This window comes from Gymnodraco acuticeps, unplaced genomic scaffold (assembly GCF_902827175.1).
Source record: "Gymnodraco acuticeps unplaced genomic scaffold, fGymAcu1.1, whole genome shotgun sequence".
Taxonomy (NCBI): Eukaryota; Metazoa; Chordata; class Actinopteri; order Perciformes; family Bathydraconidae; genus Gymnodraco; species Gymnodraco acuticeps.
In genome coordinates, this window is record NW_022991443.1 from 180,622 (window position 1) to 234,403 (window position 53,782).

At 40.8% G+C, this 53,782-nt stretch overlaps 1 protein-coding gene across 7 annotated transcripts; it reads right to left on the reverse strand.

Moving 5' to 3' along the window:
* Nucleotides 1-7,626: 7,626 nt before the first annotated feature.
* mib2 (mindbomb E3 ubiquitin protein ligase 2) lies at nt 7,627-53,466 on the reverse strand. Of its 7 annotated transcripts, none has more exons than XM_034196376.1 (19): nt 51,166-51,211; nt 39,183-39,575; nt 38,201-38,372; nt 30,047-30,153; nt 28,678-28,872; nt 27,881-28,023; nt 27,392-27,499; nt 27,169-27,273; nt 25,976-26,138; nt 25,290-25,423; nt 24,155-24,303; nt 23,332-23,488; nt 22,608-22,762; nt 14,056-14,182; nt 13,180-13,440; nt 10,046-10,224; nt 9,573-9,766; nt 9,293-9,358; nt 7,628-8,407 (listed from the first exon to the last, which is right to left on the reverse strand). In XM_034196376.1, exons 1-19 carry the CDS (start codon nt 51,194-51,196, stop codon nt 8,166-8,168), a joined length of 3,081 nt encoding a protein of 1,026 aa, XP_034052267.1. In that variant the 5' UTR covers nt 51,197-51,211; the 3' UTR covers nt 7,628-8,165. The 7 variants fall into 7 exon arrangements, with proteins under 7 accessions (XP_034052268.1, XP_034052269.1, XP_034052267.1 ...); XM_034196375.1 differs by lacking the exon at nt 51,166-51,211 and adding an exon at nt 44,619-44,772; XM_034196374.1 differs by lacking the exon at nt 51,166-51,211 and adding an exon at nt 42,715-42,787.
* Nucleotides 53,467-53,782: the final 316 nt, after the last annotated feature.

A 53,782-nucleotide genomic window follows, 5' to 3' on the forward strand; every position in this document is an offset into this window, starting at 1 on the left:
CCTGTCACCTGTCAGAATCGAGACGAGGCAGTGCATTGAATCGCGTGAATGGACCGTGAACCAGTCAGTTGATTCATTCAGGAAATGAAGCAGTTGCTGCTTCGGACGTCACATGTCACGTGATTTGAAGCAGTTGCTGCTTCGGACGTCATATGTCACGTAAATAAATTACCCTCCCACTCAGGGCTTTTTGGAGTAGATCACATCATGACCTACTACAAAAACCTAGGGGTACGCAAAGATGATTTCAGTCTAGCAAGGGTAACAACAGCAGAGGTACTCATTAAACTGAGCGCCCTCCAACCTAACAAGGCCACTGGCCACGACAATATCCCCTCCAAATTCCTCAGAGACACAGCAAACCGCCATCTCACCAGTCATAGCTCACATAATTAACCTCTCCATAAAACAGGGAAAAGTACCCAAAGACTTCAAAATTGCAAGAGTAACCCCCTGCACAAAAAGGGCAGCAAATTGGACCCAGGCAACTACCGCCCTGTTTCTATACTTACCTCCATCTCGAAAGTCATGGAAAAAAATAGTATATGAACAGGTCGAAAAGTACCTCGCGGAAAAGAAACTAATCTATGAATTTCAATCTGGCTTTAGAACATCCCACTCCACTGACACATGCCTTCTTTATTGAGCGACCACATCAAACAAGAGGTGGACGAGGGCAAGTACTGCGGCATGGTGATGCTGGACCTACAAAAGGCTTTCGACACTGTCAATCACCCCATTCTGATTGACAAGCTAAAAGCAATTGGTTTTGATAAACTATCGGTGAGCTGGATGCAATCCTACCTGGAGGGGGAGAGAACAGATGGTGGAGGTAAACGGTACTCTGTCCCCCCCCCTCCCAGTGAGCTGTGGTGTTCCACAAGGAAGCATATTAGGTCCGTTACTGTTCCTAATTTATGTAAATGACATGTCATCAGCATGTGACTGCAACTTGTTCCTGTTCGCGGACGACTCAGCCCTGCTGGTCTCTGACAGGAACAGGTTGCAGGTTGAAAAAACCCTCAGCTCCGAGCTCGGCAGAATCTGCACCTGGCTCGCCGATAATAAATTATCATTACAACCTGGGTAAAACAGAGTCCATTCTCTTCGGTTCGAAACATAATCTCAGCAAATCCGACGACTTCTCAGTTGCAGTGGGCGACATTATTGTCACAAGTAAGAAGGAAATTACATACCTAGGATCTATTCTTGAGGCAAACCTCTCCTGTGACAAAATGGCATCCAATGTAATAAAAAAAGTCAATCAAAGACTAGATTCCTATACCGGATCTCCTCTCTGGTAAACAAAAACACCCTGAAAACTCTGGCAGGAGCACTCATTCAAGGGTACTATGACTATGCTTGCACGTCATGGTACCATAGCACCTCCAAGGCGCTAAAAATAAAACTTCAAACATCGCAAAATAAACTGGTCAGACTACTGCTTGACCTTTCATCTAGAACCCACCTTACCTCTGCCCACTTTGACAACCTAGGATGGCTTAGAGTAGACGACAGAGTACAGACTTGCAATGGGCCTGGTCTACAAGATCCACTACACCTCTATGGTACCCATGTACATGTCAAAATTCTTCCCAAAGGTCAAGGAATACCATGATCATAACACCAGAGGGAGCTCCACAAATCATGTGAAACCCAGATTTGGCACAAAAAAGGGGGAATACACGTTTCGCAATTATGCCACATCAAGGTGGAACGCTCTTCCCACAACTGTAAAGGAAAGTAAAACTATACTTACCTTCAAAACCTCTCTTAAAGAGCACCTTCGGGGGAGAGCATTGCAAAACTGGCCCCGGTAATGGTACAAATCTCAACCTGTCGTTCAATGGACAGCTTCCCCCCCGCCCCCCCCCCCCCATCTATGTATATACTCGCATTTTAGACTCTGTTACTAACTGTATGTCTGTAGACTTGGTATGTCTTAAATGTCCGGTTAGGATGTATTAGAACGAAATCTAAAATGAAAATTGTAAATAAGCAATCTGTATGTAAAAAAACCACCTGTATGTAAATTGTAAATAAGCCATCTGTATGTCTTATATGTCTTAAATGACATGATGAATTGGAAATGGGGGACCCTGATGTAAACAAGACGAAAGTCTTTCTCTGGTCTGCATCCCCTTAACAATTGTATGTTTTGAGCTGTACTGTACTGTACCCAATATACAAGCTGTTAATAAATGTTTCAATCAATCAATTTGAAGCAAGCTTCGAAGCACTGCTTCTATGGAATAGGAAGTCCAGGGTTGAAGCTCCGTTCGAAGCTTCAGTGTCAAACTGCCATCACTACCGTCCTGTATACAAGCTCCGAAATGGCTATATACAGGACCGTCCTGTAAACAGCTCTCTGAAATGGCTATATACAGGACGGTCCTGTATATAGCCATTTCGGAGCTTGTATACAGGACGGTCCTGTATATAGCCATTTCAGAGACCTTATATACAGGACCGTCCTGTATATAGCCATTTCAGGGCTTCTGTGCAGGACCGTCCTGTATATAGCCATTTCAGAGAGCTGTGTACAGGACAGTCCTGTATATAGCCATTTGGCGTTGTGTACAGGACCGTCCTGTATATAGCCTCGGCCATTTTAGAAACTGCTTTCATCGCCTCGCGATGTTTCCAGAGAGAACAGCTGTGAGGTCCATGCAGAAAGCAGAGCAGTGTGTATAATATATATCACTCAGTATAACAGCCCTACTCTCTTTATTTGCTTTAGTTTAGTAGATATCTACAAACAAAGAGTCGATATTTTTCTAAGACCATTGCTTCACATAATAAAATACACAACGGATTATGCTTTAGGAGCTGTAGGTGTGTGTGGTACAGTGTGTAGGTGTGTGTTGTACAGTGCGTAAATGCGGCGGACAGACGGCCTCAGTTGGTTTGGTGTCCTCTGCTTACTTTTAATAGGCCTACTTGTAAATACAACTTTTGGCCCGTAATTTCAATTCCCCATTTCAGCGACCAGAGAGAGGGGGGGATATATCCAGTCTCTGATTGTGTTACGTTATTATGAGAGTGCTCTCATACTTTAAATTGTATATATTTATATAAATATATTTGTGTGTGTGTGTCCGCATCTGTAGCCTGTTATTGTCTCATTATACCGCACTCTCAATGAATTCAAAGTAAATATGTGGGGGAACAATGTTCAGCTGATCTAACAGAGATACAGCGCTATGACAAAACACTCGACAGCTGATGCAGCTGTTGCCACGTAATAATGAACGGACGTCTCTTTAAAATGACCGCTCAGAGGAGAGGAGTTCTCATTTCTTTAAACGTCTGCTGCTTCCCCTCCTCTCTCCTCGGTTCCCCTCCTCGGTCCTCCGCTCGCATCTCCTGTGGGCGGGTCTAAGTCTCGAGGAGGGGAACCGAGGAGGGGAGTCGAGGAGGGGAAATTTGAGTATTGAGAAGCCTCTATCGTGTTTTTTGCAAGTCAACACAACAGGAAATCACGTGTATCACTTTTGTTTCATGAAACCACTAGATGGTGCTCTCATCCTTTCAATGCAAGCTCTGCTACTCTGACACACGAAGTGGATTTAATAAAGGACTGTCTTACCTGCCAACATCACTTTTGTTAAGTTTAGAAATATCTTCTTTTTTTTTTAAAGCAGCTGATTTAACTCTTTGTGAAATTGTTGTAAGTATCAAAATAAATACTTCTAATACAAAGTCAGAATACAAATGCCACTAAAAGGGGATGCATTTAGAACAGTGCCATTGTATAATGAAAAGGACTTTAAGACAGTGATAATGGATTATTGTGTATGATTATGTAACATTTAATGATTAGAGTCTTATATTGGACTATAAAAACAGACAATTGCTTATAATGATAGTGAAAAGGGTAAACTCATATAAATCTGCATACTTGTGTTTTTTAATATTTATTTTTATGCAAGGAATGAGGTCTAAGCTATACTGAAATGTCCTTTTACCTTGGAAAAACGTTGACATATAAAGCAAACTTATAAAGCACAATCTGTTGATAGATTGTCGTGGCGCTATATGGGACACCCCCTGCTCAAATCTGTCATGCTGTCTTCAGAGAGGACGGCATTGGTAAAGCGCTGAGTCATAAAGCCATGTGAGCTGTTAGACAATTAGGACTAAGAAGTGGCACACAGCACATTTAACTGGAGACGTGCAGAGAGACCAGGTAGCATACACAACCTGCTCACCTTGTTACCTGAACTCGGGAGGGGGGGGGGGGGGGGGGGGGGGGGGGGATGTGACATATTTTAATAATGCACTTGTTTGAAATTCAAGTTAATCTTTTTACATTCATATTCATGCTTCTGTGAATTCAGAAAGTGTGTCTTTCTTTCCCCCAACTCCCTATAGAGCAAAGTGTAATGGTTTTACTTTATTATTTATAGTAATCATCACATGCCACAGGACACTTCTTAGGAGACTTAAAATATCTTACAACTTGTTTATCTTTTCCCTGTCAATAAAATAAAGATCTAAAACATTTCTTAGTTTTAAATATATTGGCAGACTTGTATTTCAAGATCTAAAATCTCTCTACATCTGATTCAGGCCACATGACACAAAAACTCAAACATTTTCAAGGAAGAGTTTAAGAGCAATAGAAAAGTAAAACTCAGGTCTCGAAGATTTGATCTGCAATGGTGCTACATTTGAGTCACTTTCAAAATGTCACTTGCGAACGTCCTGTAAAAAGCTAAATAATTATAAAAACATGTCATCAACACGAAGTCCTTAGAAAACAGTTCCATATTTATTGCAAAATATTTTTGTACAGAATACAACTGAAAAAACATCAACAGAGGAGGAACGGACAGTAAGGCCAACATCAGAACTCCAAGAGCTGAACTGTACACCAATAGTAACATTTGATAGTGTTTTATACAGAAATGGTTTCCCGCCCTCACAGCGACCTCCTTAAGGGGAGAAAAATAAAGAACTCAAACATCACTGCTTCTCTAAAACATTATTGCCTTTGCGTGTAAACCCATCAACTTAGAACACCAATGGACGATCCTTAAAATGTCGCAATTTCCTTTACGAAACTTGTCCCTTTGATTGGTAATGTCTCACAAAATATAAATATATATACTTGTAGAAAGCTCCAAACAATATGGGACTGGTAACATTTTGGACGTGAGCATCACTCGTCATGACGGCTAAAGTCAGGATGCTAACACCGTTAGCTCTAACATCAGTGAGCAACACTTTTTATTTTGAATTAAATTAAATATTATTGTTTGCCTTAGGTTTACTTCACACTGCTAGAATAATTGAACCCTTCCTTGAGTTTGGAGGCATTTAGCATAGTGCGTCTAGATAAATTTGGGCGTGCATGCCCATGCACATCCTCATGCGATTTGGCACAGATGTAAAAGTTCTTTCCTCAAAGTAAAATGTGCGGTAAACGCGTCTCTCCGGCTCCTTCTTTTTTCTTTACACATAAAAAAAGGCAGAGTTAGACAGGATACATTTTTCTTCCCCGACATTCAAAATGTACATCTTTGACATTGGCTCTCCCAAAAATGAGGGATCTAATGAAGACAAAAAAACGTCCTGTCTCCGGATGTTTATTATAGAAAATTAAAATAGATACGTTTTTTTTTTCTTATATGCATAAGCCCTTCAAGAAAACACACCAAAACATTAGAAAGGACGAAGGTGATGTACAATCCAAAACTCCAGAGGAGAGAGGGTTTCTGCTCAAATGACTCTGTGCGGAGGGGAGACGGGGAACTCGAGGTGCAACACAACAATGTCACGTTTCTGCCCGTCGGATTCTAAATCTTACATGTCAGGGATAAATAACTGAACAGAGTCGCTGCTGCTGGCACCAAAACATTAGTACTACGCCAGTCAGATAACAGACACTAACACAATGCTTCAAAGCTGACCGGGAAGCTTCAGGAACTTTCTTTTCTATTTGAAGACAATTGTTGCCTTTCTGCAAACATTCATTTTACTAATGAGAAATAAACTGATGCTTTAGTGAATTGGAATCACTATGCACAACTTTGTTGGTTTTATTAATGACCTTTTTCTTTCAGTGACCTTCCACTGAAATGAGGTACACTGCAGCTCTGTAACAATGTGTGTGGGGGATTGGGAGGGGGGGGGGCTCTTTGACCTGTTATGGATATCACAAGTGCTTTCAATGATTTGATACCCTGAGTAGAGGACATAGGCTTGGGGTGAAGTTCAGTAGAAACCCAAAAAAAAGGAACATTTTTGCCAAGCAACCACCGACTGAAAAGAAAAAGACATTACTAAGAAATACCACCTTTCACACATAAATAAAAGCCTGTACTGATCGGTACATTAAAAACCACAAATGTAACCAGAGAGAAATAAAAGCTACGACGACGACAAATCACCCATGACGACACGGTCATTTTCAGCTTTACAATATGCATATATTCATGCATATATAGTGTGTATTTCCCCTTGCATACAGGCGAGTGGTCGGGGGACTATATAGAGAGCCTTTAGTTATACCAACTCCCTCTGCAGAGACTAACACTGATTATTAAGAGATGGTAGAAATGAGAGCAAACATAATTCACGAGGAGACGGGGACTGAGTCAGCGCAGCCTTGTAAACAAAAGGGAGGCCAGACAGCCAGAGAGGATGATGGGTAACAGACATCCACTTAAAGCAGCAAAGATAGGACAGATTACTGGAGGTAGAGACAGGGTGGGGAAAAGAAGAGGTAAAGGAGGGGGAGGGGGAGGGGGAGGGGGCAGTAGCATTTTCTCCCGGAGGCCAAGGGAAGCCAGGCTTCCCCTGTTTTTTCGGATTGTAGTTATAATTTAAATAAATAAATAAAAACACTTTGTTTTGTTTCGATAACTCTCCTTTGCTGTGTGTTGCTGTCGGCCCGTCTCTCCCCCATTCTCATTGAGTATTTTACAAAGAGTGAAACAAACAGCGCCCCTCTAGATGTTATGGTGAAACAGTAGATTGCACTCACTATTGCGAGAGGAGGCCAGCCGAATCTGGCTTCCCTTGGTGAAAAAAAATGGAGGGATTGACCAATCAGATGAGGCTCACGTGATGCCCCTGCCAAGCTGTGATTGGTCAGGGCCATGCCAAGGGAAGCCAGAGGCGGCTGGCCTCACAATCCAATCAAATCGCATCAACTTAGTGGTGCAGTGACGCGTTCTAAAATCCGGAAGTAAACTGCTCTCGGTTTCCCTCGACAAAAACGCAATGAGATTTCTCCATAGGATTTTGGAAAATAGCTCGAAATAAGGTCAGTGGAAAACGAACCTGTTAGATAAATGCAAGTTTTGTTCAGCCGGATAATATCCACATGTCTACCCTACTTTTATAATTTTCTAATCATAAATCTAATCGATAGAAGATAGATAGCGTCACTGCATCACTCTCACCGCCGTTAGAAAGTAGCAAGCAACTGAAGCAAGTGCAATTATGGAGGGTGGAGATTTGGAGTATTTCATCAAAAGTAATTGTAGGCTACTAAACTTCCGCTACAGCAGCAACAACAAATACAATCTGATGACAGGCCAATGCCCAAACTGGAGCTGTTTACAGCGAGGAAAAAAGGAACGAATCGGACGTAACACGTTAAAGGTCTCCTGATTTAGTTTGTGAATGAATGCTTATTAGAGTTTGGGCTGGAGAATGCGTGCGGACCTGTCGGTTAGATAACAGGCGTGTGTAAGTCCTGCATCTGATACAAATGTGTGTAAAATGATACCGGGTGCTGTAATCACTCATCTGGTTACGTTATTACATTGACCACCACCCCCCCGACCCAAAAGAAAGGACGTATTATTGGCTTCCCCTAATTTTTTTCCCACGCCACGCTACTGGGAGGGGGGGGGACATTTTTCTCATGGCTAACCAATTAAAGTACAGAAAATTGTCAGCATGGCCTCACGACGTCTGCTTCCCGTCGGGTTTTGGCGGAACAATCAGTTCTGACGCCGAAAAATTATCTGAGAGGGAAACTACTCAGAATGTAACAAAGAACGGACTCTCAGCAGTGTCTCTTATGGAGAAGCAACCTACAGGCTGAGTAAGTGTTCAATCGGAGGGGGGGAGAGAGGGGTGAGCAGGAGGGTGCGACAAGCAGACACAGGTCACTGGTTTCCCACTCTCTCCCCTCTGTGGTTGGTCACTCAGACGAACAGCTGGATGCGCTCGCGGATGGTCTGCCGGCAGATGGGGCAGGTCTTGAGCGCGGCGCTGCAGTCGATGCAGGAGGCGTGTCCGCACTGGAAGACCAGCTTGATGTGGTTGTCGATGCAGATGGGGCAGGTGATGCGCTCCTCCATCTGCCGGTAGCGGGACTGCAGCTGCTCCAGCAGGTTGTGCTGCTCCGAGTTCTCCGTGCCGGGGCTGCAACCCACCTCCGTTTGGTCTGTGGGGGAAGAGGGGGGGTCAATATGGGGGATGGCAGAGCGATGAAGTTTACAGATTTGGAAAATAACTGTAGGTTATTGTGCACTTTGAAAAAACACGCCTGTTAGCTACTGTACATGTATCCTGGCTTTAAAATTGGGGAACATTGATATCAGGACTGCAGAAAGGTAACACATCTTCCATTAGATACTGAAAAAACAACCTGTTCAGTCTGCACCTTGGCCAATAATGAATCAAAACAAATTCTCACTTCAGTTTAAAGCACTTTTGGCTAGGCTTTGGCCTTTTAAAGCCAGTGCAGTAGCACATACAATGGTTTGAGTCATTGAATGCTAATGTACTTTGTATTTGTATCACCACTGTTACAGTAGATGCACCTATTATAAGTTGCTTTGGATAAGAGCATTGGCTAAATAAATTGTGATGTCATATTGTTTTCCAACAGAAGTTACATTTATAAATCTGTGCAGGCTGTCCCGTTGTGTCACTGTGCGACTGCAGCAAAGATAACAAGGTCACATATAACAGCACCTGACCATGGGTCTAGTATGACTCAAAATGCCAGACAATTTTATTGGTGGCTCGTCCTCGACATAGGTGCTTTAATCTACCATCCAAAGTTGCCTCTCACTGACGACTGGTGATCAAGGCATTAAAACTGTGTTCTTAAATAACAATACAGAACATGCAGATAATAATTTACATCATTCAAAACAATGCTGTAAGCCAAGGAATAATATAGAATATTTTTGTCCAGAATAGGAGTATATAAAGAAGACTTTTACTGTGTTGACAAAAAAATCTTCCATATTTCATTCAACTTTTATTATCTTACACATCTAAGATGAAAGAAGAGGGTTAGAGGAGACAAGATTCTCATTACCTTGTCTAATTTTCTTGGTGATTGTGACTTGGCATTTGATGCATTTCTTCATTCGATGGGCACATTCTGTTTGGAGAAGATGCAGGTCAGCAGGAGATACAAATAAATTACAACACGTAAAGCACCACATTATTTAACATCCAAGATAGACAGTAAAGCAGAAAATAATATATATAAAAAGTTTTCTTAAGGAAAGCCATTTAGTATGTTTTCTTTGAACACACAAGTCAGTTATCTGCCTATTGATAGCCGCGGCCCTGCTGCCATTAACGTAACCCACCTTCACAGGCCACGCTGTGCTGGCAGGGGCAGAAGAGAACCAGCAGAGACAGCTCGGAGCAGATGAGGCATTCACTGGGCCCCGGCAGGTTGGGAAGAACCAGGTTGGTCATGGTGTTGGGCGTGGTGTGGACCCGCCGCAGGCTGGCGCTGCTCAGACCCTGACCACATGTGATGGCTTGCAGACGCTGCAACCTGACAGACAACACACAGCTATAACAACGCATACAGATTTATCTTAACTTCACTATGTTTATGAGCTCATTCTGTCTTTGAAGATGAATACAGGATTACTATTAAAGTACAGAACTATTTCTGCAAAAATCTGATTTCTGCCTTACTTTGAATTAATAATACAGTACTTCTAAAAAGGTGTTGGCACAATCGAACCCTACTCTGGCTTATAATCCAGTGTATTCAGTAATGATATCCAAAGGCATTGTGAGTGTGAGCACTTCTCTTCCTGACGTGTACCTGTGTTTCTCAGAGAAGCTCTTGATGAGCTGCATCATGGTGCTGTCTGCCACCAGGTCCAGGGGACTCTTTCCCTTGTGGTTGGCGTAGTTGATGTCGGCCCCTTCCTGCGCCAAAAAACAAGCGAGGGCTGCACCAACACTCAGCTCGGTGTTCCCCAGAAGACCTGAAGCGCTCAGCTGTGGATACACATGATGACAACGGGAAGAGAGGATGGAAAATAAGTTTTTGAGGCAGAGCTTTAGAAATGTATTCTTGCTAAGGCTGAAAATAACTGTACATGGTAGAAGAATACTTTGAGAACTAAGTCAAGGACACAGCTGTTAGTGAGCAACAAAAGGGAAGTTGTAGTAAACCAGCACAGGCCAGCTAAGGCCGAACCATAAACCTAAATCTAACTAATTCCCCAATAATTCATCTGCTGACAGTGACCAAAATTGGCTGGGCACTTCAGTCTAGCCACCTTCATGGGTGTGTGGGTGTGTGTATTAAGTGTGTGTGTGTTGTTTTGGCAGAAGCCCAGGGTGTTGAGTACAGCTGCAGTGTTTGCGGTCATGTCAACAGCAAAGGACGTCCTTTATTGGATCAATGATATCAACTACAATGATGTATGAAACGCATTGAGCCAAGGTATCTTGAATATTTAATGAGTTATTGTAAACTCTCTGACAAGCATGAAGGAAATTAAAGAGGTGGTGGGATATTAGAGTGTTATGTACTTTGTGAGAGGTGCCTCTGCAAAATGCTGCAGGAGAGACTCCTCAACCCTGAAATCTAGTGAGCATTTTTGCACTACTGGTCAATGGGTTTTTAAAAAATAATTGTTTTAGTTGAAAGTTTAAGAGATTTGAACCTTCTATAACAGAAAATATACCTTTGCCCACATTTAGACGGGGCAGTGATATCATAAACCTGTTAATGTACGCATTCAAACACTTGTTGTTTTATCAACTGTATTCACCTTGCAGGTGTGGCTTTTATCCTGGATAAAGTGTTTAAGTCATGGATGTTTAAAGTTTAACGTCTTCATATGGTCTAATATTATAGTTTACTTTTCATTCAGGAAAATGTTGCTAGCCCCGCCCCTTTCATGTGAACGCGCACTCAGCCGGACAGAGAAACCCTGGCTTGAGTTACCGAGTTGATAACCAGCGTCGTAGGACCGCTTAGCGAGAGCGTGTTTGTTTTGGATTAGGTAAACCGGCTAACTCAAACATATCCAAGGTATGTTGAACTGGTGGTGGCATTTAAGCTTCAGAAAACATAAACAAGGTGTTCATTTGTAAATCGTACCATTACCTTTTTCTTGCTACATGTCTTACTTTTGGCAATAATCCCGGTTCAAATGTAAATATCCAACTGGTTATGATTAACAAAAAAAATGACCTAACTTTAGCTTGACACAGAATTTGAGTGGCTTTCAGCCTCTTGTCTTTTATGACTCACATCCTGAGATGTACCCACTGTATGGGACCTGCTCAGCACCAAAAAGCAATCAGACACATTTGTTGAAAAAAGTAAAGCATTTAAAGCAGCTTAATAACCTGATATTATTCACCATAGGGATTTTATAAGGCGATCGTGTGTCAGTGTTGTGTTTACAGTTTGTTCTGCTGAACCCAAGAGGCAAACATCTATTCAATCCAGTTTAATGTTACTAAACTCCAATTAATAATCGCGTGCACACCTTATTTTCATTTGGAGCTTGTTTAGCTGCATTTATGATTCATTATGCTTGCTTGCCTTAATAAATATTAACGCTGCCAATACTAGTTAGTTGTTGACTCCAGTCACATGGAAGGCTCAAATTAATGAAGTGTGTTCATATCAAAGTTCAAGACATCCTCTGGGGGAGAGACTGACATGGTGTGTGTACACAGTATTTCTAAATTGAAATGTATTATCGAGAGCTCGTCTTTGCCAAATCTACATTGCAACACTAAGTGGGCCCTCTTGCCTCTCTGCCCCTCATCACTTCCTTTTCCCTTCATCACGCCATCGTTCTCAGTCTCTTGCCAGTTGTTGCTCTTAAAGCCTCTGAGACGAGGTGATCTTAATGAATCGTAAAAGTCGTGACCTTATAGCTTAAATTCTTGTGGTTATAACAAATAATTGTGTTCGTTTTTCTCCAGAAAACAAAGCAGTACAAAGCAAACTCTTTTGTCTTACATACTAATACCACTTTTATTTAATGACGTTCTCCTCAGTTAACCCCTCTCTCTTGCCTTGTTTACATAATCAAGCAATGTCCTCTGTCCTCAGTTAACCCAGACCTTTGAGAAATCCCACCTGACTTCTCTTACACATTCATCCCCGTGTACCTGCTAAAGCCGGTTAACTCCTTTATCCTAAATTGACCCTGCACACAATTACTAAACACCTTTACATTCCTTCCCTCTGTTTTTGTTTACTATTCCCTCTCTCCTTCAATATAAGGTCAGCTCTTAACCCTTAAGTCTTTTATTTACGCTCCTTTTAGTCTCTAAAGTGCATTAATCCTTTTTTCCACCTCTTATCCTAATCTACCCGCTTTTTAGTGTCTGTTTATCCTTCATTCAGTCTATATTTACTTCTCTTTTAATGTTTCACATACTCCTTTAGTGTTTGATTTGTTGTGCTTTGTCTCTTTAGTAACCACCTATTCAGTTTGTAGTTAGACCCTCAACAGTCTCAAGTATGTGTAACCTTCAGGTCTTTTGAAAGTTGTGTCGTCTCTTTTCAGCTCATTCTGCCCCAACAATACCTAGAGTTCAAAGGTGAAGCATCACTCGATTGCTGTCGTTACATTTTAACTTCTTTCCATTCGAGTAATGTGAATAATAACAGAATAACAGTCAGTTAAGGTTTGAATAGATCAAATTAATACTATTTGCTATGGTCTGTAAATGTAGACAGATATATCATCAGCAAGTTTGGGCGACGAATAGTCAATTGTAAATGCTACGTTTTTTAGGTTTATATATCATTTCTTGTATAAATACTGTATTTTCAGTAATATGACGTAAAACTGCCAGTTTGACATTTTAACAACAGTTTTCCCCTAAACCAGCTAGACCAAAGATACATACATCTAGTTGCTCATATAGAAAGAAATAATAAAACATTAGTTACATAAAACAAAGAGTGGTTCTCACCCTGCAGTAGAGCGATGTGGAGGAGCACCCCTCGCTGGGCTCCTCGGTGCTGCTGGTCCCCACGGGGGGGCTGAGCATCACGCTGGCCAGCTGCGGGCGGAGCAGGGCGACGTGCATGGCCGTGTCTCCGTCCTCGTCCTCCATGTTGACGTCGGCGCCCTCGGACACCAGCAACTGCACCAGGTCCGTGTGGCCCTGCGTCACCGCCAGCTGCAGCGCCGTCTGGTTCCGGTTGTTACGGATGTTGATTTCGCAGCGTCCCTGTGGAAGAGGGAGGAGAGGAAATATGTATATCATCTTTTTTATTTAAATTTCAAAGGTTGAAAATAATGGTGGCTACAAATTGTACCGCCATATTGTACTATTATCACATATATCACATTTCAATGACATACAATACTTTTATATTTCATTTACATAGTATACTTTATATATTTATCACATATTAAACTATTATATTTGTATAACATACTATAATATTTCATTGTTATGACTTAATATACTAATATATATTTAGAGAATCTTTTAAGAAAATCATACTTTTCTATTTATGACACATTCAAATAATATTATTTCATTTACTTCATAATTTCTAAGAAAATAAGTTTAGTATGATATGCATTAAGAATGTCCTCTTTTTTTTTGGGCCCTCTTGACTCTGCCCTTCATCACTTCCTTTTCCCCTTCATCACGCCAGTACTCTTTCCAGTATTTGCTCTTAAAGCCTCTAACACCAGTTGATCTTAATGAAACGTAAAAGTCGTGACCTTTAAATTCTCTTAGTTTTTGTTAATTGTCCTTAAAAAACAAATACAAATAAGATCACAGTTAAGCAAAGTATCCAATCAGATTAAAGAGGACTCTGCTGCAGCTCACCTCCTTGACGAGGATCTCGGCGACGTCGCGGTGGTTGTTGAGCGCGGCCAGATGTAGCGCGGAGAAGCCGTCCTCCTTCTTGACGTCCACCAGCTGCCGCGCTCTGCCCAGGATCTTCTCTGTGGCCCTGCAACCAGGACAACAAAAACAACACTCATTAAGGAGAGTGCACAACACTCCTCAAGGCTCATAGCTTGAATAAAGAACATTTACATCTGTGATAGTTGCCAACCACAGTGCTTTTTACTGGACCATCTAATTAAAAAAAATTGCTGAATGTTGCTCTCACCAGAAAGAGTGCCAAGGAGAATAAAAAAGGGTTCTGAAATATATGAAAGTGCTCACAAGGTCTGTGGATTAATTTGAGTATCTGAGGTATGATTTCAAGAAAAAGTCCTCGATGAAGAGTTTTAATTGTAATTGTTTGCAATTCAAGCATGACGAGCATAGATCCATTATAGTGGAGAACACACTGCAGACTGTATGCAGCTCTCAGAATATCTCACATCATTCTGTGTCGCGGTGTACTTGACACGATCTGGGACAGAGACGCAGCTGTTGTTAAAGTGTTAACAAGCCGATCTAACAGGAGAACACTAAGGCACAACAGGCAGCCTCTTCTCACTTAGCCAACTGATCTCCTGATGCACAACTAACCCCCCCCTACCCCAAGAGTTACACATGCTTTCAACTTTAAATAGCACATCACTGTTATCCTTTGAGCCTGCCATCATCATATCCAGTATTGAACCACAGAAAAAAATTCCCAGCCAACACACATTAAACGATTAAATATCTCAATGTGGAAATGTTTAACATGCTTTGGTGCTCATTTAGTTTGGTCAGATAGCAGTCTGTTCTCTTTAAACTGAGGAGGGATGATGATATTCGATGAAGTGATTGCAGCTTGTCTTGTGTTTCCTGCAGCGGGCTGATGCTGCAGTGTGAGGCCGGGCAGCACTGTGGTCCTCTGCTCTGAAGCTGGGCCTGCTTTATGACGTGTGAAATTGAAGCTGACAGGCTCAGTGAGCACCTAGGAAGCTGGCATGCCACCACGGAGGCTTCGGAGCGATGTGACCCAACCTCTCTATGGATTGTTGGGCTCACTGTTTTGAAACACTGGTGATGCTGATGTCAAAAGATGACGCTGGTGTCGGTTTTTGTTACAGACGGTTGGACAGAACACAAGGGATGCTCACTACTCCCAGATTAATATTAACATTTACCTCTTAGTGATGTAGAAAACTAAACAATGTAAAGGCATTGCTCGGTAACTGGCTTGCACAACATCAAAGCTATTCATACCCAATGAGTAACAAATAACTTATCACAGAGCAATAACACAGCTTCTTAATAGCAAATCCAGCCATAGAAAAAGCAAACACTTTCCATGCAAATGATACAAGAGTATTTAAGATATTCAGTCAAATTGTTTACCTTGAATGTGAATTTTCCTGAGAACTTCTCATTATGTAATGTTATTTTAAAAGGCTCTCTTCTTAGTAATTGTTATGCACAATTTTGTAACTGTAACTATGACAATGTCCTACCTACAGTACTATCTACCTCTTATTTAAAGTAAAAAAGTCACTCCACCTTAAAGCTTAATTAATAACTATGATTATAAATACTAAATCAACATTTGAATTCTGCGCAGATTCTTCTTTGTTCTTTTAAACCTGGTTATTCTGTTACAGTAAGACATTAGGGTACAGTCATATTATTAGTATTGGATCTGTAGAATTAGATGCCAGTGGTGGTTGACTAGGATTGTTACAAAACACCCAACAAATCTAAGTCAAAATGTATAGAAACAAATCTCAACATCTTAAGAATGATTCTGTTTCAACCCATATCTATTAGTGTTTCAGTCTTACAGCACCATACATTATAGTTCTATAACCACAATAACCTTCATTTGAAACATCAAAAGAAGCTTTGGATGTCAAAAAAGAACGCTTTTTATAGCCATAACAAAACAGTTATTTGGGACATAAGAAATAGTTTCTGCACATAACTTTTATAAGCATAAACACTTAATGACACAATCATTAACATAATGGCAGTTGTATATTAATGTCTTAAATGATGCATCTATTCAGAGCTATCGTTTCTATATTACATTGTATAAATTCACCCAGTGGTGTACAGGGAACCTGATAAATGCAGTTATTTTTTAATCAGTTTAAAAAACGGGGCACTTATATTGCAGCTTTAATTGTGATAACCATAAAATACAGTGTTCACAGGCTCATTAGCAGCAGAATGCAGGTACATTTAAAATACAATACTGAGGACAGGGAGGGTAAAGGCTGCTCTATTGCATGGTGGTGGGCATCTCCTCTGGGTGTATTACTAAGCATGAAAGCTGTTGGGGAGACATTATGTTAGAGGTCATTTGTACCTGCAATGCAGCTCCGTGGGTGTGTGTATGTGTGTGGTGAAGGTATTGATGGAGGGAAATATCATTTCTTCATTAGCTAAAGGGCACACCCTTGAACAACACAGACCTGTGTCCCCTTTGTGTCCACTACACCTTGTCTTTCTGCATTAATCCCATAAACTCATTCATATTCATATCAAGGCTGACATTGTGGGGCAGTTCTTTTACTAACATGCCTTCACACAAATCAGGGGACTTTTTTTTCTTCTGGAGGCATCTTTTGGATATTTGTGGGAGTCAGTACCATGAGGGTTTTGCCAATTACCTCCAGATCAAAGCTTGATAAAAGAAGGAAGAAGAAATGTACCATGAAGAGTTACTGTTCTGACTCTCAAAGGCACGATTTAAGTGAAAAAGAAAAGCTTTTGATGTTGTGTATAATTTGCTAAAAGAGTGAGTATGCTGTGAAATGTATCTGTCGTGTGTCAGACAGTTTACGTTGGACTGTCAAAACGCATTGAGTAAGCACAGAAAGGCAGAGTAAATGAAACTGGTGGGAAACTAAAAGGGATCTGGTGAAAAAAAAACAGCTACTAGGACATGAGATTAGTGGAAAAAGGGAGAAATCCAAGCCAATATTCTTTAAAAAAAAAAAAAAAACAGTATACAGTATCTTAACTATCCTTTGCCTGTTCTGTCAAACTAAAGTCCAGAGGAAATCTGGCTGCTTGCCTTGTTTATTTTCTTTCCCAGGCACCGTTTGTGAACATGGCCTCTAGCCCTCTTTTTCCATTTCCGCACAATAAATAAATATTACGCCAATAAACATTCTCATCTATCGGTCACAAAAAAACCACAGCTGCTCGCAGGAAGTTTAAACAATGGTGCATCGAACAAATAAACTCCTGCATTTTAAGGATGATCTTTACGTACAAAGCGAAGGACAGTAAAGAAATCATCAACAGACTAACTAAGGGAAAAATATAAGGCAGAGGTCAAAAGTGTACATTGGAAAAAACAGTGGAAGAATAAAAAAGCACAACAAATACAACTATAAATGACTCGACAAAGATTAGTCTAATGTAAATACAACATAAAAGCAACGAGGTGTTTAGCTTTAACCCAATTCCTTCGCAAAATCCAATCCAATTTGTTTTCTAGACAGAACAAACTAGGACATACAGACACGTAGCACCTGTGCTGTATAAATGTACTGTAGTCCTGCCGGTGATATATGAAGGAACCGGTGAACCAAAGCCAGTCCTGAACACTGTAAATCCTGTGTCTCTGCTTCTGGTGCAGCGGCTGATGTCAAGTTAAATAAATGCTGGGGAGTGCAGCCTAAACTCCCACATATGATACTTGCCAGAACAGATCGGACATTTATTAAATGACTTGTCTACTGCGGCCCCCACTACCGTCCTTCTCTCCTCTCTCTCTTTACATTTATTGCTTGCCCGCTGTCTTTTATTCCATCCTGCTCAGTTGGCTTTTGCCCATATGGAAAGTAACAGGGTACATATACTCAAGTACTGTACTTAATACATAATATCATTTTACTCCACTACGTTTAATAATCACTGTATTATTTATTAAGCTTTAGTGACTTTTCAGGTTAAGGTTTTGTATTCAAATTATTGATTAACTTGTAACATAATGCATCTTTAAGAATTAAACACTTGTACTAACTGTTTAAGGTACAAAAAAGAACAATTATACAATATATCGCAAAAAGTTCTTAACATTGATAATTTGTGAAAGAAAATGTTGCCCGTCTACAACAGTAAAATGCTTCTTAATGCAACAATATGAATATATCAGATAATGTCATATATTTAATAATATATCACATATTGAGGCAATTTTTCCGCATAATTAGTACTTTTACGTGAGACTGTATATACTGTATTGCATTAATGTATTGCTACTTTTGCTTAAGTAAAGGATCTGAATACTTTTTCAACCACTGATCATAATCCATTCATTTAATATAATTCTGAAATGGGCCTTAAGCATTACAAGTACTTTAAGTATATTCTGATGCTGATACTTTTACTAAGATTTTTGTAACGGAGTACTTTTACAAATTAAGTATTGCTACTTTTACTTAAGTAAAACGTTTTTTTTGTAGGATCTCTTTCAAGTTGTGTACAATTCTGCAAATGTGAGTCACTGCTAGGAGAAGTTTGGAGGGCGGAATAAAGCTTTCCTTTGCAGTAAAAGTGGATTAACTTATGGTCATTATTCACTGGTTTAGTACCTTACAGAGTGGAAAAAGTAGAAGTCCGCAGGCAAATGACCATAGGAGCAAGCTACAGTAATCTACTCACAGCCTGAAAATTACATAAAACACATTTTAAAAATCTCTAATTGAAACCCTAAATGAAGTGGCATTGCTTCAGGGAGAGGGTTTATGGTGATGCCTGTGTGTTATTTTCATTCCGGCTTCCTTTTCCTTCATGGCACCTCTTTAAAAAGAGCCGGGGACAATTTTCCATTACATGGCTTTGTTATAATTTTGGAGGGAAAGTTCATATGAGGTCGTAAATGCCCTGGAGCAAAGAAGCAGGAACCTCACCACGGTCAGGCGAAATTTGTGCACTGAGAAAAATATCATCCCTAAATAGTCACTCTATTTTTATGATTTTAACAGAATTACCTTCATTACCCTTTTTGGTTTCAAGACCTTGACTGCAGTGGAAATAACTTTTAAGGTTGTTTTCAAAGCATTTTTCTATAATGATTCAATGATGCTGAATAAAACAATGCACATATATAATATAATCAATGCAGGTCATTGCATAGTGCAGACAGTCTTTAAATAGCATATCCAAGTGCAAAGTGCACAACTGCAGATGCTGGCTTGAAAAATTGCAAAAAATGTGGAATTATATAACATGTTTAGGCCAATACATAACATTTAGGTTTTTTAAGGGGTCCTACTATGCTCATTTTCAGGTTCTATTTGTATGTTGTGCCCGTTGTGCCTCTACTGAGACATGTTTACATGCTTTCATGTTCAAAAAGGTCACCTCTTTTCACCCTCTGTCTGAAACCAGAGCCCAGTCTGCTCTGATTGGTTAGCTGGTGTTACCCGTTTAGATATGTCCCGCCCCTTAGCCTTTCACATACAATGTGTTTGAGCGCTAGCCAATAGAAGCACTAGTGTTAAATAGTGATGTCACTATGTTATAGAAGTAAACAAAAGGGTATCGAGGTATCGAGCTTTCGGCAGCGGCTGGCCCTAGGCTCTGGAATACTTTGCCCCTCCATGTGAGGTCGGCCCAGACCCTGGGGGTTTTTAAATCAACACTTAAAACTCACTTTTTCTCTTTGGCTTTTGTTTAATTATCTATTTATTCATTTATTTATTTAGTTAGTTATTTATTTATTCATTTAGTTCTTTATTTTAATATTTATAACATAACATAGGATTTCATAAAGTATTTTTAAAATAGTTTATACATTATTCAAATTAGAAATAGTAGATAGGATTACTTAAAATATAGTACCTTATATTTCATCTTTTTTCCCTTTAGACCCTTGCGGTTTATTCTTAAAAACCCTTACCCTGACCCACCCCCCATTTTCCCTCTGCTGGTCTATGGCCTTGTAAAGGGTAACGGGGTACAGAGTCGCTTAGATAAGCGGGGGAGTGCATCTGACGAAGAGATAGGTTGTTGTGCTCCCTATCTCTGTTTCTTATCCTATATCTAATAGAACTGCTCGGGTCTTGATAGATTGAGTGGGGAAGTTCATGAGATCTTTCTAGAGAGTTATCAAGAATAACTTTTATCCAATGACCTTTTCCCTCTCTGTCTGTGTCTGTGTATTCTCTTGTTCCGATTAACCCAGCCAAATCTTTTTTCTTGTTTTGTATCTATATCTACGCCGGGATCCGGAGTCGAGGCTGATCCTCTTGCTGTAGTCCTGTGTCTTTGATCCTCTATCCTGAGTTCTGGATTAAGTCGTGGACTTCGGGTCGTGGCTGAACCTGTCTCTGCAGTCCTGCCTTGGGTCTCGCCATGCTGCTTCCCTGATGGCTTCCACAGGATTGTAGCTGACATCCTCGTGGATTCATCTTCTTATTACAGACACATGCATTTCCTAACATTCGGTCTATGCTGTAAAATGTATTATCTCTTCGATTTAAACACGGCATTTATTGCACGTCTGTCCGTCCTGGGAGAGGGATCCCTCCTCTGTTGCTCTCCCTGAGGTTTCTCCCATTTTTTCCCCTTAAACTGTGGGTTTTCTCTGGAAGTTTTTCCTTGTACGATGTGAGGGTCTAAGGATAGAGGGTGTCGTTTTTCTCATACTGATATTCTGAACAATCTGTGCTGTTATATTTGCTGTAAAGTGTCTCTACTGTAGGCTATTTTTATTATATGTACAGCACTTTGGCTCGACCAAAAATCGTTTATAAATGTGCTATATAAATAAAACTTGAATTGATTTGATTTGAAAAGAGTCCAATGGTATTTTAAAAAAAAAGGATCCATCACTTTTAGTTTGTTCTCTCTACATTTCGGGGAGTGTGGGACAGAGAGTTGTGTTTGGGGAGGAAACCTTATCATTGTGAGAACCTTGAGTTGTGTTTCTGCCTGTCTGCTCAGTGCGGCATCAAGGCACAGATTGTGATTAAGCACCTCTAGTGTTTACCAGGCGAAACCAACACAGTCAGAAGACAACGGAGCCTTTGAAACATCCAGGTGTCAGTGAGCCAGCCTTGGTGTTCACCTCAGTGTTGTGGGAAATGACAGAGCTGAAACTTCACTTGTCACTGAGGGGTCTTCATTTCAGTAAGCAATTTCCAAAAGGATTTTTTGTTTGATATGTTCACCCAAAATAAATGTGTTTTCCTTCTCCCTCTTCAAAAGTGCTTCAACACACAACCTCCCAACAAGTCATGAAAAGCTTTCACAAGTAGGTCTTCGCTGGTCGTCGGAGTTTTACCTTTTTTTATTTGACATTTGAGTCCCTGTTCCTGCATTGATGGAAAATACCTGCACTAAATGTGGAAGAACAAGTCCATCAGCAGGGATCCAGGATGCAAAAGTAAATGTTTTGTGCATTTTTTCCCCTGATTTTGGCGGCCAGCCTGCTGACAGCAGCAGAAGCTGTGTGCGAGATGAGCTCTCTATCTGTAATGGATATTTGTTGAGAGTTGACCTTTGAGTCCTCATGAGATTCGGCCTCACACACACTCGCCCATAAAAAAACTTTTTCCAGGTCAAATATATGCCTTCAAACCACCAAGAATTCGAGAAAAACTAACGTCACACTCTGGACTGGATTTCTGTCTCTTTGAATCTTAAAGATGCACACTGTTGACCTTGTTTGGTGTCCTGTTAACAGTTTAAACAAACATCTCTTTATGTGTTCAATGGGGGAAATATTTTTTGGACCTTTTTCGCTGAAATGATGCGATTGGCCACTGGCAAAAAGCAAAAGTAAGGCCACAAATGCAGGTCTTGTGTAAACACGCAATACAATTAACTATCACTCATTAGAAGAGTGAAAAAATACATCTTCAAAGTATTTATTTGGCTGTAATTCAATAGCTCAGAATGTAAAAATACCTTTTTTTATAAATGGTGCTTACAAATGTGCAATAATAAAAAATTTAAATTGCCAAGGGAAAACCACCAAAATGTTGGAGTAATTACGAAAGTACTATAAATGCACTAATCCTGCTATAATGACCCAAGAAGATCTCCACTTAATTGAAGTGACTTAATATAAAAATATAAATAATAACCTTCTCATTAAAATGTGATAGATCTTTTTTAACAATAGATTTCATTGGTCACTTCCTATTATATGTTAGGCGCCTGGGTGACAAGCTCCCAGGAAGTCTGCAGACGTTGATGCAATATTTGGTGGCCAAATGGTGGTACTACAACTTATGGGCCCAAAAAGACTTTTTCTCATTGAGTGAGAATGTCTGTACATCAGCAGATTTTATTTTTTTAGCTAAATCAACTACCCAGTAGGACCCCTTTTTATAGCCCCTATGTTAATCAATTGGGTGTTGCGCTTAAAGCCAAAACCAGAGTTATTTTCCCTCTTCATTAATTTCACTGAGACGAGATCGGCCTAAACGCACAGACTAGTACAGGTACTTTTGCTCTCGAGATTCAGGCCATTGGACATATGCTCTACTCACAGTTTGTTTCCTTTGAGGGCAGCGTGGTGCAGCAGGTTGAAGCCTCGATGGTTCTGCTGTGTGAAGTCAATGTTGGGCACCAAGACCAGGATCTCAATGATATTGCGGAAATCTTTAGCGATGGCGTCATGGAGCGGTGTGTCCCCATATGAATCCTGATTGGGGGAGAAACAGTTGGTTTTTAAAGTGGCCTAGTAAGAGAGACTTTCACACATTAAGCCAGTACGAGATATCCGGGCCTATTTGTTAGTCATGCTGAGACATGATGACACAGCAACATTTAAATTACCGTTTAAAATGAAATGGCTGAAATCTAGACAGTTAAGAGTGTAATGGATGCTGCAGTTAATTCTAATTATGTAGAGTAATAATAATAATAATAATAATAATACATGGGACTTTTATAGCGCTTTTCATGAAACAAAACAAAAACAAAAAGCCTCTAGGCTTTCACTCCATGTGTTTAGATGAGCAGACACAGTACTCAAGCAGAACAAATAAGCTGTTAGTGAATTCGGGGGTATGGTTGCAGGCATGTGAGACCGTCTGGAAAATGCCCTACTAAGACACTACAATGCTTGAGTGAATATTCAAGGTTTTTAGATAAATAATATGCAAGGAGTGGAAAAATAAGAATCAAACACTTAAATCTTCACTAGTATTTGTTCAGTATTGCAAAAAATAGTAATGAAAGGCCAATCAGAAGCATGTCAGGGCCTCTCACCTGGAGATTGACATCAGCAGAGTGTTCGGTCAGCACTCGCACCACGTCCGTGAAGCCCTTGTTGACGGCTATGTGGAGGGCCGTGCACATGGAGTTGTTCAGGAGGTTGACATTTGCTCCCTTGCTCAACAGCAGCCGGGTGATATCTGCCTGGTTACTAAACGGAGATGAAGAATACATTGGAAAAGATGCAGATTAATCATCACTGTTATATATTTATTGTGATTCAATATTTCCAAACAGTTCTCTATTCAAATTCATTCAAACCAGTATTTGAAATCTCAAATGCCTATTCTGAAATCCTGGACAAAGCTCAAGGGTTGCATACTAAGTGACAGTAATATCCCTTTTAAGAACTGCCATTTTGTTTGCATGGTGCACCACTGCTGCAAGTGTTAATTCCTGAAGAGATTTTGAAAATGCTGACTTCACGAGTATATGGTAATGTGACATGTGTCACTAGGACTGGCTTACCTAAAGCCAGTTGAGTAGCACTTGAAATGTTTTTGCTCTATGAAACCTGATGTACTTATATGATTCTGTTTTCTTCAAGTTTGTATTTTGTTGGTCGAACGCACTTATTGTAAGTCGCTTTGGATAAAAGCGTCAGCTAAATGCAATGTAATGTGAGGAGAGGATAAGACACAGCTGACTGATTAGGCAACACTTTAATGCGGTCACTTCTGTGAATGGATTATCACATTACAAGAAAAGACACAGACAGCTCTACTGTAAATCTGCCAGTCTGCAAGTCTTCCTTAAGACACAAGGAGAACCTTTGTACAAACTCAAACGTGTGCAAGAAAACTGTGTGTGTCCTTACCCAAAGGCAGTGTAGTGCAATGCTGTGTCTCCGTCTTCATCCTTAACCTCGATGGAGCTGTTGGCCTGCAGCAGGGCCTTCACCACCTCCATGTGTCCTTGGTGAGCAGCCACCTGCAGTGCAGTCTTGCCCTGGTTCTTTATATCCACCTGACGGCAACATAAAGGTGGAGCAAGACTCATGAGAGGCGGTAACAGCTTGGACATTAGGAGGTGAACATCAACACGTTGGTCCTACACTCGATACATAATCCCAATAAGTAGTGCAGTCATCAAGGCAAGGCAAGTTTATTTATATAGCACTTTTCAACACAAGGCAATTCAAAGTGCTTTACAAAAAATGAAAGACATTAAGAAAAGGGCATTTAAAATCAGTCATTAAAAAGGCATTTAAAATCAGTCAAGGTAGAAATAGTCTTAAACATGAAAGTAATTACTTTTCTCACAAATGAATAAAAAAAAAAATCATCTGAGATTATACTATACATCATATGTAAAGGCAATTATAAGCGTGTTGTAAAACATTTTAAACCAACTGTAGGTCATAGCAATTTGTCAGTTAAATAATAGTGACTGAGCATTTCCGACATTGAAGTAGAAAATGAACAACAAGAAAAAAAACTGATTGTAAAATTAATATGGTTGATTCACGAAAGCCACACTTGAATTTTCTTATTATAAATATATATATTTTTGGTCGAAGAACATTATCGCCAACTCCTACTACTATATTACCACCTGTCTAAATTGAAAACAAATAAATCCTTTATTTAAGTGACTAACTTGTACTGAAAGTATTTTTCACAGGGCCAACATATCATTTTAATCTTGATTTAGCAATCCTAAATAGCCATAGTGTCCTCATTTCTCTCTGTAGATTAAATGTATAAATAGAGTAAATTACATAATAATACATAACAATACAACTTTATTTGTGAGAGGAGTTGCAGATTCTTTCAGTGACGTTACAACGTCTAAGAGTCAATACTTTAAAGAGACATTAGAGTTTGTCTGTTACGAGAGCTGTTATGTCACTCTGGCCCTTAAATTCCCCGCCCCCAGTCTTGGTGTCCCGGTAGCAAGAGCTCTTGGAACGGGCAGTGGACTGCAGCAGAGAGGAGTAGGGGTGCACTAACCTTGTCGGGATATTTCTGCACCAACTCCCGCACTTTGTTGGCACTGCCGTGCGCTGCCTCGATGACCAGCCGGCTGGGATTGTCCTGCTCCGTGGACTGAGAGAGCAGCTTCTCCAACACCGATATGACTGTACCTGCACAGAGACATAGGCAGGTGAAGGGAGGGGGGAGATGTTGTGAAAGAAGGGGGATAAACAAGAGAGACAAAGGGATTAATAAAGCTAAATCAGTCCAAAGTAAACAACATTATAAAAATTGTTTCGAAAAATCTTCCAGAGGGCTAAAATAGCAGACAGACAGGTTAGCTGAGCTCAATTCAAAACCACAGGAATGAGTCAAAATGCCCCCAATCTGACCACACACACACAGCACTGTTGCCAAGCTCCCACCCGCTGAGGTGAACACATGCACAGAGCTGATTTAGTCAAGGCGTGCTGCCAAAGCCTCTTGCTGTCAACATGCAGTATCATGACATGCAAGAGAGAAGAACACTTCAAAAAATGACAGCCCATAAATACACTGCTGAAAAAGAGACGGACAGGGAATGGCCATGACCATTTCCACAGCCTGAATGTGAAAGCATGCAGCTGGAATGAGGACAGGGGAGAATGAGAAAATGCCCGCAGAAGGTAAAGCCGGAGCTGGAGTGTTAGAGATGAGCCCCCTCGTCCCGGCAGAGGCCTTACTTCCAGATTCGTTGGGGTTCTCGGCCGTCATGAGGTTGGCGTCCACCTCCACCGTCTGGCCCGTGAGGCACGCTGGGTTGAAGGTCCACGTCTGGCCTCCGAACGCCACCCGAAGGTCACCATCCGCATATACTTTCAACACCTTCCCGGCCTGGCCGAGCACCTAGGGACAAAAACAGTGAGTAAGGCGGATGTGGTATGGGTGGGTGAGAAAGAAAGAGTAGAATAGTAGATAACAATGGAGAAGGTTGACAAATAACCAGGCTGAATTCACAGAAGCATCTTTAAATTTGATTACTTCCTGATGTTCACACAATTTTTGGGAAGTAGTTCACTTTTAATTCTTAGGGAGACAAATGCAGGCTTTACTTTGGCACAGTTAACATCATGCACACAGACAAGGGGTAACATAAACATATCAGAATACTGAGGTGGGACAAAGTCCTTTTATTGCAAGTGATACGTCTTAGTTATGAAAGTCAAGTTGCACATCCAGACATGCACGTCCAAAGTGCCAGGTTAAAACTTTAATAAAATGTTTTTTAATTTCAAGTCCTAAACAAGTAACCATCTAATTTAATTGACATGTTAATGATTTTCAGGTTGAGTGTCTATCTCCTAGTAGCAGTTAGAACATTACATAAATATAGCAAATAATAATGAGTCATTGCTGGGGCCATTCCAAGTCAAAAGACTTAAATCCAAATTAGGGCATGAGTCATTGGTGTGAAAGTACAACATATAAGGGTCATTTTAGGACAACAACAAATTATGGTAATATCAAAAGAATCATCAAAAATAAAATGATTGTTCTAATTTGTTATATATTCTTCAAATGTATGACTATAACATTTCAGAGATTACTCAAGTGTTGTTGCTTGTGCATTTGTATATAAATCTCTTTCTTTAAATGTATTACATTCAAGTATTTTTCCCCTCTCCTGCTCTGTTATCTTTCCTATTATTCTACCTACAATTGAGTTAAAAGTAGTTATTTTTATTTTGTAAAGTCAGCTATAAAGTCATCATGACCTCAGTCTAAAGATTCAGTCACACTCTTGTCACAGTCATGTGCCTCAATCCACACCTCTGCCCCAGGAGAGCATGAATTCAGCCTCTATAACTAACGCTGAAACACCATGCGGCGTTAGTGTTATCAGGCTATCATCTATAATGAGGCTAAATGAGCATACAGGAGCCATGCTGTCTGTCCACTCTCCATGGCCAGCCTGTAGTCTCTTCACACTGTCGATGTCCTCCAATACTTTTACTAGTTCGCCAACTCCAAAAGTGTTCACCTAGTGGAAATAAAAAATGGAGACATTGTTACAAACTACTAACATATTTATAATCCAGATAAAGTCTAATTAAACTGAAGTTCTGAAGCATGTGAGATCCTCATATCTGTAACTATACCTTGGTGAGGGCCCCAGGATGGAAAGTCCAGCGGATGTTGTTGCTGTACTGGACTCTGACATCGCCTCTGTCAGTAATTCTGTGAATAGTCCCGATCCGGCAAATGTACTGCAAACACAAATTGGCCGTTTCACCCAGGGTGTCTCTGTGCACGCCCGTGACCTTAATGTTCCCTTTAGCAGCTGTGATTTGAAAGTTGGACGCTCCGTTTCCTTTCACTCTGTTGCACGCCAATGTCCATCTGAGACACTTATATAAATATTCTATATGCCAGGCTTGAGAGGCACGTGTGTTATGATTGTTTGAGGGAATATTTGTAGAAATATTTTTGGTGAAGTACAAAGAGTTAATTGAAGCATATTGGAAAAAATAGGGGAAGTTCATGTTGTACTTTTCATTAGAGGAACTCCTCAGGGAGCTATGTTAAGCTCTCTTTAGTTAATATGTTTGTGTGATTTCTCTCTCTGGCAGAAGGGAAGACTTTAATACCTCTGCCATTTTGGGGTTCCACCCTCCATGGCCCTCCTGCATCTGTCGTAGGATTTCCATCTCCAGGAGACATTTGACCTTGTCGCCCTGCTGGAAGGAGTGGCCGTCGGCGCTCTCCTGGCGTTGCAGCTCTGCGTGCTCTCCTGGATGGACAGGCATTGTTATTAAGAGTTACAAGGATTTCACAAAGCCGACAAGTTCAGGTTTGAAGGTAGCATGTCTATAATTGTTCCATTCCATCATATTTACATTGTTGTAACGTTTACAAATGTCAAGCAAAAATACGTCAAATAATTAGAAGAAAATAGGGCAAACAGGTTGTCACTTAGAATGTTTTTCTGTATACCTACAGTACAGAGAAATTACGTTAGGATTGAATATTAAATGGAGGGCTGAACTGCACTTATCAGTTGGAAGTAGGGATGGATTTAATGATGTTGTTGTGTTAAATTGTGAATCTAGACTGATTCTTTTATATAGGTGCATTCTCTTGACCACAGTGAATAGTTTTTGGTAAAGCTAAACATCAACAAATATGGATTGAAAAATAATATTTCAAGAGAAATAAAAACATGTCGTGTTTATTGATTTATTTGTTCAATAAATGTTGAATTTTGGACTTAACCACGATCTTGTGTGGTCTAAACTTGAAAAATGACATGACGCACAAGAATCAGATTGTTCATGAAGCCGATATATGTCCAATATACTCCCAACTATCCGGTGTTATCCCTAACAAAACTGAGTCATTAATGACTTAAAATCCTATTTTTGAAACATGAATCTGTTGTTCTTACCGAGCCTTGGTAGGTGTTCTTTGTAATAGAATCCTCCTTGACCATCAGACACGTATTTGAGGTCCACTTTTCCTTTGTGGCCCATTCGGTAGACATTGGTGGTGCCATTAGACCAGGTGACGCTGGCCACGCTGCGACCGGACTCCGTGTCCCAGCCGCGAATGTCCACTACCTTCCCAACCTTACCCTCCCCGCCTACACATGCATACATACACAGACAAATGTGCAAGAAACAATAATGTATCATTGTTGGGAGAAAAGCAAAGATTAAGGCAAATACATTGGCTCTTTAAAGAAGGAAAAATTATTAGATGCAGAGACAGAGTGAAGTTAATGTGTTTGGATCAGGAGAGAAAACATGAAATTATTCAGTGTAAAATGACAACAAGCTCAATGTAGATATATGAGACAATGAGAAGACAGACACAGAGGTGTGGGAGAAACAGCTCCCCTGTAGAGACATAAGCTGACAAGTGTCACTCACTTCCAATTTTCAATAGCATCAAATCAAAATTAAGGGATCAACCTAAATATTTTTACATCAGGTTTAACAATGCAAGAACACCCTTTTTCAAGCCATTGAAGTTCCTAACCACCACACCAGCTAAACCAGTGACCCATTAGACTACATGCTGGGGGTTTCTGAGCATGCTCAGAGCGCAAACACAGTTTAAGCCGGATGAGTGACTTCCCCAAACCCCAGGGCGATGATTTCAAAGACACCAAAAGGACATTTTGACTCATTCGCTCTCTCCCAGAAAAAGAAAAGCGTTGCTATTCTCAGAGACAAAGATGAACCCAACCCGGGAAAGATGAAGAAATACTGTAGTAGCATTCCTTATTTCCCTAAAGGGAACATACAAAGGCTGGAATTTAGCTCACTAATATGGAAGAGCGCTTTAATATTAAAACTATTTTAAACATCAGGCAGAACAGGTTGTCTCAAAATGGCAACAGTGTAGACTTCAGACATTCTTAAAAGCCAGGAATGTGCAATCTCTATTCTCTACTTTCTCAACACTTGCAGGGTATACTGTGTTTTAAGTGAATGGGCTTCTCAGTTTATGCCACTACACAGGAAAAAGAGAAACAAAGAAGATACATGTTACAGAAACAAGGACACTCAGACAGGCACATCTGTGGAGCAGACTCAGATGAGTCACAGGCAATATAAATGCACGCAGACACAAAGTAACAGGACATAGTGCGGGTTAATGAGACGTGAGGTTGGGATGTTATTATAGGCTGTGGATGGAGAAACACTTTGAAGAGGAATACAGCTCCATGCTCGAGAAGGTAGGGGGGCCTGCTGAGTTAGCAGGACAGAGCTGGTGGTTAAGAAAATGTTCCCCCCACAAACACCACTCACCGTCTTGGTTTCCCCAGTCCCAGTCAGGTCCACGAACCACTTTGACCCCCTGGAAGATTCCTTTGAGGATGATCCGTGGGAGGTTCTGCCTCGGTGCCAAGCACACTCTGCGATAAGAGCACGGAGACACAGCTGATCAAACTGCTCGACAGACCATCAAAGACAATGTTGAGACTTTATATGAAATCCCTTGTCACACAATCCATATTAAAAAGACCAACACAACATGAAATAGCAAAGAAAAAGTGCAGTATCACAATATTTCTATATGAATGCATTTACCTCATAATTCATTTGTCAGTATTAAGGACTCAGATTTTACAATTTTTTAAAAAAGGTTTTAAGAATAAATGTAGTCTATCAATCATAAATCTAATTTAAAGTTTATCTTTAATTTGTTTAATTATTATCCTAAATGTTTGAAACCAACAAAACCTTTTTGTTTCAAGTTTTTTTAAACATGAATCAGCCTTTTTTCTCCTCTTATTAGCACAGTGCAACCTGTCTCATGTGATCCCCCTATCATTTGTGTGTCCTCTGCCTAACGTCCAACTTCTCATTAATTTGAAGAATTTTGTTTATTGTAGCACAGTTCTTCCACAAGTGGTCAAGAGATAAGCAGGAGTTAAGACAAAGTATTTATTCCGATGGGATTTCCCGTCTGTCAAAAGCTCAACTCAAAATAAACCAATGCATAGCTGCCGACACCCTGACTAACAGCCCAAATTGCCATTAAAGATGCAGGCAATCTAACCCCCTGATCCCACTGGAAGCGTCTATGCTGCGGCTGCGCCGCGCTGCGACCTCCTCCTGCGTCCTAACCCACCAGGCGCGTTTCAAAGCGTTGCGGAAGCGGAGCGTCGTGTGTGCAGCCTCGCAGTTGTTGGATGAACATTCCACTTCTTGCCTGCGCCGCGCTGCGCCGCGTCAAAAATAGGATTCATCCTATATTTTAGAAATTCCTTGCGGCGAGGAGCTTCTGGGACGCTTCGAGCCGCGGCGCAGCGCGGCGCAGCGTGTTTGGTGGAATAGCACCCATTGACTAGAGTGGCCGCGATCGCTAAAAACGCCGCAGCCGCAGCGCAACGCAGCGCAGCGCAGATGCTCCTGGTGGGATTAGGGGGTAAGAGAAAGTAATTTCATCAAAATCTGACATACCTTATGGTAAATATTTGATCAGATCTTGGCGCAAAGGAGCTGCCTATTCCCATACTTTGACGAGATCAAACCCCAGCTTCCATTTAAGGCAAACAGCTTTTTGAAAACACTCAAAGTCATATAAAATCCAGTGTGATCAAAAGAAGAAGAGCCTTGACAGAGCTGTCGTCCTCAGGGAGTCTGATAGAGGCTTTGCTGCTTCCACATGTCTGTCTGCCGGGTATTGCTTCAAGTTAGCCTTGGCTAACTTCATCCCCCGCCAATGGAAACACATTCAAGGTTCCTGGGTGCTTTGGCAGGAAACAGAAGGACATTTGACTCTTAGAGCCAACTAAAAGTAAATCCTAGCATGCGACTGGGCTTTGACATGTCGGTGCAGAGAGTGTATCTGTAAACAGAGCTTTGAGCCTAATCCCTTGACAGCAGATCCATCAGGAAGCAGGCCACCACTGGGCAAAGTATATGAGAAATATAAATAGAGATATAGAAAAAACAGTAGTTCATTTGTTAAGTATACATATTTTCCTTCATTGCTTCAATGCATTCATTTTGTTGATGGGTTTTAAGAGCTTTTCAAGGATTTTAGTTTATAAATGGAACAACTGTGATAAGGCCAACTAGTTCCGGTAATAGACTTCCAGAACTTGAAGTATTAAGGGTCAAGGAGTGAATGTAGCAACCTGTGCCAATTTCCTGATTAAGTTCAGACATGAAGGACTGACTCTAAAAGACACCAAGAGCAGTACTTTCTATAATGAAAGATGAAGAGCTGTTTAGTAAGAGAAAATAGTTTTCCAAAGACTGGATCGATGAATTATATCAGTGGTAAATGGGGTGTAAACAGACAGATGACCTCAGTGTTTGACATGTGTTCCGGTGCGGCTACTCCGAAAAAGACAACAGCTCTTTGAAGGGATCAAGATTTCTAATCCTGCCTGGCTGAATGTCACCAGTGCTCCCAGACAGGATCAGGACCTGCCACCTTCTGACATAACGATAACAGCTGGGTCAACAGTCAGACAAGTGACTTTTACCCTTTGAGAGGCAGTGAAGTAAACAGAATTAAGCTTTATTTGTTGAAATCAAAAGGGAGGGAACAGAAGAAAAAGAATTCACATTAATTGGTTAGGCTATTAGGTACCATTTTTGAGTGGAATGATGGTTGACGGCTTCATCTTAAAATTCAGATGGCCGTGGTTAAAAATGTCACCCGGTTTTTACAGCAGTTTTTGAAAAGTGGCCCCTTGCCCATTTAGCTCCATGAGCTGAACACAAACCAAAAGAATAGCCCACCTTTCTGATCGGAAGGAAAAACATAGCTTCTTTTAAATTGATAGAAAAGGTAGGAAATTGGGGTATGCATACCTGCCTGTAAATATTAGTGGAATATTCATTTTCATTAGCCATGTTAAAAGCTTATAAGGATTAGTCTTTTTTCAGAATAAAATTCCCTTTGAGGACACTTTAAGCATGTATTCATTGTTTAATGTCTAACAAATGTGCTTTAGTCCACGCTTCACGTACCAAAAGAATGAAACCTTTTTAAAAACATTCAGGAGGACAGCCGTTGTGTGAGTGAAATCGAGAGTTCAATGTTCATATATTGCAAACAAGCTTAGAAATTCCAGAGAAAGTGCTGGAAAACTCGGGATGATAAAAGAAGCGTTGGGTTGGACATGACGTGAATACTACACTTGACCTCTTCTATTTAGGTGGTGCAGTGTAGCTTGATCAGAAGGGAAAAGGATTAGGAATTGGGTTGACCGGATATATACCCTGGAACTTTCTGTGTGGCGTTTGTGTGGAGCCGATTAACCAGCTGCACACCAACCATCTCATCGTAAACATATGGTACACGCATGATGCCCTGAGCACTCAGTATAACCACACACGTCTGAATGTTGTGTAAACTCAGTAACTAAATAAAGAAACCTTTAAGCCATTGAGATCACTGAACAGCCACTTACATCGTGACATGTCATAGGGGCTGCAGATCATTTTCTAGATTCATCTTTTTGGTCTATAAAATTATGAAAAGTATCCATACTGTTGCTCAAAGTCTTAAAACATCTAGTAATGTCAGTCCAAAACCAAATTATATTCACTTAAATAGTATATAAAACATCTGAAAGCAGAAAAATCTATATATTTAAGTTTCTCAAAACAACATTAGTTTTGCTAATTTGGCACTTTAACGAATATTTGTAATTATTATATTAATCAATATGTCTAATTTTTGAATGCAGCCCTACACTACATGTATATAATTACATCGATATAAATCGTATATCTTAAACATTCATGGTAATACAAATGCTCTACTCCGTGTAGATACAACACACAGAGTCAAATTAAGTAACACTAATACACAGCTTAATGCTTTGCTATAAATACACCTTCCTATCCAAAACCTGTTATCCAATGCATGTTGTCTAGGAAGTTAAAAATGTTAACATGGTAATCCTCCGCAGCTGAGAATGTCAACAAGCTAATCAGGTCAAATCTGTGGTGATTACAAAGGGACACCCACTTATGGTCCATCCGGCTCACAACATGTTTGTGATGGAGTGTAAGCAAGTCGCACCAGTTTATAGTGTTGACAACTTCCCATTGTGCCCTCAGGACCCCGACTAACTTCCTGCCTAAAGTATGTTTACAAACTACAAATAGATCCACCCTGCTTTAAAGCCATTAAACCCCTCGCAGATGTTTGGTCCACATGAAAGGAGTTCCTCTTCACTATGCTGAGCCCAAACCCCGGTCTCCTCAAATAAATCACTGCTGAAACAACGAGCCCCACTCATCATGAAACCAGGCTAAATGTGCCTTTCGAAGGCAATGTCAAGTGTGTCCCATGACTACCAGATTATAAATGAGTCTTTTGAAATGCTGTCAGTGAAATATGGGTCAGCGTGGTCTGGATATAAAGAGGCACTTTGTGTTAAGCACCAAATATTCTTAAGTGTTCCTCTATTTCACTCATCAGACCAGGAAAGAAGTGACTTTCACGTGATGTCCGCCCACACGTACGCTGCGTCCCACTGCAGGGGGACAGTCACAACTCAATTTCCCTGAGATTATTCAAATATGTATTTGATAGCACAGCAAAGACCATGTGGTATGAATGGGAAATGTCATGTTAATATTGTTAGAGAAACTCCCTCTGGAGGGAACTTTATTTTTAAAAAGAGAATTTCCGCCTTTGCTGATTATTTACATGCACTAAAAGCTTTATAACAAACTACAGGAAAGAGAAAAACGTAACGCCGTTATTTTTGGCAGTAACTAGTACTCTAACGCATTACTTTTTAAATTCAGTAACTCAGTTACCGTTACTACATGGTGCGTTACTCCGTTAGTTTTTTTATATAGTCAACAGCCAGGCGAACAGAGATGAGAACTGTACTTAAGTACAGTACCTGAGTAAATGTACTTAGATACTTCCTGTGTCACATGCGGAGACGCGCTGTGGGCGTATTTGTGTTGTTTACTAACAAGACCATCATGGCGGCGGCGGAGCTCAAGTCTAGTTTCTCCACCTGGAGATATTCTCACTATTTCACTTTTGTCGAGCACAAAGAAAAGAACGTTTTAGTTAAATGTAAGTTGTGTCTTGGCGGGTAAAAGATCCTATCTACTGCCCAAACCAGTCATTCAAATCTCTTAAAACATCTGCAAAAACAACATGCTGGGACGAAGCTAGTAGCTAAGACCGGCACAGACCCAGACTCATCCAACGCCACTCCACCTCCACCTAAGCAACAGCGGCTGGATTTTAACCAAGGGACTGCTGGCCAGGGAAAAGTCGATAAAGCCATTGCACGGTATGTTGTAGAACACATGCAGGCTATTGCTACAGTGGAGTCACCCGCTTTCAGGGAGCTAGTTAGCATGATAGCATGTCCGGGCGGCACACGGCATATGGGACGGAAAACTTTTTCCAACTACCTGGAGAAAGAATATACAAAAATGGAAAGCCAGCTAATATCGATGCAATCCAGATTGCATATAATGCATGTCAAGTTGATCAACAGATTGTATTATTCTCCAATGCAATAACAGTACTGAAAGGAAGGCTATAAGGGCATTAATGGGAGCCATTTGTCGAAGTAACTAAAACGTTACTTTTCACAGTAACGCATTACTTTGTGGTGTAAGTAACTAGTAAAGTAACTGAGTTACTTTTGAAATGAAGTAACTAGTAATGGTAACTAGTTACTGGTTTTCAGTAACTAGCACAACACTGATTATCAGTGACGTCAATCCATTCAGAAGGAATGCAGACAAACGAAAGAGGATCCATTTTCTCAATACCTTTTAGATTAGTGAAAACAATTATGTTAGTATTTTATCCATTTAAGACAGTGTTTCTCAAACTTTTTCATACCAAGGACCTCTTAACCAATAAAAAAACACTCGCGGACCACCTAACTCCACAAATATCCAAAAACACATCGTTTTTTACAAATTGCCTGAAAATTGTACAAACAAGTGGCAACATGTGTGATGAAGGTGCTTATCTGGGCTATATCATGCAATCGAAAGTGAAACTTAAGCTTGTTCCATTGCGGAGATATTCCCGCGAGAGTGCGAAAAACTTAAATAAATGTATTTATTTCAAATGTGAAATGTTATCAATATACTCACGGACCACTAGGGGGCGCTCACGGACCACCAGTGGTCCGCGGACCACACTTTGAGAAGCACTGAAAGAAATGTAGCATTAAAAGGTGTCCAACAATAGTCTTTAAAGTCTTAACCTTGTGAGTTTCATACAGAATTGTTATCTATCTGAAACAAAGGTTTAAATGACTTTCAATTGGAATTTTATGTGATAGCTTTTGCTAAACTAAATGAATGTGCAGATGTAATTTGATACACATTGTACTCCTATTGTGACCTAAACCAAAGTCACACTATGAAAAAGGATTTTTACAGACTGTATAAGATTACCAAACCACAGCAAATTCTTACAGTAAGTTTGAGTTTTCAAATACGATTTGGTACTAACATATTACTTATCAACCCAGAAAAAGTAGGATATTTCTGATGACTTATTTCTAGTTTTCCAAGTTTAACAATTTTATCTTACCAACGTGTTACTTTGGATTACTGTACAAACCTTTAAATAACTCAGATTAAAGATCTGGATGCCCATAGCCGTTATCTTCCCATGGAGAAATAGTGCCACCTGACTAGGCGGAAGATATGCCCCTAGACTGACAGAGCAAAGAGTACAACTATTTCAACTTTGGCCTTGATTGCGTCTGACCTTTCAAAGCAAAACAAATTAGCTATCATCTGCATGTGATGTAGCCAGAAGTGACACAAGGCTACAGGGGAGGGAACCATAGAAACAAAACCGACAGCTGTCAAGACTCTGGCCCTTGCCAGAGGGAAAATGTTCTGAAAGCATGCTTTAAACCTGCATTATTTTTGATTGCCAGCAGGTTGAAACACCAAGGTTGCAAGAATTTTTGGAATTGGCTTTCAAGTTAATTTCACTACATTAATTATGGATGTACCCAACTAGTCTTGCTAGCAATAGCATTGGCTAGTGACTTAGCGGGCCTCGCTCATCTACCATCTCCTTCAAATATAGTCACTGCCATTTCCAAAAAAAACAATATGGGGCGACACAATTCCAAACAAGAGGTATACAAATAGTAGTCCAAAAATCACATCACTAACAACATCCACTTATTTTATAAAGTGTATGATTGTAGTACTTTCTTAAGACTGAAATCTATGTTTTAATGCAAATTATTAGAAATAATTATACAAAACATTTGACCAAAGTCAATGAAGTTTTCAGTGAGAATAAATGAGTATTTGTGCATTGTCCACAGAGGGGAAGGCCAGGTTTGACCTGAGGGTTACATGCAGGTGTTTGCTCCACCCAAAAAACAAGTCCATAATGAAGGACACTGCTGAGCCCAACATTTGGGCCTCATGACAATCAATATTTGTGAAGAGAAACTGAGGTTAGGGACTAAATGAGATTCCAACTCCTGTCACTATGCTTAACTAATTGGTGTAATTGGTGTGCAGCTCCATTTCCACCCCAACCATCAGAGTACATCATTAAAACTCCTTAACCTGAAATGGCTTTCGCAAAGATGTTTCTCATATCTATTGAGAATGCAATCACATTAATTGATAGCAAGGATGCCAGTTTGAAGTCATGTTAAGGAGCTGAAACAATTCAGTTTTGCATTTGTTTAACTCTTCTGTCTCTATGTTGCTTCTTATATAAATAGTAGCTCATCCTGACTGAATCAAATCATGGTTGGAAATTTTTTAGAAGACAATAACTACCCTTCTTGCCTGTCATATCTTAATACAATATGTAATCAAATCTAAGCTAAAGAGTAGCAAGTCTTGAATCTTACCCACAATTGCACAGTTCATTGTACAGCAAGCACAGGAAAATAAATGGAACCGTATAGGACCTGGACTGGGCTGAACTATAGGAGGAATCTGGGTCATACATATCACCTCGTTAAAACGAGAACAGGCCATCCAGCTGACATTCAGACGGTGCCTGCAGCAGTTTGGAGCTTTACTGTGAACTGATGCAGAAGAGTGGATTCTAAAAGGGAGAACTCAAGTCACTCCAGTGCAGGATACGTAGGACACGAAGAGTCAGCAAGACGGGGGCGAGTGTGGTTTGCCTAAACTGACTTAAGGGCGAGCCATTCATTTATAAAATTACTGTCATCTGGAAATGAACCCTGATAATATTATTACATCACCATTAGAAACTCAGCAAATCAAACAGACAAAAGTGGAAAAGCTGATGATGCTGTTGGCCTGTGTAGCCAGACACCAGACTAATGAAAGTTAATTGAAGGATTGAACACTAATAAGGTCTAACCTTCTATGAGTCAAACTGGATTTGAATAGAGCAAGCCGGTCAAGAGGAGACATTGTGACGGACGACACCGTAATTAGAATTTCAATTAGGATCAATTGTGCTGGCAGTGCAGTACTCACGGCTGGGAGTGCGCTGTCTCGTAGCGCTCGAAAGCGTGGCTCAGGTCGTGCTTGTTGTTCATGTAACACTGGGTGCACAGGTCATAGTCGAAGCACACCTTGCACTTCCATCGCATTCCCATGATGCCGTGCTTCTTGCAGCTGTCACAGATGATATTGGAGTGACGCACGCCTGCAGGGGAAGGAGAGGTTGTTGGAGAAAGGTGAGTGGGGCTATGAATTTAACATGGCAGAGGTTGCTATAGTGCAAGTGAAGCAGTGAAGGCATACGTCATGTCCGCACTACTTATCACAGCGGCTCATATCATGGGATGTGGAGGAGCCAAGGCACAAACATGATGACAAAAATACCCCACCCCCTCATCCCTTCTCTTCTTGCGCTCCATTAACTGAAGGGCAAGCTTCTGAGGCAGAACAATTTCACTTTAAATGGAGCAAAATGGTAATGAGTCCTGCATTACTGTATGTGTCATTTGAGTCAAGTATAGAGCTTAATGGTTAATGTATAGAGATACGTACCATGCCCAGTGTTTCCCACAGATCTGAAATCTACTTGGGGGGGGGGGGGGGAGGCTGAGATGCCTACTCAGAATGGGCTTTGTGTGCGAGTGTGTGCGTGTTAATGGATGATAGCTTGTGATTTGAACTTCTGGATTAACTTTGCTTTCGGTAGAGTTTTAAACCCTATAGTCACATTTCAAAGACAATGACGTCTGATAAGGTTAAGGCACGGTTCTCGGAGAGCTCATTTTAAGGTCCCAAATTCTCACTGGAAAATGTCTTTGTGATCAAGAGCATGCAAGCAGCTGCAAATTAATTGAAAATATAGGCTGCATAAATGTATTGGGTATCAAACGTTGGGTGGAAATGTTGGAAATGTGTTTTTCATGTAATATAACCAAATCTATTTTCAGGTTTTGAAACACACGCATCTTTAACATTTCAAATCTGAAAAAAAAATAACCCTAGCTTTCTAGCTTACCGATCTGAGCGTTGTCATAGAGCAGCAGGTCATAGGAGCCCTGGTAGCCAGTGCGGTAGTTGGTTCTTGTGCCGCTGTCCCACTGCACCACCACCGTCTTGTCTGGTGTAGTAGTGCTGCCCTGCCGCCCGATCTCCACCACGGCGCCCAGGTGGCCCTCGCCGTCGTCCTGGTTACCCCATTTCCAGTCCAGACCACGCACCACGCGCATGCCCACCTCCATGCTGCCTCTGCTCGGGCCCGGCCTGGGGGCTGAGCGCAGCGGCCGGGGCCTGGCAGCGCTGTCGCTGCTGCTGCGCCTCCGCGGCTTCTGAGGGGCGGGGCCGGCCCGTGCCGACGATATTGTGGGCAGGGAGGGCACCAGGGGTGTATCCGGGAACAGGTCAGGGGTCACTGGAGGTAAGAAGAGATGCAAGTTTAATGAAAATGTGGAAACTAAAAGCAGGAAAGTCACAGATACTGCATTCACAAATAAAGTCGAGGAATGGGTTTCAAGTGCTACACGATATAAATAACTAATTTCGATTATTTTGACAGATATTGCAATTATGATATAGGAGGGATTGATTTATATTCATCATTCTCATTGTAAAATATATATAACTTTGCAGCCCATCAATACTTCATTCAAAATACCATTCATCAAATATTATACTTTGTCGATTCGAATATTGCACTGTCTAAATTTAGTTTTAATGCAATAACTATTTCAAGGCATTACTCTGGCAATGGTACATTTTGGGTTATTTCCACAGCCTTTTAGACAAAGGAATCACGCAACCTGTGTCTGACTATAAGTCTGTGAGTGGCTGATGAGGGACTCAAAGCAACACGCCATATGTCTCATTAAATTCAGAGCTGTGTTCTCCCTTTCCTGGTAGATCATTCACTCGGCCTCGCTGTGTGTCATGGCATATTGCTGGAGAGCAGCTGGATGCCACTGCTCCAATAAAGCCCTGACACCACACACACACACACACACACACACACACACACACACACACACACACACACACACACACACACACACACACACACACACACACACACACACACACACACACACACACACACACACACACACACACACACACACACACACACACACACACACACACACACACACACACACACACACACACACACACACACACACACACACACACCACACACACACACACACCACACACACACACACACACACACACACCACACACACACACACACACACACACCCCCCAAGTATCCTTCATCGTAAAGTTATCCACATGACATGTATCTAATAGTGGTTACAATATTACCCATAAAACCTAGAACTGGAATCCCAAAGTATTCCCAAGAAGACATAATACTAACTGTCAATTGTCATCACAAGGACAGTGTTTTTAATGAATGCCACTAGGTGCTATAGAGAAACAAGAACTAATAGAGGAAGCGACATTTATGTGGTAGCTTGAGTCAGTGATAATATAGAAAGAAACTTTGCTGATGAGCATGACCATCAGCAGACATCCAATCACATCCATTAATCACAAATGTGTCAGAAGTATATTTGTATACACTAGTGCAGTGTTCCATCTCCACCGTTACACTTATAAACAAGACATTAAACAAGCATAAAGCAGTCTTTGTTGACACTGCAGTGCTATTTCTGTGCCTAATGATACAACAAAATCATCTTTGTGAGCTTGCAGAAAAGTTCAACTGCAGGCTTGTAGAACAGAAGGACAGAACGTAACATTGTCAATATGTACCAACAATATAACTATAGCTCTTAGATTACGGCTCAAAGCCAGCACTTTGTCTGCCTGTGTTAACGTCTTTTTGTGTTTTAGAAAAGAAGCAAGTCCACTGAAGAGATGTGACATGTGCACAGTAACACTAACCCTACAAAATAAAGTGAAGCAAATATCCACATTTTTGTTGCGTTTCACTGTAAAGACATGTTTACATTCAGGTCCTGCTGTGTTGTATAATAGCCCATACAGATTGGATTATCTATGAGGACTCATGGTGTAGTGTAAAGGACAAAAACACAAGTGATAAATCTTTCACAAACATTGTCCACTTTCTAGCAATAGCAGGGCAGGGATATCAGTGTTGGAAGTTGATATAATTGATCTATAAACTATGGTTTGGACAGGACACTTTTCAATAAGTAATCATTGTTTTAAAGACAATCCATATTTGTTTAAATATAGCCTTAAGATCGGCAAATACCCTGCATTTATGTGGTGATTTTCATCCGATAGGATTATTTAGCTTAAAGGCTGATGGTTCAGGCACAGGGTTCAAACTCTCAATAATAGAACGGGCAGATGTCTGTAATGCGGAGGAGATTACACTTGCACGCTTATCAAGATTACAATATCATTTGGGTATTAAAGGCATCTGCTTAAGCAGGAAAACATATGGGATGTAGCGGATCAAAAGGAGGGGACGTTGGCTACTTATACTTCCATTTTCTGTCCAAAAATGACAGCTTAGCCTCTTTTATGCACGGAAATAATATCCTGGCCAATCATCCGACATTCCAGCATGCAAACTGAGGAGCTGTCACAGGCTTTCACGCAGCTCCTGCAGCATTCTGGGTGTGGATGGATGAAGAATAGCCAAGTTGGTGTGTGAGTTATTCACAATACAATCTAAATGGATTTCTCTCTGACCTAAAAACAATACAAGATGGGAAGGGTATTTTGTTTAATAATTCCCACAACCTAAAAAGGCTCACTTTACATTTGCGGTAAAGTATGACCACAATGTAGCATCCTAGATTGAGGAACTGTTTTGCAGACAAACAAAACAAACCAGAACCTACCGCATACATTAACACACACCTACCATTACCCACACCACCATTACCCACACCACCATTACCCACACCGTGGTTTCCAGAGAGGCCAAACACACTGATATATAATCACTATCGAGTACACCAAGACCGGTACTGACAAGTAGATGCAACACAGGGGATTTGGGGGATGACTCTACCGACACAACAAGAGTCAGGGACACTTAGTGTTACTGTAAGCTTTTTTCTTCCTCTCTACAACACCACGTACAAATGGACACCCCAGAAAAAAAGCTCTAGCTCCATTTGGCAAAAACATTAAGTAAAAAAAGACTCTTATCTTCCTAAATCCCATTGCACGTGAGTTCTGTTGACAGATGGTCACTGCTAGAAAATAAGAATGAATCCAAAGGTCGTATCCTAAACAGCAGAGAGCGATTACTACATACCAACAAAGCTCTTGCCTCTAAAATGTGGGGCCGCCAATGTATAAAGTAATGCACACTTAAATCGCAACTCAGCAGTTCTATAGGGAAGAACATGATTTGGAAAAAATAGCTACTTGTGATTATTTTTGAGTGATATGGCAATTGAGATATGATCTGTAATGTAAGAGAGAATGACCATTTCAGAAAGATATTCAAAGATGATAATTGGACAATATACTAACATGATCATTAGTGTGTTTTTTAAAAAGGGTCTGTACCCAAACAAGGATTTTAATAGGATTCTGTAGAATACCGTTTGTAGGCCGGGACTTCTTTGCAGCACCGCGGTACATCAGCCAGATGGTTCCCATAGTTGGCAAATCGCCTACGGAAATGTCGATATTGTCCTAGTTGGTATATCCATTTTGATAACATTCAAATTAATTGTGCAGCCCTAGTACAAAGCTTTCTAAAAGCTTTCAATGCGATTGTTCTTTATGTTTTAGAAGTACATTTGTGGGAACAAACACACACACTTGTGGTCTGAACATTGTGGACTCACAATCTTATGTGTTTACTTGTGCATTTCCATATCAAATATGAAATTGTTATCTGCAGTAACAGCAAAGGCTTGCAGTTCAGACTCGTATCATCCAATTTGACCCCTAATAACAACAAAAGCAATTTCACCCGAATAAGTACTAAGCGTAACCTGGACTCAGTCGAGCCGGACTAGAAATCAGATGATGGAAATCGTAAAGATGGGACAAATCACAGTTTTACAGATTTGACAGATCACTGAGGGCTGAGACAGCAGTATTACTGCTCTCTGCCTGCAATGACAGATGGGCTGGCTTCTGTCATACACACTGCTGAGGGCCAATCTGGGAGGGCAATGTCAACCTCCTTTACACAAACAACCAGACAGGCGTTTGGCCACAACACAGATACACACACACCGTAAACAAATGCTCAAAGACTGCTCCAGAATATTATGCAATTTCCATGAAGTAGACGTATGTTGCTGCTGTAAACTGCAATCAATATGGTTTTAGAGATCCATATACTGTTGGCGATTATATTGCAAAACACTTTATATTTTAGGTTTAAAAAAAATGTTTTTTAAATCAAATTATAAATCAGAAAACGTTATTGTTCTTGTAATTTCCATATAAAAAAGAAAAGAGTCACTGTTCATAATGAATTGTACCATTTTGTACCAACTGGAAAGGGTCAATCAAACTGCATACTTTATACACTACAAAAACATGGGATTTAGTACGTTTTCCAATGTGCACATTCAAAAACAATGAATCTGTGAGATGATGGCGAATCGTGCAGGTCTGAGAAATTGTGCATCACAGACTGTTTGGTTGGACGTGATTAAACAACATGTTTAAGAGTCACTGCTTCAGGTTAAGTAAGGTAGTGTTACATAGGGCACATGGGCATAGGCTATTTACCAAGGCTGCTGGCTTCACTACGCAGATAAAATATCTCATTGTTTACGCAGCATGGCAGGCGGACCTGGATCTGCACACTGATACAAAACAATGAGACTCATTTTCAAGCAGCAGAAGCTTGCCTTGTGTCCTGTGACACGTGGTGTGACGGATCCTCTCTCTAAAGTCTAATAAGAAGAGGCTGTTTGCCTGTGCAGACTTCTACATATGACTCCTACTGGACCTAAACGCTAAGCAAAGTTCAATCCTAGCACAGGCTCTCGGGCTTTACCCTTAATATCAGAAATGAGAAACAGCCTGCTGGAACTGGTTCGTGTCAGAAACATCTGGTGGCTTTCTGGAAAATCAATAAGGACCCCGAGTAAATAACACATTTACAAAGATTTCTCCAGAGGCCTACAATTAGACTTTTTCCATTTCAGGCTTCTGCTATAGCTTCTTTTTCTCAAACCCTAGTCAAACAATCCCTGTGTACCGTGGAAAATATCTCATAATGATCGCATCTAAGAAACGTCAACATCTTCACATGTTTGTCGTCAGCTTTGTCCTCAAGCATTCTTACAAGCTTAATGGCAACGGATTTGAAAGCAACTTGATACCAGCAGAAATCTTCCTATCAGCAAGCTTTATCCCGTACCCTTCAACAAGAACTCAAACCACAGCAAACCCACGATACTCTAAAAGCACTTGCTGTACGTCTGATAACACCGTGCTGAGATTACCATCTCAGATTATTGTGGGACAGCATACTCACGCCCAATGATTTTAAGTCCACTTTTGAACATGTTAAAAGCTGTAGGGTTCCAGTTCTCTGTGGAATGGCAAGCTTTGCAATGCTGCTATCCCGGGTCAACCGGCAGGACCATCTGAAGTCCTGAGCACTATGCAGCAGTCATCCTACTGACAGGGGGAGTGAACCCTTCCTGGCTCAGTATTTGGTTTGCTGTGAACTTTGCCCTTTGTTTTGGAACATGTAGTTATTCTCCTGAGCTTGGTTGATTTTCTTTTGTGTCAGACAGATGTTGCTCAAGGTCTGCCTGGTGCCTTATCTTAAAAAAGGAATTAAATAAACATAATGGCTGGAAAAGGTATTCAAAGTGCTTATCTTACAAAGGACTGTGTTTCTGGTAGAAACATAATCAGTAGTGGGAGGAAGCTTTACATTTCTTTGGTTAGCTAAGGCTCATTTCTTGTAAAAAGAGCTTATTTAACACAGTTGGAAATCAGTCCTGTGTTACATGTCGAGTCGTACATTATTTCAGAAGTCATTATTGAGTGAAATACTTTATCGCAAAAACGCGATAGTTCCAATGTTTGGAAGAGTGATATTTGAGATACTTTGTGAGAGTATATTCCTACAGTAGATGGTGGTTGGGACACGGAGCCAACAGGAAAACAGCACTAAAGCTATTCAATGTATTGCTGTGGACAAGGGCAACAGCAAAACATATTTATTTTAGGGGCCCGGCACACCTACAATTGATATCTACACTGAACAAAAATATAAACGCAACACTTTTGTTTTTGCTCCCATTTTTCATGAAATGAACTCAAAGATCTAAAACATTTTCTATATACACAAAATAACCATTTCTCTCAAATATTGTTCACAAATCTGAAAACATCTGTGATAGTGAGCACTTCTCCTTTGCCGAGATAATCCATCCCACCTCACAGGTGTGGCATATCAAGATGCTGATTAGACAGCATGATTATTGCACAGGTGTGCCTTAGGCTGGCCACAATAAACCCTTTTTCAGATTTGTGAACAATATTTGAGAGAAATGGTTATTTTGTGTATATAGAAAATGTTTTAGATCTTTGAGTTCATCTCATGAAAAATGGGAGCAAAAACAAAAGTGTTGCGTTTATATTGTTGTTCAGTGTATTTGAGTGTATGCAATAGTTCAATATTTCCTCTGCTTTAACCCGAAGTCTTTGTTTATGCCCTCACCCAAGCCACCAGACTCCATTGATAAAACAGTGGTCTTACCAAGCAGAACACAAGAGTAGAAGGTCTACCTACCACTACCAGTAAACTAACACAGTGAAGCAGTACTGTCTTTGTCAATGGTGTCTGGTGGCTTTGAACATATCATATACTGTATAGCAGGTTCAGTTTAGTCAGAAACCGACTGCAAGTTAAAGCTGGGGGGAAATACAAAATGTATAATACACTTAAAGATATATTGGGTTTTTTAGGATTCAAAAATATGTTTTGCTGCTGGCCACATCCACCACTTATTTTCCTGGCTGTTATCCCTATTAATTTCTCCCTTAGAGCTCTCTATCCTATTTTGTTTTAATGAACCAGACTCAAACATATCAATCAGTCTCATCTACTCTGCTCCTGGATAGGATCATTTCATTCAGTGCCTGAAGATGATCGTCAATCAAGTCATCTGAGCGACGCAATCACCGACCTTAATTTAATCTTACACTACCATGATCAAATCCTTTTGATATTGATTCTCACAGCACTGTGGGCATTGTCTGCATCAAGCACATTATGCTGTGATAGCTACTCAAATAAGCCTGGGCCAATATATATGTTGTATTTGGGCTACCTCCAATAAATAATCTACATGTTAAACCCAAAACGATTGCACAACACTCAGATCACCTTACGCAAAGGTCACAACATGTTTTGCTTTTTTGATCGTCACCAGTCTGTTACACAAACAGGGATAGCGTCTGCAGCTAGATGCATGCCTGCATGCTTAGCACGTCACTAGCTTTACTACAGATTGCAATGACATGTGGCACAATTGTAGTAGCATGGTCACGAACGTATAGCGACTGGCTGCCTACCGACCGTGTTGTGTTTGCACATGATTCTATTACCTTTCTGAGACAGTGGAATCAGCTCATTTGAAAGCGCTATTGGAAGCAGCCATATTTAATTTAAGATGAAGGACATGGCTTATCTTCATAAGATTCCCAACTGACGAAAAAAAGAATATGCTGCTCTCTATGCTAAAATAAGAACAGCATCCTTACATGGGTTCCACTGTCTAACAAGAAATACGTGCTAGGGTTACCCAAATAGTAAAGACGGAAACTGCATCTCCTGATAAATAAAGCATGTCCTGTTTAGCTGGTTTACCTGTTGGTATATTGATGTGCAGAATGGTGAACAGAGAGGCCGGCAAAAATAGGCAAGGAGAGGAAGCAGCTCCAACCTCCTGCTACCAGCGGTTCTACCAGCTTCCAGTGAGATAAAAAAACGCCTCCTCAGGGCTGAAGCGCTGTTCTGATGGTGCACTCCCTGAATGAACCTGCCGACGAGGAGGAGGAGGAGGAGGAGGAGGAGGAGGAGGAGGAGGAGGAGGAGGAGGAGGAGGAGGAGGAGGAGGAGGAGGAGGAGGAGGAGGAGGAGGAGGAGGAGGGCAGCCAGGCCGGTATTCCAGAGATGTGATATACAGCCGCTCTACAGAAACAGCGTCCTGCTGCTGTACAGGCTGACTGTAACGGATCAGAACTGGAGGAGGGAGAGGAGAGAGCCCTGATGCTGGAGGATGCAGCCAGCGTTCAGTCCTTTGTGGGTCGTGTCAGCAAGGATTACCAGGGTGAAGGAGGCGGAGAGGAGCGGAGAGGGAAGAGGATGGCCGGGGAGAGCGGCTGCCCGACGAGCGCCGCATTCAGGTCGACGTTCCCCTTCCTCTCACATGAAAACAGGCCAGTGGGCTGTGCTCCGCATTAGACTCCTCTGACGCTACATCCCATCACCAAGCACACCAAGTGTCAGTAACACGCATGTTAAGCCGACACACTGTGTTTACTGATCAATATGTACAAACACATGCACATCAAGCTCCACATAAGGATGTACAGCCTTCTCTCTGATGCCAATGAGCAGACAAGCAGAGGACAGAGGGAAGGGGGGGAGGGGCAATATGTTTCGGGGGAGGGTCTGGATGTTGTATTTTTTTTTTGGGTGTGTGTGCATGGGAGGGGGGGGGTTCAGGGAAAAAGATAAGGGGTGGGGCTGGAGGAGGTTTTTGATGAATGGGCACCCGCCATGATCCTCCTTTTTAGTAGCAAACTGGCAATACCTCATTCACACCAACGCAACTCCGGTTCAAGCTCCGTGCTAGAGCTTTTCAGGTTCAGAACCAGTTCTTCGGTTTAGCTCTGGCTCTTTTCACACCGCCCAGAGTCCGACTGGTAATGCGTCGTTGCGTCATCGTTTGCGTCATGACGTAACCGTTTGCGTGCCTGCTTCATAAAGTCAAACCGCGCGGATGAAATCAGTTGCATTCATTTCTTATGGCTCTATCTGCAGCTTTTCCAGAGTCATTTCTGTGGTTTAGTTATATTCTTATAAAAAAGTGTACTCGTGTCAATAAAGGTTTTTTAAAACACAACTGCTTCCGAGGTCGGTCTTATTTCTTAAGCTGGACTGAACCATGAGTGTGGAGTAACGTTGTATCTTTCATTTAAATGAACTGTAACCTTCACCCAGATATGTAACAGCTGTTCTCAAATGAACACGTGAAGTAAAGTTTAATATTTATAGTTTTATAGATGTATAATGAGTTATAATGAGGTGATCAACGTGAATGCTCAGGTTCCACCTTCACACGCAGACACGTTGCTTCACCATGAGCAGAAACCTTTATATATACAGTCTATGGCAGAAACACTGAAACTCTTGTTAAGTTTCTCCATCGTTGTACAAACTGGCTACAACGCGGGCTTTTTGTTGTTGTTCAGGAGTTGATCTGTCTCTGCCCCCGCCTCGACGTAAGCGTGACGTATGTGGTGCTTTTGCTCTGGCCGGACAATTTGTTGGTGCTCTAAATGAACCGGATTCCGGAGCTAAGAGGCTGCTCCGCTGCGGTGTGAAGAGGAAAACCCGGTGCTTTTCAAGCTCCAGCTCCGAACCGGCCCTGAAACACCGTTGGTGTGAATGAGGTAGAGTCTCCTGCAGGCTCACACAGGTAGGAGGAAAATGGGAGTGTGTGTGTGTGTGTGTGTGTGTGTGTGTGTGTGTGTGTGTGTGTGTGTGTGTGTGTGTGTGTGTGTGTGTGTCCAAATGCTTTCATATCCTTATACAATGCTCTAATGTGTCTAATTTAATGTGTCCACAGCTGTAGGAGACCCCACCAATATGGAAGCCAACAAAAGCGTCTGGCTGGCACACATGGATGTACAGCTGGTGAAGCCAGGACATGAGCGGTAGCCAATGAATAAACGTGGGGGGGGCTTAGGGAAGTGTTTGAGACACGGGTTTATAATGAAGTTTAGTACACCACCATCACCGTGTTGTAAACAAAGCTGCTGCTGTCTGCGTGATGGACTTTTTAGTCTACATCATACAAAGGAGGGCATTCATTCATAGAACACCCCTTCAAATAGATAGTGACATACAGACCGAAGAATATGGCAAAATCCTTGTGAATTCACACGACACTCAACATGTCACCCTCTACCCCACGACATCAATCTAATCTGAACTCCTGCTTAAATGTAGGTGTTGCTACTGGAACCATTCCTCTATCAAACTGCTGCTACAGGCACCGAATATTCTCACAGAGATCAATTACGTTTAGTCTATATTAAACCGGATGACTCTGAAGTGCTGACTCTCATGGCAGCACAACACGTTGCAACTCAAACCGTCATCTTTGTAATTATTACAGGACTGGCATGTGGCCAGAGGGGGTTGGTCTGAATCCTCAGTCCATCTGGGAAGATCTTGGTAGGGAAACTAGCGCTGTGTATTGGCCATATGATACGCATCATGATACAGGGGTTAGCATTGGAATGTTTGGATATTGTAAGCAAGGCGATATATTTAGATTTCTTACATCTTATTTTAGGAAGACTGAAATAGTATAACGAAAACAATCATATGCATAGAATCTCAGTTCAAACAAAGGGATCTGCTTTTGCATTTATCGCAGTCCCTCTAACATCCAACATCATAGCACGACTGTTAGTGTAAACTGGGCCTTTTATAAAGTTTAAAATCCCCAAAGTCACACATAAACTCAAACAAACTAACCAATGAAGGTGATAAAGCAGCAACTCTTGGCCCTGCAAGGTAAAGTTACAGTTTTCGTCAATAAAGTCTGGTGGCTTTGGCTAAAGCTGCATATAAGGGCTTTAGTCCCCTTTCCATAGTGTGCAGGTCTATGTCTGGTCTCAAAGGAACACACTGAAAAATGTCTAGATTTAGCGTTTATTTGGTTGGCCTTTGAATGTGGCTAAAATGTTGCTGCCCCCAGTCGGTGCCCTTACTGTCTGCCTCTCCAAACTAGAAGCAAGCAGAACTTCTTTTGACTGTGGGACCGGGTTATAAACTCACTATGGATAACTACCTCATACTACCCCACTTCAAAACATCCAAGCCATCCCTTTAAGCTAACATTTTGAAATGCCCCAAATACCTTAGCTCAACAACTAAATATTGGCCATCAGTGTCATCCAGAAGAGATAAAATGGATCTGATACATAATCATAAAATGTAATCAATATCACTGGTTGTTTTCTTAGAATTTAAACTTGAGTCGAAAAACATGTTATTTTGTTTCATACAAGTGCCTCAGGTAGCTTTTCCACTCCAAGAGAAATGACTGGAAAGTTGACTAGTACAAAATAATCACAGCCATTGGCTATTTGGCAAAAATTCTGCGTCCTGCTTCATCAGTCAACAACATTGGTTTTGGCTTGCAGCTATGCATGTTGGTTACATTAAAAAACATCAATTCACTGTGGTGACGACAGGCAGCCGCTGTCAAGCTCCACATTGGAATATCATGCCAACCTGTCAGCCAGGAATGCCTTTTTTCATTTAAATTATAGTCAGGTCATTTTCTTCATAAACACTACATGTTTAAAGAACGAGTTGGAAACACAGTTAACATTCTCAGTCGAACCAAAAGCTGCTATACACCAACAGATGGATTCTTTACTATTTGCTTTTGTGCTGCTGAAACAACCACAATTTCCCTTCTGGGGATCAGTAAAAGCTTAAATTATCTTATCACCTAGTCTTTAGTTATGGTGTCCATTAATTATATTTGAATACATCTTAAAATATGCCCTATCCATAGAGTATGGAGGATTGTGTAAAGGTTATTTTCCTTGCAGCCTTAAACTGCTAAAAAGAAACATGTGTGGAGACAAATGCGTACTAAGTATTTATGGGAAACCACTCAAATACAAACAGATCAAAACAGGCCCCACACTACTAAAGGCTGTTTTTACACAGTGTACCTTCAAATTACCGACACAGAGATCAACACAGACTTAACCCTTCACCAACAATTATCCTAAGTGTTTACAACTCTTACCTTGAGACTTCTCCCACAATATTTCCCCCATTTCTTCTCAATTGCAATCAGCTGTTCACCTCTGCTTCTCTAAAACACAAGTAATGTCTGTGTTGTAAGCCAGGAAGCATTTCACGCTTAATTATTGTGATTAAGATTTGAGGAGCCCTCAGCCAAGTGTGGACAACAAGACAAAGAAACAGCAGATGACTGAAACTTTGTTACCAAGTAGGTGTGGCTGAGAGCAATCCTGACTATGTCCAGTTGTAGCTCCAGAGTGAGTGAGAGTGTGTGTGTGTGTGTGTGTGTGTGTGTGTGTGTGTGTGTGTGTGTGTGTGTGTGTGTGTGTGTGTGTGTGTGTGTGTGTGTGTGTGTGTGTGTGTGTGTGTGTGTGTGTGTGTGTGTCCTAACATTACTATACTTGTGGGGACCTACATCTTATCACGTGTGGGGACTCGCCTCCCTTATGGGGACAAATTGGAGGACCCCATGAGGGGAATCATTAATTTTAGGGTGAAGACTTGGTTAGGTTTAGGATTAGGATTAGGGTTAGGGTTAGGGTTAGGGTTAGGGTTAGGCATGTGTTGATTATGGTTAAGGTTAGGATAAGTCTCCAGGAAATGCATGTAAGTCAATGTAATGTCCCCTGAAGTGATATATACTGTGTGTGTGTGTGTGTGTGTGTGTGTGTGTGTGTGTGTGTGTGTGTGTGTGTGTGTGTGTGTGTGTGTGTGTGTGTGTGTGTGTGTGTGTGTGTGTGAGCTGCTGCTGGGCTCTGCTTCATCACTACCAAATGACCAGAAAGATGAAGGTGTACAGGGTTAGGGGTTGTGTAACAGAGACAGCCCTCCAGCATAGTGTCAGTCCTTTCATGTTAGCTAAGCAGGTTGCCGGTAGACACAGGAAACAACTGCAGGCAACTGTTCCTCACAGTCCAACCTTTTTCCTATCATTTTTAAATGGTTTAATTGTGCTCCGTATAACGGTTGACTTTTTTAGCATACAGGTGACAATAACAGTTCCTACCATCCAACAAAATATAAAATACAGACCTGTTGTGGATAGTACATTTACTTTAGTACTGTACTCAAGTACAATCTTAAGGTATTTACGTTACGTTACCTGAGTATTTTAACTTAATGCTATTTTTACTCCACTACATTTTGGCAGCCAAAATTGTACTTTTTATCCAACTACATTTATTTGACAGCATTAACATCCGTGTCATCGTGGGTTACGTTTTTTTGGTTACTTTTCAGATTACAAGCTAATAAATCATATAAATCCATGATTAAATAAATATTGTCATAATAATAGGTTATGATGTTCAGCAGCAGTATACAATGTTATTTAAATTAGCTCAACATGTAACAGCTGTGATAAACACACCAACACATCATAATCCAGTCATTTAATACAATTCTGAAATGGGCCATTACGCATAAAATGTAGTTTTACTTTTGGTACTTTAAGTATATTTGAATACTGATACTTTTGTACTTTTACTTAAGTAACATTTTGAATGCAAGACTTTTACTTGTTACAAAGTATTTTTACAATTTATTATTGCTACATTTACTTGAGTAAAAAAAGTACTTCTACCATCAATGGTACAGACTGACAACTTGGCTGACAGGTACAGTAACACAACCATGACTCCCCACTTGCCTGAGTTAGCCTACTTGCTAGTCTAATTAAAGCCTAGAAACTACCTATTCTGTAATTTTGAGAAGGTGTCACACAAACCTCCTTCAAAATGTGTCAAATTAATTGAGAAGAGCATTTCACTAAACAAAGAGGGCATACTTGTAGCGAATTGTTACACGAAACTCAGGTTTATTCAAACGTAAAACCACCTCAAATGTCAGTTTCTTAAAATTAGGACACGTTTAATCTCCAGTTAAAGTGAAACCCAGCTGGGGGGGGGGGTCACATGTAAATGCATCATAACCACAAATATGCTATAACATAAAACAATACTCTAGTTATTAATATTTTTGATTAAATAGATAATGGAATGCTGCAAGGCTGTATACTACGGGAGGACGGTGGGATTATTGCGTACTACTAGCTTGTCTAACATTGACGCTAGCTAGCTAACCCATGTTTGGCCATCCTTTATTGGTATAAAAACAATGTATATTACGTTGAGGCTACTTACCGGGCCTTTGTCAGGAGTGTTCACTTTGAGGTGAAATATATGTCCATGTCGCTGTCCGCCACCGACCCTGACATGGCTTGTTTTAGGACAAATAAGTATTTTACGGTACTAAATTGAAAGGTTTTGCAGTGCACACTGCACAGCCATGACAACACGCCCATGCATTGCGTCACTACTAATGCTGCCTTCATGTGCTCCTCGTAATAAACACAGTTCTGAGTTCAAGTTTGATTTTAAGTAACAGAATAAAATCTCAGGTAGACACCAGTCTATGGTAGACACGCATGCTTTGCTACAATACTGTTATAGCGGTAATTGGATGTACGGTATCTTGTTGCATATGCATTTCCAGTGTGATAATGAAACGAAATAAGAGCATAACAAAAACTATTTATAAACATTTGTACAAAACAGTCCATCAAATAGCTATGTTACTGTTCTGAATTCCCCTTGAATAGGCACAGTGGGAAAAGCACA

What these genes read in the sequence shown, in the direction of transcription:
- mib2 (XM_034196374.1), bottom strand. Translation starts at nt 42,772, where the DNA reads ATGGGAACCATCTGGCTGATGTACCGCGGTGCTGCAAAGAAGTCCCGG. An exon ending in GAAGTCCCGGCCTACAAACG is followed by an intron (nt 39,576 to 42,714) that starts GTATTCTACAGA and finishes TCTTACCTCCAG; the next exon opens with TGACCCCTGACCTGTTCCCG. An exon ending in GAACCCCAACGAATCTGGAA is followed by an intron (nt 25,424 to 25,975) that starts GTAAGGCCTCTG and finishes GTCTCTGTGCAG; the next exon opens with GTACAGTCATATCGGTGTTG.